This window comes from Ostrea edulis, chromosome 1 (assembly GCF_947568905.1).
Source record: "Ostrea edulis chromosome 1, xbOstEdul1.1, whole genome shotgun sequence".
NCBI lineage: Eukaryota > Metazoa > Mollusca > Bivalvia > Ostreida > Ostreidae > Ostrea > Ostrea edulis.
The window spans coordinates 91,152,075-91,224,163 of record NC_079164.1 but is presented as its reverse complement, the minus strand read 5'-3'; the positions used below and the strand labels follow the sequence as shown (position 1 = coordinate 91,224,163).

The 72,089-nt window shown below is 33.6% G+C and overlaps 3 protein-coding genes across 3 annotated transcripts in view; 2 read left to right on the top strand and 1 right to left on the bottom strand.

The window, feature by feature from the left end:
• LOC125674856 (density-regulated protein homolog) overlaps positions 1–3,790 on the bottom strand; it is a 10,387-nt gene extending 6,597 nt beyond the window's left edge. The window contains exons 1-4 of the mRNA XM_056165679.1: positions 3,726–3,790; positions 1,505–1,592; positions 847–866; positions 586–679 (exon numbers count right to left, since the gene is read on the bottom strand). Coding sequence (XP_056021654.1) covers positions 586–679; positions 847–866; positions 1,505–1,592 — 202 coding nt within the window. The 5' untranslated portion in view covers positions 3,726–3,790. The remainder of the gene's footprint in view (positions 1–585; positions 680–846; positions 867–1,504; positions 1,593–3,725) is intronic.
• A 188-nt stretch (positions 3,791–3,978) lies between these two features.
• Positions 3,979–31,712, top strand: LOC125674860 (putative leucine-rich repeat-containing protein DDB_G0290503). The gene is made up of 14 exons (XM_048912196.2): positions 3,979–4,050; positions 5,483–5,537; positions 6,050–6,102; positions 6,472–7,047; positions 7,256–7,445; positions 7,747–7,913; positions 8,600–8,701; positions 8,949–9,120; positions 14,345–14,437; positions 16,798–16,886; positions 18,445–18,545; positions 19,500–20,322; positions 21,384–21,488; positions 31,023–31,712. Exons 2-14 carry the CDS (start codon positions 5,522–5,524, stop codon positions 31,086–31,088), a joined length of 2,553 nt encoding a protein of 850 aa, XP_048768153.2. The 5' UTR covers positions 3,979–4,050; positions 5,483–5,521; the 3' UTR covers positions 31,089–31,712.
• Positions 31,713–38,661: 6,949 nt separating this feature from the next.
• LOC125674887 (uncharacterized) lies at positions 38,662–63,157 on the top strand. Its single transcript, XM_048912250.2, has 13 exons — positions 38,662–38,809; positions 41,530–41,719; positions 48,133–48,290; positions 50,002–50,517; positions 52,230–52,427; positions 53,783–53,956; positions 55,841–55,982; positions 56,747–56,865; positions 57,307–57,441; positions 59,352–59,448; positions 60,664–60,716; positions 60,808–62,193; positions 62,302–63,157. Exons 1-13 carry the CDS (start codon positions 38,731–38,733, stop codon positions 62,760–62,762), a joined length of 3,708 nt encoding a protein of 1,235 aa, XP_048768207.2. The 5' UTR covers positions 38,662–38,730; the 3' UTR covers positions 62,763–63,157.
• Positions 63,158–72,089: the final 8,932 nt, after the last annotated feature.

Genomic DNA, 72,089 nt, shown 5'->3' with positions numbered 1-72,089 from the left:
CACTTGGCATAAGATGTATGTGTACCAAGTTTGATGGTCCTAGCCCCAATGGTTCGGTCTGTATCGGACTATCCTGTTACTACAACCTTGACCGTTGTCCTTGAGAAACAATAGGCATCCTCCACTTAGCATAAAATGTATGTGTACCAAGTTTAACGGTCCTCACCCCAACAGTTCGGTCTGTATTTTGCCTACAAGGTTTTCCTACTAAATGATACTGTGACCTTGCCCTTTGACCTTGAAAAACAATAGTCATCTTCCTCTCACTATGCTGATCAAATGTACAAAGTTGCAATATCCTGGAGCTTACAATTCGGATTGTATCCTACCTACAAGGTTTTCCTACTGTGATACTGCGACCTTGACCTTTGACTTCTAACCTAAAAAACAATAGCCATCTTCCTCTCATCATGGTGATGAAATGTACCAAGTTGCAATATCCTGGAGCTTACAGTTCGGTCTGTATCCTGCCCACAAGGTCCGGACAGACGGATAGAGCCAAACCATAATACATCCTGTCTTGGACGGGCGTATAAAAATGATATTAGCGTATATTTACGTTTGAGTAGTCTCATGAAATCTCACCTGGTTTATCACTCATTAATTTGCTGAATTCATCTGGTAGATTTTTCTCAAGCCATCTCTTGCATTTTTCATAATTTGGGTAATATTCACAATACTGAAAAAGACGAGAATTAAAATGTTACTGCAGTAAAGAAAAATTTAATAAAGAATAGTTTTCAACATCATTTATGCATAATGTTACACAAACTAATTTTTTTTTTTTTGTATTTCATGTATTATGATTCCAAACACAATTTAACACACAAGGATTTTTTAACATACCTCTAAAGGCATGGAGCATTCTGAAAAATAATTGAAACATACAGCTGGGCATCAATCTAATTTATAAATACACGATAGTGATTAATGGCAATTATGAAAATGTATAAATTGTCTCAAGTGACTTTATCTCATATACACTGTAAGATGTCGGAGTAAAAAATTAATCCACTGATTTTTTAAAGAGATGCATTCAATGTAATTCAAAAAACAATTTTCAACAAACACTTAATTTCATGTGATGTGGAGCAATATTCCTGTAGCAACAAAAGGGAAACTTAAAAACCGAATGTTTATGAAGTCATTCCCTGGGGGTCTTACGACAAGACATAACAGAAACTCAGTTTAAACGATACAAAGAGTGATGAAAAAGCCAAATAGAAAAATCAAATTGCATAAATTAAAATTAACAAAATGAAGACTGGAGAGGTACATCACAAGGGTATACATGAAATCATTAAAGAATAGTTAGTTAGCTACATGTGTTGAATTGATAGTTTGAATTTCCAATAAATTTAGAAAGAAAACTGGAAATTGAATGTAAACATCTATGAATATATTGGGATTGCATTATGAAAAAAGAAATCCCAGTTGTAAAAACATCTGAGGTATAAACTATATTGACATTTGCATATACCCAAATTTTTAGAATAAGCCATACCTCCACAGTATGCAACTTTCATTGGGTATGTTACATCTGGCTTTGGTCCTTCAATTTCAAAAAAGTCCCTCTCTTGAACCTCTGCCATCTGAAAAAGTTAATGTACACAAATCCATATAATTTTTTTTCCTAAGAATAACAGAATATTATATGCTATGTAACAAAAAACATGTGTTTGTGAAACACTATGCTCCTGTGCAGGACCACATTCAAAATTGGAATATTTCACCTTTGCCTTTATCATCCACATAGCTTTGCCCCTTAAATTCACCAGATATAAAGATTTTATCTTGTGTAGTTCAAAAGTTATTATAAAAGCTGGACTTGAATACAGATAATGAGACACACAGAACAAAAATAGTGCCTCCAATGAAACAAAGAGTTAGACACTGACAATATGTCTCCAATGAGACGGAGATAGACAAACCGTGCCTCTGATCTCAGGGCATAAAAATTCAACTCAAATCTTCAGCAAGGTCTATGGGGTCTGAAATGAATACTATGTTTGCCTGTTGGAGTGTTCAGTATTAGACATATAACAAACATCTACAATAATTGTGTGTATCATCAATGTTATATAGACCAAATGTTTTCTGAAGAAAAAAAAACATTTCAACCACAATATATGAACTGTCACTGTGGGTGATCTCTTGTGCTTAACTTATCCACAATTCCTGTTAAACACTTTAATTCACTTTACATGAGTTTTTTATGCGACAGCCTAATCCAGTCTCCTTAATCACTGGTGTGTTGTAAAATCAACCAAACTAGAACCCTGGACCTCTGCCAATCCATGCATATGCTCTACTGAGCTACCAGGCACGCTTACCCAAACCATAAGTACAAAAGTACTATAAAAAAATTTGGGTTGCAGCAAAATGGATAGGTTGGTTGATCATAATTATTTTGGAAAGGCTGGGGGAGGCTTACAAACACAAATGCATTTAAAACAGCTGGATTTGGCTGACTGAGTGGATATGGTCAAGATTAGGAATAAATCTGATTTTGTTATAATACTACATTATTGTTAATAAGTATGATATCTTCAAATTGCATCCAAATTTGAGATCAGTCTGGTTTAAGTGGATTTTTTTTTTTCAAAAAGAGGATTTGTAAATGCTTGAGTTTCTGATAATCTATTTCATATATGTTTATTTTTAAGATTGTGGCATATTTCAATGACCAGAGGCATTCGAAAGGAGTGTTAAGATTTAATAAAGTTGTTGCAAGTTGCTTGGAAAGAAAACCCTGGTGTCAATGGAAAAATCTTTTTCTTTTTTAATACAGAGAATAAACAAGAATTTTCAGAAGTGAACAGAGGTTGCATATTTATGGAGAAGAGATATGTCTCTGACTAGGGAATCGTGTTACTTTCTTGCCATATATGTTGAATCATGTACGGTTGGTCTGATCAGGTTGGGAACATTTCCCCTATAGCGAGATATTCTCGCAAAAACGCGATTATCCCTCTCTACTGAAAATAAATATATCCCGTACAACCAAGAAAAACACCCTTGGAGTACATCTCTTCCTGTTTCAAGTGAAAAGAAGAAAAAGTACGAAAATGTCTGATACTTCTGCAAATATATCAATCAAAACAAAAACATTCATGATGTGCATTGGATTTCAGAATCCTTCCCTCTTACGTAGCAACATTCATATGAAATTTCTTGTGTTGCCAATTTTATAGAGACAATTCGCATAATGCAGAGTTTGTGTCGCACTTATTCAGCATTGCATGGAGTTCGCCATTATTTTCAATTAAAGACACCAAAAACACCAGTTTATGGTAATGTTTACTTTCTCACTAAAGAGTGGTAATCGCGTTTTAGCGAGGAGATATCGCTATAGGGGAAGTGTTCCCAACCAGCTAATATCAGAATATTTAGCTGCAAAAATCTACTGACTAGGCCCACATAAATCAAATGGTATGTGTGCATGTATTGCTGCTTCCGCCGTGAAATAAAAAAACTTCCACTAAGTGCAGTTACGGAATTATAACAAGGGACAGTTATTCAGCAAGTTTCACCTGTCATTTCAAGATTTCATCTATGGACATAGTTTCGTAGAGGAAATTCGAATGTATTAATAAATCGCAATGATAACATTTCTCCCGAAACTAATCATAAAAAAGATATATATGATAAAAATGTAAAAGTCTACAATCAGTTAAAAATATAAATTAGATCCTAAACATGATAATTAACACTCTTTCACATACCGCATACGGTTGAAAATGTATTTTCAAAGAAAAGTTACGAGGTGTTCCGAAAAACACATAGATGTTAATTTGTACTAGATCTATGTATATTTGTACTATTTATCTTTATTCATTAAAAGATGTTTTAACGTATATTTAACCAGGAGAAAATTATCAAAGATTAGAAAATTTTAATGATCTGTTGTAATCTTGTGAATATCATACGATTGCTAAAATTATCAGAACAGAATATTAAGTGTACAGCTTAATATTTATCATCACCGGAAGTTCATTACATTGTAAACAAAACAAAAAAAGGTGAAAACGGTTGTTACAGAAGCTAAGAGTAAGATTATTCATCATGTTTACGTTTTATGAAGGATCAATTGCCATTAGAAAAAAAATTAACTCCTATTTTCAGCTTATATTTTTGCTTTAGTTTTTAATTTAATGAGAGAATGCATCTGGCAGTCCCGACTTGTGTCCACATGTTTATTCTGTTAACTGTTTAGATAAAGTTGCAGGTGCTAGGCTCCACATATAATATATGGAATTTGTTCCATTTTTTGGATATCTGGCAAGTAATCTGTGTGCATAATTCTAATGGACTACCTGTTCAGTCGTGGGCTTAGTGTGAAGCCAATAAAAGTGCAATTTTTAAAGTTTGTAAAATCAAAATGACCCGGCCATGTAAAGCATTCTCTGGGGTTCTCTGTTTAGTAGGACCAGAGTTAAAATTTTCTTTTTTTACTCTCAACTTAGTCAAGATATACTATAATAGATATGACACCAAATAAAGTCCTACCTGTCAGCCCAGAACTAATAGTCCTTCACCGGCAATGGTGACACCTCCATATGTCGTGAAAATTTCTCAAACATGACAGGGCTTGAAGCTAACTTTTTATGTCACCAGTCCAGCTGGACTGATGGGATATAATTTCAACCAGTCCACAGAAAAATCTACCAGTCCAACAGAGTTTTGTAGAAATAATTAAATATATTTTGTTAATGTTATTAAAATGAAATTTAATTCAATATGCCTCAGACAATATTGTAACACTTATATGAGATTTATGTTTAGTAATCGGGTTCATCTGATATCTTCAGAAGCATGCCAAATGTGTGTATAAGATTTCATAAGTACATTTTCCAAAATGATACTTTAGAAAATTAACCAATCCCATCGGACTGACTAAAACATTTCGGTCAGTCTGCCAGACTTTTAACCAGTCACAGACTGATGGGCATATGTTAATTTCGAGCCCTGCGGGACATTAAACAATATACAACCAACCAACTAAACTGAAATACTGTGACGTTGAAATGTTGTCAATATCATTTACTTAGAACTGCATTTCCAAAATGGAGAAAGATCTGATTTTTGTAATTTATTGTGACCATCAAATTACATTGTATCTGAGTTTTGTGATTTAATAATCAAATGATATTGAACATTTTGAGAAAAGTGACAGGTTTCAGCTGTTTATGTCTTAAACATTTAATAAAAAATTATGGCATTTGATAATTTTGCTTAGAAACAGAGAGGTCATCATAAGTTCTCCCTCATTTAAAATAATGGCCCACTTGTGAGATGGAGATCTTGGTAAAGATTTGAAGTTTTTGATGGGAATACATTTTTATAAAGATGATAGATATCTTCTCAGGAGTAAAACTACTGATTGAGTGATTTTCTGATTAATTTTATATTAAAGTATGCAAATTAGATTTCATTTTAAACTTTTTATTAACCCATTACAATCCATGTGTTGTATTTACAGGTTTTGTGTCATGAGGAATATTGAGTTAAAAGTTATGGGATGATGAATGAATCAGGTATGTTTTAATGGGATGATGAATAAATCAGGTATTTGTGTATGGAATGTTGAAATGAATTAGGTATGTGTGTATGTAATTTTGAAATGAATTACGTATGTGTGTATGTAATGTTGAAATGAATTAGGTATGTGTGTATGTAATGTTGAAATGAATTAGGTATTTGTGTATAGAGTGATGAATGAATTAGGTATAATTTTATGGAATGATTAATGAATTAGGTAGATCTGTGTTTGTATGGAATGATGACTGTATCTGGTGTGCTTTTAAAATCATGAACGAAATGGAAAAAGAAGATAAAGGTATAGTGCTAGAAACAGAAAGAGAATATGAATTAAACTGAAAAAAGTATTGGTTTATCATTGGTCACTGACAACAGGAAATTACTGCATTCTATTGAAACTGAATTTGCAGTAAACCAAAAAGTCTATAGTTCTTGAAATGTTGATTAGGCACACTTTAAAAATATGTAAGTTTGTTTAAAGTATAATGTGAAGATATTTTTCCTACAGAATTTCTCCCTGTTCCAAATGAGGAAATACCAGTTCACAGTACTCCAATTAAGGTAACAATTAACTCAAAGATTAATAGCTTTGAAAATTGTAGAAGATAGCAATTCAAAATATGATATACAATGTACATGTATAAAATGATGACAATGTCTGCCCACTTGTAATGAATAAATGTTTTGAATATTCTTTGTTTAAGAAAATATATTTCATAAAATATTCCTACAAAATATTCAGCCTTTAATAAATTTACCTGCTAGTACAAGGAGAACAGAAGTACAAAATAATGATGTATGTTAAATGAATTACATGTATTGGATCATGATGACACTCCTGATAAAATCTGAAGTAGTCACAAAAAGAATTAGATTTTATCTTTTGAGTGTTGCTGCTTGGATTAATATTGCATCATGCACATGTTTTAGCCTTCCATTCCACCATTTACGACACGCAAAAGAGCACAAAACAGATTGCCTAGTTTTGACACATACAAAGAGGGAATCCCTTCAAGTTCTCAAGATATTCACCCTCGTGAATCTCAGCATGTGAGTCACAAAATAGCCTCACTGGGAAAGTCATCAAGTTACCGAGAAGATCAACAAAGAGCTCCAATTATGCCATCTGTGGGCACAAACTTTGATTCCCATCTTAATTCTGAGAGAGTTACTCAACCATTACCACATTATGTGCCAAACAGCAAGGGAAAACCCTTAGATGCATCAGATAAACCTGCCTTTCATCCATCAGTTGTATCAACAGGGTCACCCAAAAGAGAACAACTGGGTAAAGGGGAAGGAGGAAGACAAAAGGGACACAACTCTTCTGTAACAAATAGAAGTAGTCATGAAGAAACAAAGGACAGAAATACACTAGAGACTAATAGGTTCATGTATCCCTCAAAAGAGAAGGAGCCCACAAGTCCCCTTAACTCTGCCACAAAAGAACAGCTTTTATCAACTTCTAATCAGAGAAGGGAAAGTTCTCAAAGCAAACTATTTACTGTAAGTTCAGTTTTATTTTTAGCTTTGATCTCAACACTCAGATTGTCAGGTTAAAAAAAATATTTTGTTTCACACATTAGGAGTATGAAGAACTACCTTTTCAAAAAGGTAATGTTTATAAAGCATAAAAGAATTATTTGAAGAATAAAACACAACAGAGGTATTGCAAATTACATTTAAAGCTTGTAAATTTGAATTATTTTTTTAGAAATCTGGAGATAATCACATCAAAACTATTTACAAACAAAGAAATGAAATTCAGCTGCTAGTTAGTGAGCTACAAGACCGAGATAGAGAACTAAATGAAATGATGTCAGCCCATCAACAACAGCTAATTGCATGGGAACAAGATCGTCACCGAATCCTGACACTAGAGCAGAGTCTGGAAAAAGCACAAGGCACAAATACTAATATTCAGTCATAGAAAGACGGTTAATTTAATCAATTATATTCAAAAATCTAAAAAGCTCAATGCGTATTTATAAATGGATTTAGATAAATTTATGAAATTTCAATCAGATAGATTATCATGCATTTATGGTTCTGTCTATCATTATATAATTTTTTTTGGTTTGTCAAAATTTACAGGTACAGCATGCTTTTACTTTTCATACAATCAGTTACATGTTACTCTACTCATAAGAACACATTGGTTGCATGTTTTATGTAGTAATAGATATAAAACACTTTTGTTTGTAGATGAAGTGCAGCATAGAACAAAACAGTTGCGAATGGCGATCGCAAAGTTAAAAGATTTACGCAATGAAAGTACTTGTCAGAATTCCACTCTGGAATCAACACAGGAACAGATAACAAAGCTTTGTCAGGAGAATGATTACCAAAGTGTACATATGAAGGAGTTAGAGGTGAGAGGTCAAAGGGTCACAAGTCAAATTCATGTACATGTACAGTGGTGCTCCTGGTGAGTATAATTGTACTCCAGCCAGCTAGAGGTTCAGCTGCAAATCTTTATTCTATTTTATCATGCATGTGTATTTTTTTTTTGCATAACTAACATTTTATTTTGATTTTCATCTTATTCTGTTTCATTTTCTGTATTTATTTCTGTCTGCTTATAAGGAGTGTAGGGACGTTAACCGAGGCTCTTACTTGTAGGAGTAGTATGCTCTCTTACTTGTAGGAGTAGTATGCTCATATCCTGGATGAACTATAACCAAAATTAAGTGTTTCAAGAAAGGTAGCTGTGGGGACAATGTTGAGACTGTGTTGTTTACAGTGTAAATGATGAAAAGCTGAACATTTAGTTCTCATCCAGTGAAACATGTATAATCATAGTGAGATTTTCAATGAAACTGTCTCTAGAAAAACTATAGGTTGAATTTCCACTCTCGTCACAGTTCACCTTCTATTACAAGAGTGACAGCCCTTGGTATAAAGTTTTCTGCATACTTGTTTTGATATGTATTATTTGTTTTGTTTGGTGGATAACTGTAGATCAATTTTGCCTTTTTTGTCATGGTTTACAACTTGAGCAAGAACTGTGGCTCATTGTATGAAGTTCATTGTCAGACAAGAAATTTAAACTTTATAGGAAAATACTCGGACTCAAGCAGAGAAGGTAAAAGCTATGTCTTCCACCATTGAAAAATTGGAAGCCAGGGAACAAGAGGTGTGCACTGCACTGAGACTGAAGGTATCTAATATGGATATGATATTTACAATCCTAGATATATAAATCTTAAAAATGTTTGAAAAACTGTGTGTAATGTTAGTTAGTAAATTACCATGTGACACAGAGTCTTCGTGATTAAGAAAACAGTTTGACATTACCAGTATTTATAACCCTGCTTGTGTCTGTTGGATATTTACAATTTGCATAAATCATCCATATAAGATAAACTGTATTAGAATGAGAACTGAGTCACAATTTCAAATTTAAGGAGAAAGATATAGTATCTGCAACAGCTCAGATGAAGGAATTAGGTGAACGTCTGAAGCAACTGGACCAGCACAACAAACAATGTCTGGAGCTTAAGGCTGATGCCTTGACACAGTCCAGCCAGTGGAAGGACAAATATCTCCACGTCAAAAAAGAACTTGAAAATACACAAGGTGGGTGTATAGATCAGATGAGAGGGAAATTGTATGGTGTTTTCATTAAGACATGTATGATACAATAAATTGTGTATATTACGATTGCTTTAAGTTCTGAAAATAATTTAAAACTTAAAAAATGGTACAGTATCTTTTGCTTGCAAGAATTTCTTCTTGCTCGTAAATTGACAATTCTTAAGCTTTAGCCTTTAAGTCAGAAAATATTGCTCAATATGGCAATCAATAGCAAAAAGTCACAAGTTCTGATTGAAGTAAAGGTACACATATAGATAAATAGAATGAACCTGGGAGTTCATGAGTGTTTGCTATTTAGCTCACCTGAGCAGCCTCTAGTGAGCTTTTCTAATCAAATTTTGTTGTCTGTTGTCATCGTCGTTGGTGTCGTAAACTTTTCACAATTTCATGTTCTTCTCTAGAATTCATTTGGCCAATTTCAACTAAACTTGCAGTATACTTGTTTGAAGGGGATTCAAGTTTGTTCAAATGAGGGGCCATTTCGTCTTCCAAGAGGAGATAATCAAGAAAGAGCAAAAAATTGAGTGGGGTCATTTAAAGATCCTTTTCTCAAGAACCATTGGGAAAAAAAGATGAATCTTAAGTGGTAGCTTCCTGATGTAATGAAGATTCAAGTTTGGATAAATCATGGCCCCTGGGGGTAGGGCGAGGCTACAACAGGGGATTAAAGTTTTAAATGGGGATATATAGCAACCATCAGTATTCTTTAGGAATCTTCTTCTCTAGAACAGCAGAGCCATGGTTAGTCATATCAATATGCAATCATCTTCAGGTCGTACAAATTCATAGGAGAACAATGTTGTATATGGGAGTATGTTATGGAAAAACTTTAAAGATTCTTTTTCTCAATTCAAGAGCAACATGGCCATGAATAGTCATACACAGGTATCCGTATGCAAGAATCGTCAGGAAGTGCAGATTCGAATTTGTTCAATTTTTGGTGCCTGGGGATAGAGTAGACCCACAATAAGGGATCAAAGTTTTACATGGGAATATATATAGTGAAAAGTCTATAAAAATCTTCTCATGAACCTCTAGGCTATGCGTAGTCTTGGATAGGGAAGTATCTTTTAGCAATGTAGATTCCAGTTTATTCAAATCATAGCCCTGGAGGGTAAGGTGAAACCACAATATGGAATCATTTTTTTACATGGCAGTATATATGAAGTATCTTTTTTTAAAATCTTCTCAAGAATAGCAGGGTCATGGTTAGTCATATTAATAAACAAGTATCATCAGGTAGTGCACATTCAAGTTTGAATAAATCAGTACCCCAGGGGTACATGTATGTTTGAACCACAATATGAATTCAAAGTTTTTTTTGGGGGGGGGATATAAGGGGGAAATTTAAAAATCTTCCTCTTATTAAAATTAACAGGTGATGACTTACATATGCAATCATCCTCAGTTAGTGCAAATTTAGATTTGTTTCAACCATTTTTCAAGAACCACTGGCCATAAAGTTCTGAAGAAAGATCTTGGATTCAGAGATCTCTCGGCTAGATGGATTCCCCATCTACTGAATGAAATGCAGAAGACTCGAGTTAAATGTACTCGAAAACTACTTAAAACTTTTTCAAAAAAGAAAAACTAAATTATTTTTTGACATAGTAACTGGTAATGAAACTTGGATTATTATTCTTAACCCAAAGAACATTTAGTAACAAAGTGTGGGTGAAAAAACATGGAAAGCATCCTGTCATGAAGTGATGTCAAAGTGCGAGGACAATTTTATATGCCATATTCTTTGATAGAAGTGGAATATTCCTTCAATCTCCAAGTATAACTGGGAAGGTTTATACATCAAAATGTGAAATTCTCAAGAAACTTAAAAACAGTATGAAATATGACATCCAAAATCTGGAATGAAGGGTCTTTATTTGCTGTATGATAATACTCCAGCTCTCAAATCTAAAGTGGTAACTGAATTTCTCCTGAAAGAAAGTGTTGTTGTTTTACCTGATCCTCTGTATTCTCCAGACCTTTCCCCATATGACTTTTTTCTATTTCCAAACCTGAAATGACATTTAGCTTGTTGTAGCTAGTACAGCTCCAGAGCATCAGCCTGGTCAGCCATCTTTCAGAGCGCCAGGAAACATTTCAGGATTAGATTTTTAATTTAAGAAAGTGTATGTCTGTCAAAGGAAAATACTTTGAGGGAATGTAAGAAACAAAATGAATCTGTAAGAGTCGGTCTTATTATCATAACTGGGGGGACAAAACTTTCTGAATGACCCTCCCACAATGAAAATAGGGTATATGCAGTAATTGTACTTCTATAAAAAGACGACACACCTTCATTCTTATTTTGCATTGTTGTCACTGTTTTTTCTTCTTCAGAAGTTGATAGAGATGAAAATGTAGATCCGTACAATAGAACACTGATCTGTCTACAATATTATCTTTATACTGTAAATGAAGCTCATATGGTAACATCTGTAACATCATAATCAGATGGATTAATTATCTTCGGGACTGTTTATTGGTAAAAACTAACAGACGACACACATTTTTAAAGATTCTAGTCTGAAAAATATAGAGCACATGCAACACTTACAATTAAACTTATTATATAAAAAATTTTGATATTAACATGGATGACAGCTGTAGACAACAGTCAACTTTTTTCTAATTCAACAGTTGTTGAAAAAACTGCTGCCTACCAGTAATTTTATTGATATTACATTGATACACTGAGATGTTACAAGTACACCAGCATGTTCTAAGCTTAAGATGATATCACAATGCATCACAAAAGCTGGAGACTTTTTTGTGTTTTCCTTGAAAAAAAGAAAGAAAGAAATTGATAGTCCACATGTGTTAATCAAAACTGCAATCTGCTTGATTAAAATCATTTCCTCAGTCTGCTCCCTTTGTTATATTGTCGTTATCTCAAGTAGTGGCAATATAAAAGAATAAAAGGAGAATCGAGGAGCTGATTTTAATCAGACTGTCAAAACTGGACTTTTGTATCTGCAACATTAAGATGAGAAGATTAACATATGTTATTCTTATTGTGATTGACATGTATGACTCATACTTTTTAAAGTAATATTAGCTCTTCAATCTGAAAATTTTATTTTGTTGTAAAATGTGCTATTATGATAGTTTTATATGTAACTTTAACCATAGTCATTGATAATATTAAAACCTAATTTAAGGTTTTATCAAAATAAAGATTTCTATTCTCTTGAATATACATGTATATGGCATTATATAAGAAGTATTTTTTGTATGAGAATTAAGACAATAATGTAATTTTGCTTCATTCAAAGCCTCTAGATAGGTTTTCTAGCACAAAAATCAAGAACAGTTTATAAACCTTATTTTTTTTAAATGTCATTTTTAAAAATAGTAAATCACAATTTTGCAACAAAAAATTTCAACACCAAAATGACAGCTAGTATTGCTTTAAAAAGCAAACAGTGGTTATCAAAAATGAATTTGGTAGGAAAATGATATGTTTGTGATGTCACGCATTATAAAGTCAGAACTTGCTGCTATAATTACACATGTATAATTAGTTTTTGTATCTACTTATTTTAACAACAAATGTATACATAAAGTTTTGTTATTTTGTGGTTTTAAATTACCGTCAGATTTAGAACCAGATTAGTTTAAACAATTGGTGTACATGTATACATTCAAGATAATAATTACAGATACATGTATTATAAATGTATGGAAAAAAGACGGGTAAACAAGCCAATAGGTTTAATTATATTAAACAAGCCAATAGGTTTAATTATATTCATCCATCTCTTAGGGCCAGATTAGATTATTTGTGACCAAGGTTTTTGGATGATAAATTATGGTAAAAAAAACCACCAATATGTCTTAGGAACATGTGTCTTCAATCTTGGCATTTTTTAAAGATTGCATTATTATATATATTTGTTCACAAGAATATGCTTGAATTCAGAAAATGTCACACCACATCAATGAAACATTACAAATATTCCAATTCAATAAATGTAATTGATATAGTCCATTATTTACTTGTAAATAGATATAAGGTCAATGACTATGATGATCAATTTTATTTAAGCAATTATGAAAGCAATGCCGCATCACCTGCACATAAGGAACTTTGCCTCCATCTAAGAGATAATGACTTCAGATTGACAGATATAAATAACTCTTATCATAAAGTGTTAAAATTTTTGTTTTGCTTGCTGATTGTGTCCAATTTGAGAATTTTTCACTCATTTAGATCATAGAGACATCACCAGTTTTTAGGTAATGTGCCACTGACCAATGCCTGACACTCAGCAGTGAGGGTTCTGTACACTCAGCAGTGAGGGTTCTGTACACTCAGCAGTGAGGGTTCTATACACTCAGCAGTGAGGGTTCTGTACACTCAGCAGTGAGGGTTCTGTACACTCAGCAGTGAGGGTTCTGTACACTCAGCAGTGAGGGTTCTGTATCATGCTGCTGTGAATATTGGACCTCCAAAAAAAACCCATATCTTTCACTTATAATGACAGGCACTTGGTGAAGGAACAGCCACTACCTATGTTTGGCAGTTTAGGTTTGATGTGGCACCGGAGTCTAGATTTGAACCTAGTGCCTCCCGGTTGTGTAGTGAGTGGCTTAATCACTAGGCTACCATCAAAATAAAAAAACACAAAATGTTTTTGAGAAATGTTATGTCCCCGAGTTTGTGGCATATTTGACCTTGACCATGATGAATGGACTCCACCTTTATTGATCTTATAGCTTTGCCCTTGGCCTTTCAGTTTGCCAGTTATAGACTGTTTATTGAGTAGAGTTTAGATGTTGCAGACAGACAAAGAAATAAATAGACAAAGAGACAGACAGATCAAAAACAAATATTTAATTTGCACTGAATTTTTAATCTCAGTTACATTGATGCAACTTCTTGTGGAAAATGTTGTATGTTTAATTCAATGCTGCGACTCTTGATTTCATTCAATATTTCTGGTGAAAGGATAGTTTTCCAGACAGACAATGAGGTAATTTTAATGTGTTGATGCTATCCAAGGACTTTTTGCAAGGCTGAATGATACAAAGAACACATTCAGAAAGCATTCAAACTCAAGATAGACTCAACCTCTCCCTTCCTTTGATCAGGAGATTTAAGATAAATGAGACAAATTGATGTACACAGAAGCAACAAAGGATGTAGGATTGGCAGATCGTGCCATACAAATAGAGCTGTATTCGTTTTTTGTTTCCTTTGAAGCTTTAGTAAAGAAGAAAGAGCATGACCTCCAAGAACATATGACGTCTGCAATAAACATCCGCGAACAGCTGAGCCTGGTGCAAGACGAGTTCAGTGAGTTTTTCATGTTAATCAAATGTCACTTTTTCTACTACATGTATGCTGTATATATTTTTAAATTTTACTTTCAATACTATTCGAAATTCATTTATTGCTAATATAATAAAAATATTTTATGACATATTTTTATGCCTCCGTAATCGGAGAATTTGGGGCATGTAGTTTATGGTCTGTCTGTAAAACCTTAACCTTGGCCATAACTGATAAGTGATAGGGCTTTCATATTTCACATGTGTATTCCTTGTAACAAGATTTTCTATCATGAGTACCATAATTACTTTGATGTCATACGGGGCATCAGTTTTTCACCAACACATCTTGTTTAAAGGGGCTGATTCACGATTTTTCTTCAAAATTTGTTTTTCACTTTAAATGATCAAAATCTACAGTCTAATATGTTTAGAAGGTTTCACAAAAAATTAAGATTATTCCTCATGACATAAGCTCATTATAGAGAGTTTATTATTGGTTTTGAAAACACAGATTGAGGTGTGTTATTGTTTACGGGGTTTTCAAAATAAATGGATATTGATTCAAGTTTAATAAATATACCACATCTCAAGTATACTTTAGGTAAAATGTGTCATTTAAATGTTAAAATTTGTGATTGTACAAAATGAACATGCTTTAAATTACAAAATTAACGTTTCACTGGTTTGTTTGTTTACATAAAACGACTCTAGTCTTTGTTTACATAACACAGAATCAAAGCTAAGATACTGCTCTTATCCTTGCATTCAGACGGTCCAAATTTTGGTTGTCAACATTAAATGAGGTATATTTTTAATTTTTAACATCAAAATTGAAAAACATTTCTTTCGAAAAACGTGAACCAGTCCCTTTAACTCATAGTAATGAAGTGTGTATATTTTTTTATTCATATATTTCATGAGTGATGTGTACATGAACTGTAATCTTAACACTGTGTCTTCAACATTTCTCTGCGTCTGGATGTAATATACATTAAAAACCACTCTAGCATTAGCAGTGAATCTATACTCGAAAAGTTTCTATGACAGACAGATGGTTCCCTATTCTTTATAGGTCAGAAGTCACCAGTCCATGTAAATAAAGCATTAAGATAAAGCCCAAGAGTGGACATAGATTTAAATTTTCAAAAAATACCAGTATGCACAATAAATTTTTCAATGTATATACACAATAAATTAATTTTTCATCTTTATTGATTGAAATGCAATACTGTAATGAAGTTTTGCAAGAAGAATATCTTATCAAAAATGTGAATGCACAAAATGAAATATCACAAAAAAATAATTAAAGTTTGTGTTTAAACAAGAGGCATAAATTCCCTGAATTGTTATATTTCATGGCGGTTTAATTTTTGTGGGTATATCCCTACCTCAGAACTTTGAAATCTAAATGAAATGCCATGTATATGTACATACTTTTAAATGTGCAGAAACCACAACCACAACATTAGATCCCAACAAAACTGTCAAATTTTGACAATCCATAAAAAAACTGGCTCCATCGAATAAAAAGAATTCCACATTAGCTGTCATATACTCTTTTAGATAGTTATATCGCGGTCTGTCTATCTATTAAAGCTAAAGCTTTTTAGAAGGAAATTTTCAGATAGACAAAGGGTGCTTGAAATCCATTTATATGTCAATTCGAGTATTGCCAGCTATCAATTTTGGTTAAATAAGAAGCATTGCCAATTTGCTGATAACTGTGCTTTGCCAGCAAGGCAATATAAATGAAAAGGAAAAGCATCATGATATTTGTTTTTTCCGTAAGTTCTAGATTTAGTCACAATATCCTGCAGCTTTCTTGATTTTCATATATATATATAAACAACCATCACAATTTCTTTCTTTCTTTCTGAAAGACAATCCATTAATAAAGTCGTTAACAAAGTGTAGGATTGCATTGTTTAGTTGTTTCCACTCTATTTAGTTATTGACAATTAAAATTGTCACCAAGTTTATGGCAAATTTTTTGTAATATTTCATTGCTTGTCAATTGCATATACATATAGCTGATTCCAAAAGTGAACCCAATGGTTTGCTTCAAACCTGACCTGGATTTAACTTAAAGTTGGTTGATACATGTACTACACAGAATACAAGTATATCATATTAAGCCCAATTTTACATGTCTTTGTGTTTTCTCTTTTGTATAATCCTCCAGGTTATAAAATTTAATCCTTTGCACAAATATCTTTCCTTTACAAATACTCTTTGTTGGTGCAAACACCCATCATTTAATCAAATATGGACTACCCAGGGCATTAGGCATAAAGTTTCACAAATTAGCATGTCTTTTTCTAACAAACCGTCTTTTCATATACAAATCCTGTGCAGGGATTATGCTTTGAAATTATTACACAGGTCAAAGAGAGAAATGTAAAGACAATTTGATTGAATCCATGAGAGCCAAACAATTTAGAACTGACAAACAACTACGACAGCTGAGGGAGGTACGTACACGTTTCACGCCTGATAAGTGTAAGTTAGTAATTCTTATAAAATTACTATCAGATATCACCAAAGTCATGCATTCACGAACCCTGATGCTAAAAAAAAACCCATTAAATTTATGAGTAATCTGTAATGTCAACTTTGATGATTCCATCTACTCTTGAATTTTATGAATTTTATGCCTTCCGAGGTTGAAGCTTGGACATGTTGTTGGTCTGCTTACCTGTCTCAGATCAGTCAAGGAGTGCATTCGAGACTGGTGTTCTTTGCACGAGTACAAATTCCTGTCGATCCCAAATACCGAGTAAGCATCACGAGAACGTATTCAATGTGCAAGAACTTACACCACCTCTATAGGTAGTGTGGTCGAAGACCAAGAACACATTCGTGCGTACAAGTTCTAGTCATTCACGACCCTATGAATGGAGCATGAGAGTAAGGGGAACGGCAGTCTCGAATGCACACTCTCTGTTTGCAAGTTTAATCTAGATCATAACATTTGAACTACATTGTATATCTCAAAATAGATATTTCATACTAGGTGAACTGAAAGGTCAAAGCTTTGTGACTGTTAAAGGGTCAATTTAATCTCAACTGGACCTGACAAAGGTTGGGAGCATATAGAGTTTCACAGATGCTTCTGTTTTGCTAAAAGACAACTGCAATTGAACACAAAGTCATCTAAGATTCAGTATATCTACTAAGAATTCTGCTAACTCCTTATCGTAAAAATTCTTCCAAGCAGTTGTATTAACTTCCAAAATCATAATTTTATTTATGTGTACATTCACGAAAGACTAAAATAAGATTAAAGCTGAAGGTGTGTTTTGGCAGATAAATACCTTAAATACTGAATGATTCATTTTCATGTTTCCAAGGTCAAAGAGTTTTGTCTCTACACTTTATTCATAACTTTGAAATATACAAGATAGAGACTTAATATTGATACGCTGGAAGTACAAGGTCAAAGCTGTGCGACTGATGAGGTAAAGAGCGTTCACTAAGTAAGGTCAAATTTGTCATAACCAGAGGTAGTCTCAATTTGGGACATAGTGTTATACAAATCCATCTTTATTTTTCTTCAAACCATAATTAACCCACACTATACAGCAATGAGATATAAGTGTAAGGCAGACTATACCTGAACAGTGTACATGTTCAGGCTTTGATTAGATTGTAAAACTATCTATTTACAGTGTACATGTACAATCTTTGATTAGATTGTAAAACTGTCTATTTACAGTGTACATGTACAGGCTTTGATTAGATTGTAAAACTTATCTATTTACAGTGTACATGTACAGGCTTTGATTAGATTGTAAAACTTATCTATTTACAGTGTACATGTACAGTCTTTGATTAGATTGTAAAACTGTCTATTTACAGTGTACATGTACAGGCTTTGATTAGATTGTAAAACTTATCTATTTACAGAGTATGTAATTGCTGTAAAAAAAAAATGGATCTGTATTCCATTTTGAAAACTTATTGCAATGGAATGTAATTATTGTCAAATTATGCAGTTTGGTTTGAAAGTTTACTTTGTGACTGTTTTAGTTGTATGAAAGGCAACAACGTGAAGTAGGACTACTGCAGTTGAACTTAGACAGCACTAGAGAAACCATGCACAGGCAACAGAGCAGTCTGGAAGAGTACAGGTAAATAGTAACAAGTAGTATTCAAATCAATTTTACACATTTATATACTTCTTAATTCAACTAAAGAGTAGTACAGATATATAGAAACAAGTTCTTTTTAATTCAGCTAAAAAAACTGGTATATACACCGTGGAATCTTTATAATTTATTGTTGAACTGCGAGGTCAAGGTTAAAGATCAAGGTCTGTCATCGAATTTGCAACTATTGAATAGGAGTATAGAGTCTGACAAACACAACTGTTATCTTCCATAGATATCTCCTAAACTGTAATTACTGCTTGCCAGCCGTCAAACCTATATTTTGTGAATATATGAATGAAATCCAAAATGTTGTTTTTACGCGATATTGTGCACAATTAAATACACAATTACACACAATAGGACTGAAAAACATAATTGACTTGGTAGAAGGTGATATTAGACTTAATTTGAATCTCAGAGACATATCAGCCAGGTATACTTAATAGAAATACATTGAAGAAATAAATTTCATTTTGAAAATACATAAGGAACACTTCACTCTTCATGAAGCGCATTAGGCGTTCGTGTAAACTATGCTGGCACACAGTGTATGAAGTGTTGCAGTTCCTTCCCTCTTGTATTTTTCAAAAATAAAATTTATTTCTTATATTTACATTCTACCTTTATTTCTGTTGAAATTCCCATCCATTGAAAGATATATTTATCAATATTCATACTCGCATTACATACAGATAAAGTTTTGCCCCATGTGATTTCATCTAGTTACATTGGAAAATTATTTTTGCAAGTTTTGAAATGATTAAAAGTAATCTTTTTTTTGCTGCTTCAAAGTAATGAATGAATTTATTATCACCTAGTTTTAAATATGCCTGTTTCTGATATAGGCAAAAATAAAATAGAGGTGGAATTAACTCTGTGTACAGTACATGAATGTTGTACCAAGCATTGTTATTTTTAAAATCAAAATTACAGTAATTCCGTGAAGAACTGCAGTAACTGTAGTAAGCTGTCACCAGATTCCAAACTTTCTCCAAGAAAAGACTTTTCTGAGCAACCTGATACTTCGAAAAGGTCATCCAATCCAAAGAACATGCACAGTTTTCAAAATAAACCTGATTCAGACAGACAAACATTGGAGTTTTCAGACACAAATTCTAACAGTGTGAGAGAAAGGACAACAGGTGATGGAGTGAGCTTTGTGAACAAAAGTTCTGAGTGGGTGGACAGCATCAAGAAGTCCCAGAAGTGCAGCTATGGAGATTGGCCGGAGGAGGATGAGGAACTCAATCTGATTGACTTTTCCTTGAATATGAAGCAAGGGGGAAATGATAAAAATCCAATTCCTCTTTCTCCAATGAAGTGGAAAAATATATTGTCATATCAGCAAACTGATGGTGCTATTGGAAAAACTTTACAAAAATCTTTAGTGACAAGTCCATTGGATGGTGATCAGCTAAATGGTTCTTTATCCCCTGTGCCCCATGCTCAGCGTTCATGTTCTGTGAGCCCCAAACCAACCATAAGTCTATCTCCAGCTGCACCAGAGACAAATGATAAACAGTCAAATATTGAGACAACACAAAGGACTCGCACACCTTCCCCCGGCATTAGGTGTGCTATACAGCAAGGTTCTCCTAGTGGTGTTTCTTTTCAATTTGAGTCCCAGCAGCCAGCAGGCAATACATTGTACCCTAACAATGAACAGAGAGTGACTTTTGAGGACCAGCTGTCTGTGTTTTTGGATGATGAAGATAACAGAGATCAGCTAACAGTCAGGGAGGGAACATCGAGAGAGGTAAGATGAATTCCCTCTCCTCCCAAAGTGAAATTTTGTTCGGTTGGGTGTGAAAATATTCTTGGAAGTAGGGCTGTGTGTGCACCGAAAATTTCGGTGCACCACAATTCATACCATTGGATTCGATGCACCAATTACAATTTCCGGATTTCGGTTCGGTTTGGATTTTACATACACTAACAACAAAATAAGGTGTCCGAGTTATGTTCAGAACATGTGGAATTTTATGCAACAGAGATTTAAATCACTACTGTGTTGAGATTTCGCATTTTCACCACTCAGATACTAGTAGAATATGGTCTGTAAGATCATTGCAGTTTATCTTTTTAATACATATAGCATTTTTGTCATAGCTGGAGTGAAATCAACATTGTAAATAATGACACAGATTAAATGTTTTGACAGTTAATATGAGAGAGAAGTAAATCAATAAAGGAGAGATCAGCTGATGGAATTGTTGAATTTTTACATATAAATGAAAACAATATCATATATATTTTCGATTGATGATAGATTTGTTTGATAATCCAAAAATTATGCAGCACATTAAGATAACAAATTTAATAGACTGTCAATGTTTTCTTTTTTCTATCAAAGTTATAATATGCAGTTACAAATACATATGATGTTTACAAATGACGAAATATAATTATACAAAACTTGAATAAAATTAAATTATGTATGCTACCCATTAGAATTGTTCATTTTTGTGCTGTCAATAGGTAAATTGGACCTAAAAAGAACCGAATTAAAAAAAAACCCGAATCGTGTTGTTTTGAATCGAAACTGAACCGAATCGAGCTAACCCTGAATCGTCCCAGCCCTACTCGGAAGTACATGCATTTCTACACCTAAATTTATAGATTGTGATATATTGTACTCCTAAAAAACTTTATGACAAGAAAAACCAAATCTTGATAAAGCATTTGTTTTTATTCCTGTATAAAAGACAGTCATAATTGTCTACAGGAGGAAATGAAGTTACTACAGTGTAGAAGCATTCGTTGATAAAAACAAAAATGTGCCTACACTTTAATTTCAAACTCCATGCTATATTTCAGGTTGAGGCTTCACCTGCAACAAAGTTACACAGGTTACTAATAGAATCTAAAAAGATGTTAGATAATTTAGATAAGTCGAACAGTCCTGCCAGAAACTTGATACAGGTAAGAATTCTCTGGCAGTTTGTGCTTGTCTACATAATTATGTAGATAACTCTGTAAATGCATATGAGGTACAAAACATACTACCAGTTGTGGTAGCTCAGTGGTTAGAGCATTCACTTCCTAACATTGAGGTAATGAGTTAGTGGTTATAATTAGAGAATTCACTTCCTAACATTGAGGTAATGAGTTAGTGGTTAGAGCATTCACTTCGTAACATTGAGGTAATGAGTTAGTGGTTATAACATTCACTTCGTAACATTGAGGTAATGAGTTAGTGGTTATAACATTCACTTCGTAACATTGAGGTAATGAGTTAGTGGTTATAATTAGAACATTCACTTCATAACATTGAGGTAATGAGTTAGTGGTTATAATTAGAGCATTCACTTCGTAACATTGAGGTAATGAGTTAGTGGTTATAACATTCACTTCGTAACATTGAGGTAATGAGTTAGTGGTTAGAGCATTCACTTCCTAACATTTAGGTAATGAGTTAGTGGTTAGAGCATTCACTTTCTAACATTGAGGTAATGAGTTAGTGGTTATAATTAGAACATTCACTTCGTAACATTGAGGTAATGAGTTAGTGGTTAGAGCATTCATTTCGTAACATTGAGGTAATGAGTTAGTGGTTAGAGCATTCACTTCGTAACATTAAGGTAATGAGTTAGTGGTTATAACATTCACTTCGTAACATTGAGGTAATGAGTTAGTGGTTATAATTAGAACATTCACTTCCTAACATTGAGGTAATGAGTTAGTGGTTATAATTAGAGCATTCACTTCGTAACATTGAGGTAATGAGTTAGTGGTTATAACATTCACTTCGTAACATTGAGGTAATGAGTTAGTGGTTATAATTAGAGCATTCACTTCATAACATTGAGGTAATGAGTTAGTGGTTATAATTAGAACATTCACTTCGTAACATTGAGGTAATGAGTTAGTGGTTATAACATTCACTTCGTAACATTGAGGTAATGAGTTAGTGGTTAGAACATTCACTTCGTAACATTGAGGTAATGAGTTAGTGGTTATAATTAGAACATTCACTTCGTAACATTGAGGTAATGAGTTAGTGGTTAGAGCATTCACTTCCTAACATTGAGGTAATGAGTTAGTGGTTAGAGCATTCACTTCCTAACATTGAGGTAATGAGTTAGTGGTTAGAGCATTCACTTCCTAACATTGAGGTAATGAGTTAGTGGTTATAATTAGAGAATTCACTTCCTAACATTGAGGTAATGAGTTAGTGGTTATAACATTCACTTCGTAACATTGAGGTAATGAGTTAGTGGTTATAACATTCACTTCCTAACATTGAGGTAATGAGTTAGTGGTTATAATTAGAGCATTCACTTCGTAACATTGAGGTAATGATTTAGTGGTTAGAGCATTCACTTCCTAACATTGAGGTAATGAGTTAGTGGTTAGAGCATTCACTTCCTAACATTGAGGTAATGAGTTAGTGGTTAGAGCATTCACTTCATAACATTGAGGTAATGAGTTAGTGGTTATAACATTCACTTCCTAACATTGAGGTAATGAGTTAGTGGTTATAATTAGAGCATTCACTTCGTAACATTGAGGTAATGAGTTAGTGGTTAGAGCATTCACTTCCTAACATTAAGGTAATGAGTTAGTGGTTATAACATTCACTTCGTAACATTGAGGTAATGAGTTAGTGGTTATAATTAGAACATTCACTTCGTAACATTGAGGTAATGAGTTAGTGGTTAGAGCATTCACTTCCTAACATTGAGGTAATGAGTTAGTGGTTAGAGCATTCACTTCCTAACATTGAGGTAATGAGTTAGTGGTTAGAGCATTCACTTCGTAACATTGAGGTAATGAGTTAGTGGTTATAATTAGAGAATTCACTTCCTAACATTGAGGTAATGAGTTAGTGGTTAGAGCATTCATTTCGTAACATTGAGGTAATGAGTTAGTGGTTAGAACATTCACTTCGTAACATTGAGGTAATGAGTTAGTGGTTATAATTAGAGAATTCACTTCCTAACATTGAGGTTATGAGTTAGTGGTTATAATTAGAACATTCACTTCGTAACATTGAGGTAATGAGTTAGTGGTTATAACATTCACTTCGTAACATTGAGGTAATGAGTCAGTGGTTATAACATTCACTTCGTAACATTGAGGTAATGAGTTAGTGGTTAGAACATTCACTTCGTAACATTGAGGTAATGAGTTAGTGGTTATAATTAGAACATTCACTTCCTAACATTGAGGTAATGAGTCAGTGGTTAGAGCATTCACTTCGTTACATTGAGGTAATGAGTTAGTGGTTATAATTAGAGCATTCACTTCCTAACATTGAGGTAATGAGTTAGTGGTTAGAGCATTCACTTTGTAACATTGAGGTAATGAGTTAGTGGTTAGAACATTCACTTTGTAACATTGAGGTAATGAGTTAGTGGTTAGAGCATTCACTTCCTAACATTGAGGTAATGAGTTAGTGGTTATAATTAGAACATTCACTTCCTAACATTGAGGTAATGAGTTAGTGGTTATAATTAGAGCATTCACTTCATAACATTGAGGTAATGAGTCAGTGGTTAGAGAATTCACTTCCTAACATTGAGGTAATGAGTTAGTGGTTAGAGCATTCACTTCGTAACATTAAGGTAATGAGTTAGTGGTTATAATTAGAGCATTCACTTCCCAACATTGAGGTAATGAGTTAGTGGTTATAATTAGAGCATTCACTTCGTAACATTGAGGTAATGAGTTAGTGGTTATAACATTCACTTCGTAACATTGAGGTAATGAGTCAGTGGTTATAACATTCACTTCGTAACATTGAGGTAATGAGTTAGTGGTTAGAACATTCACTTCCTAACATTTAGGTAATGAGTTAGTGGTTAGAGCATTCACTTCCTAACATTGAGGTAATGAGTTAGTGGTTATAATTAGAACATTCACTTCCTAACATTGAGGTAATGAGTTAGTGGTTATAATTAGAGCATTCACTTCATAACATTGAGGTAATGAGTCAGTGGTTAGAGAATTCACTTCCTAACATTGAGGTAATGAGTTAGTGGTTAGAGCATTCACTTCGTAACATTAAGGTAATGAGTTAGTGGTTATAATTAGAGCATTCACTTCCCAACATTGAGGTAATGAGTTAGTGGTTATAATTAGAGCATTCACTTCGTAACATTGAGGTAATGAGTTAGTGGTTATAACATTCACTTCGTAACATTGAGGTAATGAGTCAGTGGTTATAACATTCACTTCGTAACATTGAGGTAATGAGTTAGTGGTTAGAGCATTCATTTCGTAACATTGAGGTAATGAGTTAGTGGTTAGAGCATTCACTTCCTAACATTGAGGTAATGAGTTAGTGGTTAGAGCATTCACTTCGTAACATTGAGGTAATGAGTTAGTGGTTATAACATTCACTTCCTAACATTGAGGTAATGAGTTAGTGGTTATAATTAGAACATTCACTTCGTAACATTGAGGTAATGAGTTAGTGGTTAGAACATTCACTTCGTAACATTGAGGTAATGAGTTAGTGGTTATAATTAGAGCATTCACTTCGTAACATTGAGGTAATGAGTTAGTGGTTAGAGCATTCACTTCCTAACATTGAGGTAATTACTTAGTGGTTATAATTAGAGCATTCACTTCCTAACATTGAGGTAATGAGTTAGTGGTTATAATTAGAGCATTCACTTCGTAACATTGAGGTAATGAGTTAGTGGTTATAATTAGAGCATTCACTTCTTAACATTGAGGTAATGAGTTAGTGGTTAGAACATTCACTTCGTAACATTGAGGTAATGAGTTAGTGGTTATAATTAGAGAATTCACTTCCTAACATTGAGGTAATGAGTTAGTGGTTAGAGCATTCATTTCGTAACATTGAGGTAATGAGTTAGTGGTTATAATTAGAGAATTCACTTCCTAACATTGAGGTAATGAGTTAGTGGTTAGAGCATTCATTTCGTAACATTGAGGTAATGAGTTAGTGGTTATAACATTCACTTCCTAACATTGAGGTAATGAGTTAGTGGTTATAATTAGAGAATTCACTTCCTAACATTGAGGTTATGAGTTAGTGGTTATAATTAGAACATTCACTTCGTAACATTGAGGTAATGAGTTAGTGGTTATAACATTCACTTCCTAACATTGAGGTAATGACTTAGTGGTTATAACATTCACTTCCTAACATTGAGGTAATGAGTTAGTGGTTAGAGCATTCACTTCCTAACATTGAGGTAATGACTTAGTGGTTATAACATTCACTTCATAACATTGAGGTAATGAGTCAGTGGTTAGAGCATTCATTTCGTAACATTGAGGTAATGAGTTAGTGGTTAGAGCATTCACTTCCTAACATTGAGGTAATGAGTTAGTGGTTATAATTAGAACATTCACTTCGTAACATTAAGGTAATGAGTTAGTGGTTATAATTAGAGCATTCACTTCCTAACATTGAGGTAATGACTTAGTGGTTATAACATTCACTTCCTAACATTGAGGTAATTACTTAGTGGTTATAACATTCACTTCGTAACATTGAGGTAATGAGTTAGTGGTTAGAACATTCACTTCGTAACATTGAGGTAATGAGTTAGTGGTTATAACATTCACTTCCTAACATTGAGGTAATGACTTAGTGGTTATAACATTCACTTCGTAACATTGAGGTAATGAGTTAGTGGTTAGAACATTCACTTCGTAACATTGAGGTAATGAGTTAGTGGTTATAATTAGAGAATTCACTTCCTAACATTGAGGTAATGAGTTAGTGGTTAGAGCATTCATTTCGTAACATTGAGGTAATGAGTTAGTGGTTATAATTAGAGAATTCACTTCCTAACATTGAGGTAATGAGTTAGTGGTTAGAGCATTCATTTCGTAACATTGAGGTAATGAGTTAGTGGTTATAACATTCACTTCCTAACATTGAGGTAATGACTTAGTGGTTATAATTAGAGCATTCACTTCCTAACATTGAGGTAATGAGTCAGTGGTTAGAGAATTCACTTCCTAACATTGAGGTAATGAGTTAGTGGTTAGAGAATTCACTTCCTAACATTGAGGTAATGAGTTAGTGGTTATAATTAGAACATTCACTTCCTAACATTGAGGTAATGACTTAGTGGTTAGAATTAGAGCATTCACTTCCTAACATTGAGGTAATGAGTTAGTGGTTATAACATTCACTTCGTAACATTGAGGTAATGAGTTAGTGGTTATAATTAGAGCATTCACTTCGTAGCATTGAGGTAATGAGTTAGTGGTTATAATTAGAACATTCACTTCATAACATTGAGGTAATGAGTTAGTGGTTATAATTAGAACATTCACTTCCTAACATTGAGGTAATGAGTTAGTGGTTATAATTAGAATATTCACTTCCTAACATTGAGGTAGTGAGTTAGTGGTTATAATTAGAGCATTCACTTCGTAACATTGAGGTAATGAGTTAGTGGTTAGAGCATTCACTTCCTAACATTGAGGTAATGAGTTAATGGTTATAATTAGAACATTCACTTCGTAACATTGAGGTAATGAGTTAGTGGTTAGAGAATTCACTTCCTAACATTGAGGTAATGAGTTAGTGGTTAGAGCATTCACTTCCTAACATTGAGGTAATGAGTTAGTGGTTATAATTAGAGAATTCACTTCCTAACATTGAGGTAATGAGTTAGTGGTTAGAGAATTCACTTCCTAACATTGAGGTAATGAGTTAGTGGTTAGAGCATTCACTTCGTAACATTGAGGTAATGAGTTAGTGGTTATAATTAGAGCATTCACTTCCTAACATTGAGGTAATGAGTTAGTGGTTAGAGCATTCACTTCGTAACATTGAGGTAATGAGTTAGTGGTTATAACATTCACTTCCTAACATTAAGGTAATGAGTTAGTGGTTAGAACATTCACTTCGTAACATTGAGGTAATGAGTTAGTGGTTATAATTAGAGCATTCACTTCCTAACATTGAGGTAATGAGTTAGTGGTTAGAGCATTCACTTCGTAACATTGAGGTAATGAGTTAGTGGTTAGAACATTCACTTCGTAACATTGAGGTAATGAGTTTGAACCTCATTAGTGCCATGGTAAGTGAGTGCTCCTTTGTCAAATGCTCAGTGTTTAAAAGTGAGAATCATGGGTCTTTCGGATATGACCTTGAAACAGTGACCCTGCATTGTGGAAGGTGTTTGCATGTTAAAGAACCCTCACTCCTATATTGCCCTGAGTGGTAAGCATAGGTCTAATTTTATGGTACTTCACCCGCAGCTTTAACATCTCAATATGAGTGAAAAATTCTCAAAGGGACTTAAAATTAAAAAACAAACAAACAAAGCATACTGGATTCTAAAATGAAATGGTATTTACAGCAGGGTGGTGACTGCTAATTGTGGTGACATAAATCCTGAAGTAATATGATGACACTACATGAGATGTTGTGTAATGCTGAGGTGTAATGGTTCACCATGTAGGGCCAAAGTCATTAACCAGCTGTTACATCAGAATTTACTTTGCTGGACCTCAGAAATCACATGACATATGTAGGTCTATGATGTCTATGTCATCTCTAGGTTCATGTTAACAATTTCATCTTTTGATTATAAAACTTTTTCAAATATATAAGGTATATGTTCTGAGTGACCTTGAACTTAAAGTTTTCTAAATGACATTGTCATAAAGAATAGTTATAATCAATTATGATCAATTTCTGGTGAAAGGTTTAGGAAATTGGAACTTTTATTTCAAAAACTGTTGAAATAATATGTTCTGACCTTACCTTTCCAAAATGACCTTGATAGACCTTGGTCCAAAAGTCCTTATCTCGAGGAACATTTGTGATCAATTATGATCAATTTCTAATGAAAGGATTAGGAGATATGAGCTTGGACAGATGGACGAATGGACAAAACAGTGACCATATGCTCCCCTGAAATTTTTCTGAGAGCACAAAAAACATTGTATGAATGTAAGATCTTGCCATAAGGAATTTATATACAAAATATGAAACCCCTACCTTAAATAGTTGAGGAGATATTAGCTAAGTTAACTTTTCTTAAAAGTATATATATAGTTCAAACTCCAGGTCAAAATTTGAAGGTCAACATAGGTACAAAGAGAAAGGTCTTGCCACAAGGAATGCATGCATAAAATATGAAAGATATATCACTGACCATTCAAAAGTTATGAGCAAGTTTAAAATTTCAGACAGACTGACAGACAGGACAAAGACTTTTAGGGACATAAAAAATATATTGAATCCACACAACTTAGGAATGCTATTAACATTTGCATTTTGATATGATTTAGCATGTCCCTGCCGCAGACTTTGTTTTAATCATTTCTTGTAAGTTCCCATATAAAGGTTTGAGCTCCTGTTGTGGCCCCACTCTACCTACAGGCCCCTGAATTCAACAAACCTAAATTTGAACTTTTTGAAGATGTTTGCACATCAATATGACCAATCACGGCCCAGCAGTTGCTGGAATGAAGATTTTTAAAGAAATTACAGCTGAAAACAAAAGGCTGCCCAGGCAGATAGATTACATGTAGTACAATAAGTTCAATGGAGGTAGATATAAAAAGTACAGTCATCTTTCCTGTACCTAAAACAACTGAATTTTGTTTATCCTCAGGAGAGGATTCAGTTGTATATAATTATACCCCACACAACAAAGTCGCGAACGGTGTAGTGTTTCTGACCCGTCCATCAGTCCCTTATTTTTGTCGGCGCAACTCCTCTGAAACCACTCAACAGAATTTTGTGAAACTTTGTAGTTAATAAGGACACACTGTGTAGATGTGCATATTCCCAGAAAATTCTGATTCAATCATTTTTCTGCAAGTTATCCCCTTTTGAACTTAGAATTTCGAGCCCGTCTGTCCTGTTCTTGCAGTAATGCATAACATTAACATTCATTATGTGAGGCATTGTCAAGCAATGTTGGGGCATGGGATATGTGAGCTTGCTCACTTCTGCTTTAATCTTTCATTACAATATATATATATACACATTAAAATTCACAATCGTACAGAATTTGCAGGCACATACAATGAGGGGGGAGGGTAGGTTTTTTTATTTACAAAGATATTTGTCTTTCAATTTTACTTGTAAATTTTCATTTACTGGCTGATTTCTCCCACCCTCTGTTTTGTTACAGTACTAAAATGAGAGTGAAAATGTAAGACTGTCCCAAAAATCTGAACCCTGCCTTCTTCAGTTAAATAATGGACTGAAACATTAAAGAAAATTTGCTAAATCGGTTTGGGAAGGAGGGTATTGAATCCCCCATATTTGAAATGAAAGTGAGCCAAAGAATTTAACATTGGTTCCTTTGCCCCTCTCCTGATTTAGACATTGAAGAATTCAATGTTTTTGCAAGGTTTCAGTCAAACCCCCCCCCCCCCCCTACTTTAACATAAAAAAACCTATGTGCCTGAGAACAGCATTCAATTTTAAATGAAGTGGGAAATAATTCTGGAGACATGTGCTCTCTATGGCAGAATAATCATCCAGTTGTTTGTTGTCATTACTAGGCAGACGCAGATATTTAGAAATCTAGAGAAAGACTATAACATTGTCCCAATGACTACACAAGATCTCCACCTTGTTTTCTGAATACCTTTCCATGTACCTACTTGTAATATACCATATTTTTCACATATCATGGTACATGTAGATCTAGATGCATTATTTATTTATTTTTATTCTACACAAATAAACTCTATCAGTCACCCATGGGTGCAGTGATGTTGGTGAAGTGAAAAACAGATGGAAAGATGTAAAATTGTAAGTGAAAAAGACAAGCTGCATGAAAACAAGTACAGTGTAAAGACAAACAACTTACATCTACCCATAAGTAGGCATAATTTAAGTCAACATTTAGTGTAGACTAAATCTCTGCCTTCAAATTTAATCTCTGATGAAGTCCAGACTAAGCTTAAGCCTGGTAGTACACCTTTTTATGAAACGGGCCCCAGCACATTCTTCTGATAAAAAAATGTTTTCAGTTAAAAAGTTACAATGTCAATACTGCAACACTTCTAGTTTGAGTTTTTTGATGTGTGTTATACTTGTGAGCCTTTAATTTGTATCAAGCCATGATTTTGATCATAATTTAACTGTGAACCCAATGATATCGTATTGAATGTTTGATCTTTACTGTGTGATTACTGTACATGTATTACATTTAGCGGGGCATTCTTACTATTCTATTAGCACCTTTTTCGGAAAAGCAGCTACAAGCACTACTAAATCTAGTACATCACTAAATGTCTTGCGTATTTTTAGCATACATGTATTTAGCAAGCTCAATATCAAATATCTATGCTACATTTTAACTTCTTAAAAAAATTTATTATCACCAAATATCGTACACGCTAAACATAATATATTTACAGTAACTTGGTAGTTCTTTAAAAACATTGTAACAGTTGTAATGGAATGATTTAAAAGTAATCCATATTAAAGAGATTTTTTTATATCTTAAAGTATAAGTACATCATATATTTGAAGCTTTTTCTTTAAAGGCTTTGGAGAAGGAGGATGCAAGAGTTGAACTGAAAATTCAGGATGCGAACACCCAGAAAGATTAGATATGGCTCTAGGGTACTGTATATTATACGCCATTAGGCTTTGATCAATTCTGACATACAAGGAAATTGACATGATGTATTAATGTAACTTTAATGAGCCATTCTTCATGTTGACAAAACACCATACATTTTCAGTGATCCTTTATCTTCTAAAGTACAAAATTATCTGTAAAGTTTGTCATCTACATTTTTCTGTTTTACTTATTGTAGTTTTAGTCTCCACTTGTAGATGACACTCAACTCATTAAGATTTAAAATGTTAATTTTATTTTTTTTTAATAAATAGGTCTTTCCCTTGTAATGACGTCACTCATAGCTATATATTATTTCCAGCAGTCAGTCTTTAATAGTATATCTTTGATGACTGTGATAATGAAACATCGGTTTATTTTGAAAATGACATTTAAACTTTGTTCACATTCTGCACATTGCTTATCCTATGTATGTTATACTGTAATTCATTTTGTAAATTTTAGACATATGTTGAATTTTAGACGTACATTGAAGTTTAGACGTACATTGAATTTTATATGTACATTACATATATATATATCTATCATGTTCTTACATAGGTTTTATAGTGTATTGTATATCTTGTATCACAAATATATATTATTGATTTTTGGTTTTTGTTTGTTTCTCTCTTCTCAAAATATGAAAGAGTAAACCAAAAAGGAAAATTTATGTGTATATTTGAATTTTTTAAAATAAGATATCTCATAAACTTTATGAGATATCTTATAAAACATGTACATACAAAATATCTAATGTTTTATAAGATATCTTATAAAAATAAATTCATATTATACTTTATAAATTTCATAAGATATTTTATAAAAACCCCTTTATGATATGTCTTATAAAATATATAAGATATCTTATAGAATATATGTGATATCCAATAAACTTTCTTTCATAAGATACCTTATAAAAGGGGTAACTTATAAAAGTTATAAGATATCTTATAAAGTTTATGAGATATCTTATAAAGTTTGTGTGAGATATCTTATATATCTAATGAGATTGTATGAAAAAATATAAGATCTCTCTTATCGTTTATAAGATGTCTTTTAAAGGATATATTAAGATATCTCATAAAGTTAAGAGGATATCTTATAACTTTTGTAAGATATCTTGTCAAATTTATCAGATATCTTTAAATGGACTGGTTCACGATTTTTGTAAAAAAATATTTTTCAATATGAACATTGAAAGAATGTGGAGAAGAAGAAGGAGGAGGATTAGAAGGGAGAAAGAGAAGGAAGGGGGGATAGGTTCTGAAGGAGGAAAGCAAAGTTAGGGTTTGGGACTGGGGGCTTGGGTGGTGACCATTCGTGCTCGGGTATGGCCTAAAATTGACGACCATTTGTGTCCACCTTCGCGGCATGTTCGGTTGCACGGCAACGATACGTGCGGCACGAATGGTCGCCGGTGACCAAACGTGTGACACCAATGGTCGTCGGCGACCAAAAATGTGTTGAGGCAACCAAACGTGCCGTAACAAGGCATTACAAGTCTGGCTTTAAGCTCTGTAATTTCTGCGTGAAGGCCTTGCTACCCTATGTACTCGCCTAAGTCGGATTTTTTTTTTTTGAGTTAAAAATTGGTGCTCTATAACTCTATATCCGACTTAAAGGCGAGTCCTAAGAAGATTATCATTTTTCTGGACAGCGTAATGTAGAGTATCTTTTAAATAACTTCGTACTCCGACGATTATCATGATTAACGTTGACTCGACATATACTATTTATGTACATGTATACTAAGATTATATGCATAAAGTACAAGTATTCACATATTTAATGATTTTATTCATTTAAGTATATATTATTGAAATTGATTTGTTGAGAAAATGAATAAATATCAGCGCATTTCACAAAAAATTTGAAACAGAGATGAAAACGTTAGAAATTGTCAACCGATTCTTGAAAAAAGTAATACCATTTATAAGCGGATTAATGGCAAATCCCTCCAAAATAGCCTACAAAATATACAACCGACTTACGGGCGAACCGACTTGAAGGCAAGCACGAGGGCTGTTCGATATGTAATAATCATTGTACAATATCTCAAAAGCATTCGACTCAAGTAGTGAAATGAACATTGCATCCCCTCAAAGTATTCTCCGCGGTTTGAAATACATAATTTCAATCTCTGAATCCATTTCTGAAATGCATCACGGTACGCTGATTTAGGTAGACCTCTGAGGCACTGACTGATGGCTGAGCCAAGGGCTTGTCGGGACTTGTAACGACGACCAGATAAGAACTTTAAAGTTTTGGAAAAAGGAAAAAGTCGCATGGGGCTAGATCTGGAGAGTATGGTGGGTGTGGCAAGACGGTAACCTTCTCCGACTTCACAAAATGGCTTCACAAGCTCAGATGTATGTGATGGAACATTATCATGAAGTAGACTAACATGCCTAAATCCTGACACAGGGCATCGTTTATGATAATATTTCTTCAGCTTTTTTCGTATAACATCTTGATAATACCGACCTGTAATTAACACTTTTGCCCTTCGGCAACATTTTGAGCAATTGTTGGTCATCTGTCAATATATGAAGTATCCATCTGGCAGAAATATTTCGTACTTTCAAAATGAAATGCATGCACCCGCGATAGCGATATGCCAACAGCTTTGGCAATATCATGAATTGTGTATCTGCCATCACTTTCAATTATTTCCCTGACTTTTGAGACATTTGCCTGGCCTGCTACAGTCACAGGGCGGCCACATTTTGCGGCATCTTTGACGGACTCTGTGCCAGTCAGATTTCTCCACCTACGAACTATCTCATAAAATACCTTATCAGACCCATACACTTCTCCCAATTCAGTAAAAATCTGCATTACCGAATGACCGAGTTTTGTGCGAACGTATATGTAAGCTCTAATTTCTTCAACATTCTCAACCCGTTTCCCAACCATTTTTACAACAGTGGTCAACGACTGGCTCTATTGAAATGACTACAAGTTTAAAATTATATGGAGCTGAAGGCTCGTGTTTATACTGTAGGAAAGGTATTGAATAGAGCTATTCAAGCGTATCATCATCCAAGAAATCGTGCAAAGCGTTATCGCGCTGTGGTACAATACATATTACATATCGAACAGTCCTCGTATATACGGTAAGTATTTTTGACAGGGAATATCAAATGTTTGAAACTTGCATGTATTGTGGCCATGGTGGATTTAGAGGGAGGCAGGGGACTTGTCCCTATTTGAAATGCACACATATTCTTTCATCTGAAATACTACAATTTTGTCTTGAAGGGACTGATTCACGATTTTCCCCATTTTGTTTTTCACTTTTAATGATCAAAATCTACTGTCTAATGTGTTTAAAAGATTTCATATAAAAATTAAGGTTATACAATATCACAGAAGCTCATTTTAGAGAGTTTATTATTTGTTTTGTGAACAAAGATTGCGGTATGTTATACATGTAGTTTACGAAATTTCAAAAGAAATGGATATCGATCTAAGTTTATTATATCTTTCACATTTCAAGCATTCTTTTGGTAAAATGTATCATCTAAAAGTTAAAATTTGTGAGTATGCAAAATTAAGATGCTTTATATTACAAATTAACAAAACACGGTTTGTTTGTATACATGAAAAGACTCGAGTCTTTGTTTACATAACACAGATTTAAGACTAAAATATTGCTTTTATTCTTGCGTTCAGAAGGTCAGAAGTTTGGCTGTCATTATTAAATCAGTTATATTTTTAATGTTTAACATAAGAAATGAAAAATTTTTTTTTCTTCAAAAATCGTGAACCAGTCCCTTTAATTAAAATACCGATCAGAATGCACTCTTTGGAAGCAACGCCCAGAATCCACCTATATGGCTCAACTATTTTTGCGTTCTCAGCTTATTCCAACAATGGTGGAATCTGCCCCTTGGAAAATCGTGAATTAGCTACTGCATAGGATATTTCACACTAATGTATTTGTAGTCCCCCCCCCCCCTTAGTACTGATAGACCCCGAATTTACAAAGACATGGGTTACATGTACTTGTAACATGTATAATTAGTACATGTACTAATGGTATCTAACTTTGAAGAAAAACAATACATGATGATAACTATGTAGCTGCAAAAGGTAGTGATTATGAAGATCTGGATCATGCCCATCGCCGTAAACCACGGGTTATTGTTTCATTCCATTCCACAGAATGGAATGAAACAATAGCCCATTCCACAGAATGGAATGAAACAATAGCCCATTCCACAGAATGGAATGAAACAATAGCCCATTCCACAGAATGGAATGAAATAATAGCCCATTCCACAGAATGGAATGAAACAATAGCCCATTCCACAGCATGGAATGAAACAATAGCCCATTCCACAGAATTAATGGAATGAAACAATGGCCCATTCTGCAGAATGGAATGAAACAATAGCCCATTCCACAGAATGGAATGAAACAATAGCCCATTCCACAGAATTAATGGAATGAAACAATAGCCCATTCCACAGAATGGAATGAAATGATAGCCCATTCCATAAAATGGAATGAAACAATAGCCCATTCCACAGAATGGAATGAAACAATAGCCCATTTCACAGAATGAAATGAAACAATAGCCCATTCCACATCATGGAATGAAACAATAGCCCATTCCACAGAATTAATGGAATGAAACAATAGCCCATTCCACAGAATGGAATGAAACAGTAGCCCATTCCACAGAATTAATGGAATGAAACAATAGCCCATTCCACATAATTGATAGAATGAAACAATGGCCCATTCCACAGAATGGAATGAAACAATAGTCCATTCCGCAGAATGGAATGAAACAATAGCCCATTCCGAAGAACGGAATGAAACAATAGCCCATTCCACATAATTGATAGAATGAAACAATAGCCCATTCCACAGAATGGAATGAAACAATAGTCCATTCCGCAGAATGGAATGAAACAATAGCCCATTCCGAAGAACGGAATGAAACAATAGCCCATTCCACAGAATGAAATGAAACAATAGCCCATTCCACAGAATGTAATGAAACAATAGCCCATTCCACATAATTGATAGAATGAAACAATGGCCTATTCCGCAGAATGGAATGAAACAATAGCTCATTCCACAGAATTAATGTAATGAAAGAATAGCCCATTCCACAGAATGGAATGAAACCAGAACCCGTCGTCCATGACACATGCTCTGCTTTAAGTTTATTATATAATGATACATGGCTACTGGTACTGCTACTTATACCAATACCGTTACAGACAATAAGAACCAATATGTGGAACATGTTTTTAATTATTCATAATACAAGGCTAAATTGCTGAATAATAACAACACCAAAACCAATGTAATTAAAATCCTTTGTTCTGCTCCCCTAAACGATCGATCTAGTGTGCGGATCAAAGGTGTAATTTTAATTAGATTGAACCAAAAACCATTCATTAATTAAGAAAATAAAGAAAAAAATATTAATGTATCGTATGCTTTTACATGGTATGAATTAAAGATAATGGTCGTTTTTATTGGTCGGACATTACGGTCGGAAGATGATTTTATAAAGAAATAAATGTTACCTCTAGAATATATATGTGTCCTGGTATACGTAGGCCTATATGATATTTTTGAAACGTAAATCTTATTAAGGTGTATGAACATCACATTTCAAAAATCAAAATTCGGATTTGTTGTCAAGATAAAGTTTTTACTAGTCTTACCCCCTAGTGATCATAAATAGCAAAATTTCAATAATAAGTAACAACAATTAAATTGATTTGATGTGCCATCTTTTTACTGCATCTTTGTAAGGTTGTTTTTATTGTAGTAGATGTAGACTTTTATAGATAAATTTGGGGGATCAGACATATATTGAATTATTTTGTCATTGTTTATTTTCTTTCTCCATTTCAGTGATATTTTCAGTGGATTGTTTGTGAGTCTGATCCCCTTGTCAGTAGTTTGTTATCTAGTTCGTCATTTGAATAAATGACATTTTCATACTCAATTGCCTCATGTTTATAAATGATACAGCAAAAACTATCTGCGGTGACCTTTCTCAGCATTTAAGACATAAAGTATAATATACTTCACCATCTTTCCGAGCCATTTTAAGATATTTTAATTACCTTCAGTCTTACCGATTGTATGAATATTCACGTAATAAGTATTCCGAAATGATTATAAAAGAATAAAAACAAAATGAAAACGCTGTTCATTTTGCCTGTCTCTATCTATGTCCAACCTTCATAAGTCTGTGCCATTTAACTAGGTAACTGACTGCAAATTCGTAACATCCCAGCAGGCACATTGACGATGATTGCAACGCAAATTTTTAACTTTAAAAAATTAAGGATGGTTTGAAAGGGACATATTCTCGATTTAAATCCCCCCCTTTTTGATGGTAAACATTAAGAATATAACTTTGAAGTTGGCAACCAAAATTTGGACCTTCGTAAAGTAATGACAAGAACGGTATTTTAGTCTAAACTCTGTGATATGTAAAAAAGACTCCAGCCTTGTTTATGAAATTACAAACAAATTTTTAAAGTGATTTTTTTTTTTTTTTTTTTTTAGATTTAAGAGCCATTCTCTGTAAAAAGCACTCTAATTTTGCACAGACACGAATTTAACTTTGAATTGGCACATTTTCCTTAAGGAATACTTGAAATATGATAGGCCTAAATATCATAAACATAGATCGATAAACATCCATTTTCAGAACTTTATCAACAATAAAATACCCCAATTTTATTTGTTTACACAACTAATAAACTCACCCTGTCGTGATGTATAATCTTGGTTTTTTTGTGAAATCTTTAAAACGCATTCGACACTAGATTTCGATTGTATCAGTTCCTTTACAAATCGAAATGACATTGAAATTTATAATGATGCTGAATAGGTCGACTTTACAAATACTTTATTTCTACTGATGTCTTAATGTGGTTTATGTAAGAAATAAAAACCTTACAGTTAACGTGTTTCCTTCAGTTCTTGTGCGTCTAATTTATGTTTATCTTGGTAAATATTGAAGAAATTTTACCGCATGGAATTTTAATTTTGACCACAGTTTATCAATTGTGTACAATTCAGTGGAAAAACTTTGTACAGAGTCATGTAGGGAGGAGCAATATATTAGAATTTTTTAACATCGTAGAATATATAATAAATACAACTTTCTACTATTTAGGAATTTAACAGGAATAAGCCAAACTTTTATAGTAATCCATGCATTCAATTCTTTTTGTAGCAAGTGTCCTCTTTAAAAGCACCCAATGGTGTCGAGCAACAGATTTACTTGTTAAAGAAACTTTAAAATATATATTTCAGTAAACCCCCCCCCCCCCCACACACACACACATTCACCAAAAAATAAAAAGCAAAACTTCATTTCATGCATATTATCAAATCACTTTCCTTTTCTTTACATATTGAATGTTACATGTATCAAATGTGTAATTTTTCATATCCCGGAGAAAAATTATCCGACAACCGAGCATCTGTGACTCAGTGCGCGCAGTTTCGCGTTTGTCATTATGACGTCATATCAATGATTGATGACGTTTTTCTTTTGTTTTGTAAATATGGATGTCATATTTTCGTTTGCATTGGTTGATTAGATCTAATCTCGATCTCGATAGATCAAGAATTAAAACATGAGATACGGTAAAATCTGCCCAGTTTTGCTGCTATTTCTCGCCATCGGAAATTTTCAATGTTCCACGACTCCAAATTGTAAGTAGTTTAGTTACATCTAGCATATTCCTTCTTGCCTTGCAAGCTAGAGCTATGTAGCTCAGTACAATTTAATTTAGTCTTGTGTTGAAAGTCTAATTCCAAATGACATAGGCCTGCATATTTCTAGTTGCATTGTTTTATCCAATTAATAATATTATGTATACATGTATATTATAGTACTGGACGAAGTATTGTAATTGATATTAAAGGTGGTCAGTCCACGTGATAGTGGCATGGCAGACAGTGCCTGTAGACTGTCCACCAGTATGCATCGGAAACAAGTAGAATAATGTAATAATCAATAGAGAATCTACAAGAAATGTTTGTAAAACAAATATCCCCCCCCCCCGGTGTAAAATTGAAAAGGGTTATGATAGCAGTGCCAAACCTGTACCAATTCAAATTATTGAGCAGACAATAATATCTTCTAATGTCCACAGTGGGTTTACCATGTCTGGCACCTAAATATCAAATGGGGTTATCTACTCCTTAGTGTCTTCCAATGTACCAAGTTTGGTGTCAATCATTCAAGCAAATGATTCTTTACATATAGGAGATAATATTACTATTTCCAGTCTGACCCTTAACCTTTGACCATGGAAACCCATATTTTAAAGGGGTCATCTACTCCTTAGGATGTACCAGTGTACCAAGATTGATGTCTGTTAAGCAAGGGATTCTCAAGATATTGAGTTGAAAGTATCTTCCTATGTCGTTTTTAACCCTTGACCTTTGACCATGTGACATCAAAATAATTAAGGATCATCTACTCCGTAGGATGTACCAGTGCATTAAGTTTTATGTCTGTAAAAAGCAAAAGGTTCTCAGGATATTGAGTATACAGTATTTTCCTATGACCCTTGACTTTTGACCATGTGGTCTCAAACTCAAAAGGGGTCATCTACTCCTTATGATGTACCAAGTTTGATGTCTGGTAAGCAAAGGTTTCTAAAGATATTGAATGGACAGTATATTCCTATGTCCAGTTTTACTCTTCACCTTTGATCACGTGACCTCAAAATTATTAGCGGTCATTTACTCCTTAGGATGTACCAAGTTTGATGTCTGTTAAGCAAAGGATTCTCAAGATATTGAGAAGACAGTACTGTAGATTCCTTATTTTACGCAAGTACTTATTATTGCGAGATGACCCATGGACGTCAAATTGCTAGAAAATAAATTCGCGAGTGCTTAGTTGATCAAGTGTTTTTGCATGTATTTTAGCAATATAAAGATAAAAGCGAGAAATATTTTTTTCGCGAGTTATGTTTCGCGAAATTACACGATGATAAATTCCTCGCTTATATTTAGGTATCTCCCAATGTCCTGTTTAACCCTCGAACCTTTGATCACGTGACATCAAAATCAATAGGGGTCATCTACTCCTTACGATATACCAGTGTATTAAGTTTGATGTCTGTAAAAAGCAAACAGGATATTGAACAGACAGGAAATTCTTATGTCCAGTATGATCCTTTACCATGTGACCTCAAAATCAATAGGGATCATCTACATATTACAATGTACAAATGTACCAAGTTTGATGTTTGTTAAGCAACTTTAGGATTCTCAAGATTTTGAGCAGACAGTATTGTCCTATGTCCAGAGTAGATTGACTTTTGACGTTTTGACCTAAAATCAATAGGAAATGTAATGTTCAGTGGAAAAAAATCAAATATGTATTGTAATACTTTTGACCACTCGCTGTAGTATATAAATCTGCTATTGTAATAAGATATGTAATCAAATTTCTTTTCCCTTCTCCTTTTCATTCAATCTATCATGTGTGAATCATGATTAAGTTGATGTCATCTTTATATTTTGAAATTTTTTATTGTGATAGCCACTGATATGATGGTATCAATAATTTAGATACATTCAATTTAGAAAGAGATGCGTAATGTGTGTTATTTTTCTATCAACAATTCTGTGTTTGAATTTTGATATTAATTTTGGTTTTTGGAATTCAGGATAATCATGATAATTCGAATTACTGTCACTAATATTGAATAACTTTGTATCAATAAATCAAACAAGGACACGATGGGACTTTATTGAAATCAATCAATAAAATTGTTGATCAATATTATAAATTTACGTCAATGAAACATACCAATCTTTCCGAAATCTTGATTTGAAATTCCATTGTATATTATATTATTTATGTATAGAAATAGATTTAATAAAAATAGATAGATAGATAAATATAGATAGACATACAGTTAGATAAATAGATAGATGGATAGATTATAAGATAGATAGGTATGCAAAAAAATATATAAATTTATAATCTAAGTTGTGATATAATTGTACTGCAATTTTTTAAATATCATCGATTTAGTTTATTGACATAAAAACTACGACATAATTCTTATCGATATAATTCAGAAATTTTATAGATTATTTTTTCATATGATCAATAAATATGAAGATTTTTTTGACATTATTATCGAAAATCTGGGTATTGTTGTCTCTAAATAGTGCGTGTATCGGTACCCCATAGACGTACGACATTTGATAATTTGTAATGTTAAAGCGGAATATCTTCTGAGAATATTTGCACATTTAGATCTAAATGATTACTTATGTTGACCAAATTACTAGAGAGAGAGAGAGAGAGAGAGAGAGAGAGAGAGAGAGAGAGAACAAAACAAAAACAAAAACCATACAAAAATTAAAGATTGCATACATGTACATAACGCTTTTTCGTGTTTTAGGTCCATACAGGAGAGTAAATGGATGCACCACCGTGACAGCGGTCCAGCCTCACTGTAGACAGAACTATGTGTTCCCACAGACAGAATACAAGGCTACTGTTGCTATCAGTACCTGTATCCCGAGACAGTTACTCCACATTTATTGGATTGTTCGTTCCAATGGCAGAATTTTTTCCCCCTTGAAGTGCAGGTTAGGTACTAGTGCATAGAAGATTTATGAATGCCACAAAATCTTAGTTTATTCAAGAAAATATGTGCGGATGACAAACGAGCTTTTCCAATTGAAGTTCGTTTCCTGCTGTCTGTCTGTCTGTCCGTCTGTATGTCTATACTTGTCTGTACTGATGTTATCTTCGACTTCTTCCGAGCCATGCGATATGATATTTTAGCCAAATTTGACCCAAAAGTAGCCTTGGGTAATCACGACTAAGAGATGTCACAATACTAATATTCAATAAGTGATATCAACTATGTATAAAGTGATGTGAATTAATCAAATAAGCGATATCATCTTATGATTCAGCGTTTGAAATAATCGGTTCACGGTCCGTTAAATGATTTTAGTATCACTTAAAAACAATGTCTTTGACCCAGGCGTCTGAGTCGGGGAACATTCGTCCCGGTGTTGTACGGTAGCCTTTTCCTCCAGGGTAGTTTTCTCCCTGGAAAACTGACTATATATAGTAGTTTTCCGCAGGGGAAAATGCTACTGTGTAGTAGAATTGTCCTCAGAGTAGTTAACCCCTCTCACGTTTTGGGTTCAAGGACACGTGAGAAAAAGTAAATGGATACATGGGTTGATATGTATTTTTTTGGCTTAGTTTGGTTGTAATAAGTACAAATATAAAATTCCAAAAAATAAGGGACTTGTAAAGAAGATGGGTGAACAAGGCGAAGAAAATGCCTATTCATCGAAATTATGCATATGTCGATTTGATATATCCCTGTGAGCTCGAAATAAAGGACACCACAGAGTCGTCCACTTCTGCTTCATACTTAGATATTTTATTGAAAGTAGACATTAACGGCAAACTGACAACTCAACTGTTCAGCTTCTCCATCGTCAACTTCCCACATTTATGTAGCAATATTCCATTATCACCTGCATATGGTGTTTATATATCTCAACTGATTCGATATGCAAGAGCTTGTTCTGGGTATAGTAAGTTTTTAAATCGAGGTAAGCTACTGACAAACAAGTTGATGGTACAGGGATTTCAACAGTCTCGATTGAAGTCAGCATTTCGCAAATTCTATGGTCGTTATAACGATCTAGTTCGTCAATACAACCTCGCATTGGGTCAAATGCTGTCTGACGTGTTTCATACCGATTGTTAAGCCGTTCTTGGCACACTGATTTGACTGCGGATAACTCCGTTTACCTGATCAGGATATGGGGCTCACGGCGGGTGTGACCGGTCAACAGGGGATGCTTACTCCTCCTAGGCACCTGATCCCAACTCTGGTGTGTCCAGGGGTCCGTGTTTGCCCAACTATCTATTTTGTATTGCTTGTAGGAGTTATGAGATTGATCACTGTTCGTTATCTTCACCTTGCATACTATAAACACATTTTGTAGTATCATATATTTTTCTTGCGATAAATTGATATTTGACAATTTTATTGTTTGATGATGATGATGATGGTATATATATTATATATATTAACCACCAAAAAGATTATGAAATTAAAAGCGGTATTAGAGGTATTGAACTCATAACCAAAAATGCTCTACATACAACTCACGTTTGCGTCCAGTAGTTTAGATTACTCGACCAGTTGCTTGCAATTAAATCATGCATGGCATACCATCTTCAATGCAAGGACCATCTTCACAAGTCAAGGGTTATTGGTTCGTTACCTCGCACTAACCCTTGACATTAATTGAACCAATAAGAATGCGGTTCTATCTACAAAACGAGAGATTCAAATAAAAAATGTGTTTTGATCGTGTATTGATGCCTACAGTTTTATTTGAGTTATGGCTATTTCAATCGTTTAAACAATATTGTCTTGGCAAAAAGGTTTGCAAACTTGATCTACCGTCAATAAACGTAATTAGTGAGGTAAATATTACAAATGCACGTGTTTATCAATACAACGGTATGAGATCGCGTCATTTGTATCCATGTACACCATAACAAGATGCAGTGATTTCATTGGATGTTTTATTATTGGTCTCATGAGTCCAACTTTTATATAACGACTGGTGTCAAGGGTTAGTGTGAGTCAATAACCTTTGACTTGTGAAGATGTGCAAGGACTAGGAATATTTTTTTTACAAAACGCTCTTATTTTTTAAAAAGATTTTTACATCTTTCATCTCAATTGGGTCGTTGCTCCATTTATTTGAAGACTGAAAAATATACGTTTTTAGTTTTTCTGTAAAGGATATGAGCCAAAAACTGTCCATTCTGTGAGAGAAAGAACTGATCGAGGTAGGGCCGAGATTAGTTCTTTCTCTCACAGAATGGACAGTTTGGGGCTTATATCGTACTTAAAACATTACATCTTTTGTTCTAAGAATGGACAGTCTCAGGTAAACCCATTGACAATTATAATTATGAATAAAGCTATTTTGAATAGTCTGACAATATAACCATTCTTGCGTAGAAGTCTGTTTCTTTTGTTCACTTATTGGACAGTGTCAGGTAAGTAGTTTTGTAAGTACTGTAGGTTTTATATTCACTCACTCTATAGTACTGAGACATATCAACATGTCTTCCTCTGATGGGGAGAGCATTTTCATTGCACAATCAAAATTTAAGGATTTTAACGAAAGTACTGCGAATATTATCTTAATGAGTGTTATATTCTGGATATGGAAGGTGAGAAAGTTGTGCAGCCAAATTTTGATTTGAAAAGCATTGTGTTTTTGAATATTTGGATGAGGAAATAATTAACGCCAGCCAAAAGAACTCAATACGCCCATCTCGTGAAATGAAATGAAATTATTCATGAAAGCGAAAATAATAATTCAGAATTGGGATATGCTAATAAAGAAAACATGATATATATATATATATATATATATATATAATGTCTGGAATTTTTTATTACGAATTTTTGAATTGTTTCATCGGGTTATACAAATTAGAAGATAAAAAATATTTGTATGAACCAGATTGACTAATATGTTATAAATGAAAACGATTTCATATTTTCAACAAAATAATCTTAATCTGAACTTCAGTATTTGATACAAAATATCTTGATATGGTCTGTATGATGATTTTGTATGAATTGTAAATGCACTCATGCGCCTGTCCTGCTTAAGAATCAACGAATTGTTTCACATGCTGGGTACATTCGACTGTATCATCATGTACGTATATTTTCATGAATTCTAATTATACCATACAAATTCTATGGTCGTTATAACGATCTAGTTTGCCAATACAACCTATCATTGGGTCAAATGCTGTCTGACGTGTTTCATGCCGATTGTTAGACCGTTCTTGGCACACTGATTTTGACTACGGATAACTCCGTTTACCTGATCAAGATATAGGGCTCACGGCGGGTGTGACCGGTCGACAGGGGATGTTTACTCCTCCTAGGCACCTGATCCCACCTCTGGTGTATCCAGGGGTCCGTGTTTGCCCAACTCTCCGTTTTGTATTGCTTATAGGAGTTATGAGATCGATCACTGTTCGTTATCTTCGCCTTTCAGACAGTATAGTAAAATTATAATTCATGAAAATACGTAATCATGGCCGCATCAGTAACGATCCTTGAAAGCAATTTGCGTAGACATAAAACGTTAAACCTTTACTGTAATGCAACCAAACTTGAAAATTCTTGCGTAACCGGATGCTTCGTCAAAGCGCTACCCCTGAACTGTATGGTATACCAAAGCAACATCTCGGGCATTTCCGATCTCTGATGGAAGTGCTTGAAGTGCGGTCAATCGACTCGATCGTTCGCTTTAATTTCTTGGGTTACTTGCAGCCCCGGCAAAATTAGTTTCAACATTGTGATAAAGATAAAAATGATTCTCGAATATTTCATTTGAAAAAAAAAACCATATATGAGAAAGTTGCAATTGTTTTATATATAGCAAGATAAAAAATATAAAATTTTATTAATCGGATTGTTGACCATATATCTGCGCTTGACAATGATACGATCGCGTAGTAATACATCATTTACAAACAATATATTAGAATACTGCTGGTTCTTTAAATATATTTGATAATACCACGGTTCAATGAATGATCAGAATAGATTGGTCGGCTGAAAAGCGACGGCTTCGTTGTAAATTAGACCTTACTAGTATATAGATCAGCCGGAAATATAGATGATGCAAGTATTTGCAACATATGCCTTATAGTACAAATGTAAACCATAGCAGACTGTTTCTTAAATAATATGATGTATTTGATTGACTGATTTATTGTTTTTACATCTCGTCGAGAATTTTTCACTTAAATTGAGACGTCACCAGGTGTAGGTAAAGTACCACAAATTTAAACATATGCTTAGCACTTAGGGCCGTAGCAGTGAGGGTTCTTTATCGTGCCAACGCCTGTCGCGACACGGGACCTCCGTTTTAAAGGTCTTATCCGAAAGACGAAAGAACCGTGATTCTCACTTCCAAATGCTGAGCAGTACTTTAGCATCAGTATCAGACAACGGATTTCGTTGCAACCCCCCCCCCCCCTCTTTTGCAGTACTCTCAGTACTTTGATTGTATCGTAATGCGATGAAAGCAAGCTCAAGGATAAGATGTATATATGCATTAAAGATGTTCGCACCTGAGATTTGGAGTAATGTCAATTTTTTGGGAAGTGTATTTTTGATTTCTACATTGAAGGAGAATTAGGAAATTAAAAAGAATAATTGGGGTCGCAACGCTTGTTATTGAGCTATAGTGTTCTAAACATGACCTTTTTGCACTTAAAATTTATTCAATTAAACTTGATATTTCTGTCGGTGTCAACACAACATAAGCAACACAAATCAATTATTACTTAAAATAGATACATAATCATGTCTTCTAACACTTCAGATGAAAAAAATAATTAATACTAGTAATGGCTAGTATTAAGGCAAGGGGTATGTCAATTTCTAAAGTTTTACACAATTTTCAAGGTCTGGTCTTACAATTTAAAATGCAACTAAAAAAAGTGGGGGTCGGAGATAAAAATTTTGAATTATTGGCGAAAATAATGAATTTTTATACAAAATTCCGAGTAAATTAATTAAAATTTTTAAAGAATCAGTGTTCTCTTTGGAAAAATATATCAACCAAGTTAATAAATTACAACAGTTGAACTAGTTCCAAGTCTCAACTACCTGTATCATAAATCACAAAACTGAAATGCATGTATAGGAGTATAAAAATAGACGATACATTGGATAAAACAGAAACTGTATTATCATGCAGAATTTAGAACGTTTTGATTATTGAATCCTTCCGCCACAAAATATAGTCCCTGCCAAACCCTTTCAAAATTTGAATTGACACAAATTTTTTCAACTGGATTGGGTTCAGCAATAAATGTGTGATATGTTTGCACCATTGGGATCAATATTGAACCAGGAAATACTTAGTTGTAGCATTCTGCGCAGTTGTACTGAAAAGCTCAGGAACTAACTTCGTTAACACGTGATGTTTTCGCGTGTAGCTCAGCGAATATAAAGAAACTTACAAGGAAGATGAAGGTGTACGTAAAATGTTTATATAGATTATTTGACTTTCACATGTGCTTTAAAATCCATGTTTGAGCATATAAAAATGGCACATGCCCGTAATTCAAAAAATCATTAGCATCAACAAATGCATATTCTTTCTGTACATGTTGAACAATGTGTTTTAAGTACTTCGCAAGTGATTGAAAAATTTAAAGCATACCGTCCACACTTCGGTGTGACCGGAAATAATACCCCCCAAAATCGTACATTTTTACTTTTCCCCAGAATTCTAATAAAGTAAGGTTTTTTTGTGTATTATTTTGTCATTTGCTGACCAGTGTTGTGTTGTACCCTTCCCCCTAGCCATCTCCACCCATCCATTTAGTACAAGTAAAACTAGGGGTGGGTTGATTTCGTAATGGAACAATATGCATAATCTATTAAAAGAAAATCAATGTCCTCTAATATATTGTAAAGAATAGTCCGTCATCGAATTGAAATTAAATACGTCACTTAATCGTACAAGAAATAACTGGACTCACTTGGTTGTGAATGCAAACAATTTATTGAAGGGACAGAACTAGAAGAACATCCAAAATTCATATAGAGTGTAAAGAAAAAGGTTGTGTTTTTAAATAATCTAACTGAATTCTTGCATTCAAGAATAACAGGGTTAGTATGCAGTTACCCCTCAGTATGATACGTAGATTCAAGATTGTTCAAATTTATGAAGCTTTGAGTTGTTGACATTTTACATGTAGTTATTGCAAGGTGACTAACTGTAAATGAACATTTAAGCTAACGGACGTACGGAAATAATCGATCTGCACCAACGTTTAGATTTTAAGAGACAGAAATAAAATCCGATTTCGAAAAAAGAATTTTTCAAGATGAATTCAATATTCTTTTTTAAGTACAACTTTCATTGATTTGAACAATATATTTTTTAATCATATTGACTTCCAGGCAGAAGATGACATGTTCTATTCAAAACCACGAGCTCCAAGATAGTTCCTTTACGATGGAGGCCCTGATATTCATTTTGAACACAGATGGAACAAGGAAGTTGCAGTCAATATTACTACCTATCTTCTATATCAAAATGTCACTCTCCACTCTGCTAGGTAAAATATTGATCAAACATTCAAACGCTGTCAAATACGACATCCTATGCCCCCAAGGATAGGATGAGGTCCATCTTTGCTAGCCAAGGGTTTACGATTCCATCCGCTTGTAGAGAAGCGGAGCGGATCGTAAACCCTTGGCTAGCGAAGATGGATGAGGTCACAGAAGTAGTTACAGATGCAAGTTTTTCAATACATAAACTATTATTTTTCCCCTCAAGAAAAGCAGCACCATGATTAATATGCCGAACATCTTTTCCGATTCAAATTTATTCAAATTCTGGCCGGGGGTTAGGGTTGGGGGGGTCGAGGCGTCAATGAAAGTCTTATATAACAATAAATTTTAAAAATCTTATTCTCAAGAGCAATAAGGCCTGGAATAGTCATATCAATGTGTAAGTATCCCTGGGAAGGTTTTGGTCGCAGATTAAAAGATTTACACGAGATTACATGGGGAAAATTTGAAATCTATTTAAAAAAAAATATATATGGACAATTGGATTAGGGTGGGACAAGAATCGAAGATAAAATTTTACATGGATATAGGAGAAATGTTGTGTGAATTCCATGACCCCGTTTAGCTTAGGTGTGGTCGTAGATGTGATATAGGTTAAAAGAACTTAACACAAAATCGTGGAAATAAAGAGGTTAACACATTTTTTGTTTTGAAAATCTTCTGAAGAGCAGAAGGACCAGGCTGGCTCAGGTGAACATTGTGGCCCATGGTCTCTTGTTAGGTAAAGTAATGTTAAAACCTCACCATTAAACCAAGGGAACATTGTAGCTCTATTTGTTTCCATATAAATCATAACAAAAAACATGTCAAAGTCTGAAAGCTTGTTATTTATTTTAAAAGTAAATCATTTAAAAAATGGAAGGAAAAAAATGTTGGAAGACATACCAGCATCAAAGAAAGTTTGTTAATTTATGAATTGTTTATTGACTAGAAAATAGAAATTCAAAATATTAAAGTATTACACGACAGCAATCTCGTAGCCACAATATTGTTACAAGACACAATGATAATGTGATAAAATACATTATCAATCTTTATTGGAGACAGAAGTGGTACATAAGTTAATCTTTTTGGCGGTTGAATAAGACGTGTTAGTTTTGTAAGTCATTGTTATGTCGTATTCGTAATTTTGATTCTTTAATTATTCAAAGAGTATAAGATGTCTCAGTACCTCTCCTTTTTTATTTATTTAGATATTACTTTGGGGACTATTCTCAGACTGAATTTCCTGTATTTGAGTTTGCATATAATTTTTCTATTTGCCTGTTAGAAAGAGAAATCCTTCTATGCAGAACTGTAGCTAATTCAAAATATCATAGAAATTATTTGTTACGTTTGCAAATTAAGAGACTTATTCTTTCTGGGTGTGATTTTGTTCTATTAGCCCCCCCCCCCCCAACACACACACACACACACAAAATCATGTCGTAACCTTTATATCTTTCATTCAAGGGAATATAGTGATACCTTATTATACCGTTGATTCCATCGAAAATATAGTCCCTAATTCAAGTTCCCCTTACCCAAATTAAGCTTTGAATATCGCAACAGTAGGCAAGAAAGAGAAATTTAACTCCATGACACATTAGTTATAAAATTTAAGAAAATGCATTAATATATCTTTAAACTTTTTTGAATCGTGACAAGAATCCATCCTTAAGAAATCATAAAATAAACTCTTTTTTATTACCACAGATCTTGTCAATCGTAAGCAGATGAAAGTTGCTGATGCATTAAAGATGATTCAATACTTGTCCTCTCCCAGGAATGCCGAGTCAAGCAACGATACATTTATTAATAACAAACTTGCATATGAAATTCAGACCTATCTCCAAAATCTTTCAAACACGAATAAAACTCGGAATGCAATGAAGTCCAACGAATGGATAAACGTTGACACAACGAAAAACTCAAAAGGAAAATCTAATATCTCGGTATTTATGAATCCAGCAAACTCACCGGGGAAGGAAATCCAAAGCAATATCAAAACTCTACTGAGAAGGGAAAATTTGACAGAAACCCACTTGGTCAAACTTACACGGATCATCAGCCTCATGACAAAAAGCATTCTGTTTCAAGTTGGTTCAAATCCCCAGTATGACAGGAATCTGATTGACTCTCAAATCCAAAATATGACCAAGAAAATTTGGGAGTTTCTGAAGAAGATGAACTCGACTAAGCATAAATCTCAACCGAAAATGCATATTAAAGGTATGGCTGTCCTTTTTAATGTATTCCATCAAATAAAATCTGCTAAGTAGATATTCGATATAGAATGCATCAAAAGGAGTGCAGATAATCATTTATCGATGAACTATAGATACAAAAGGTATAGTAAAAGCTTACTGAAGCTCAGGGAATGTTTACTGAAAAGGTAGGAAAGATTTACTGAGCTTACTTAAGTCATAGTAAATGTTTACTAAAGTATAGAGAAAGTTTAATCAAGACATGTATAGTAAATGTTTACTGAAGCATAAAGAAGGTCCAGTCATTTACTGAAAATCTAGAAAAAGTTTAGTCAAGATATAGGTGTGTGCTGAAATATAGAGAATGCTTATTCAAGACATATTGAATGTTTACTGAAATATAGAGAATGTTTAGTCAAGACATATTGAATGTTTACTGAAATATAGAGAATGTTTAGTCAAGACATATTGAATGTTTACTGAAATATAAAGAAGGTTTAGTCAAGACATATTGAATGTTTACTGAAATATAAAGAAGGTTTAGTCAAGACATATTGAATGTTTACTGAAATATAAAGAAGGTTTAGTCAAGACATATTGAATGTTTACTGAAATATAAAGAAGGTTTAGTCAAGACATATTGAATGTTTACTGAAATATAAAGAAGGTTTAGTCAAGACATATTGAATGTTTACTGAAATATAAAGAATGCTTATTCAAGGCATAGTAAAGCTTTTTGAAGTGTAGAAAGGGTTCACACAAGTCATTGGTTTTTTGTTGGGTTTTTTTTGTTTTTTGTTTTTGTTGTTGCTAAATTTACTCAAAACATAGTAAATGTTTACTGAAGTATAGAGATGGCAAAGTTAGTCCTAGTACTTGTAATTGTTTACTCAATTATAGAGAAGCTTTCTTAAAAGGTATTGTGAAGGTTTTTGAAGGAATGAATAATAGAGGAAGCGCTACTAAAGGTTTACTGAAGTATAGAGAAACTTTACTGCAGAGAAACTTTTACTAATGGTATACTATATGTTTAGTTAAGTGAAGAGGAGGTTTTTGGTAAGGAAAGTAAAGAAATGTACATGTAAGCAGTACTAATTATCTATGTAAAGGTAGACATAGTAAATCGCTAGTAAAATTGATTGCATATCAGTTTGAAATTTCATATTATACAGCGTTTCAATGAATCGATTTCATAAGTATCATGTACACGTAGTCTGCCTACCTAACAATGTTATAATGAGCTTCATTAGACTTACCTTAATCAGAACGACGCCTCTGTGGTACTCATCCTAACTAGGACATATCAAAGTTATAGCATAGAGTTTGTATTTTTTAAATGTCATATTCATACATTTTTCAACAATCTCTGCATTATATACTTACGGATTTGACTATGATTCTAATTTCTTTGCCTTTGACTTGTTGTAAAGGATCTTTTATGAATTAAAAAAAAATCTTTGGTGCATGGTCAAGACTCACCATTTGTTTTTAAGCAACCTTTGTGTGAGGCATGAACGTAATGATGGTTTTTTTTTTATTACAAAGTTATGGCTGGGACAAAAACTTCAAATCATTTTAACCAGTGACCTTGACTTTAGCCGTAGTGACAAGTAGTGGGGCAGAATAACACGGTTAGACAAACGGACGAACATAAGTATTTCCGATGAAAATAAATGATACAACACATATTTGACTTCATGTATATTATCTCTGGAAAATCTATTCAAATGAACACAGCTCACTGGTCGGAGTGGGGCTACTGGAGCCCCTGTTCCAAGGAGTGCAAAGGGAGGAAATTTAGCACCCGTAGCAGAACATGTTTTGTGAATGAAGATACTTATAAAGCATGTATAGGCCATAGTTCAGAGGTCAAGAGGTGTCCTTGCATCCCTAAACCGTCTCCTCCCAAACCAACAGGACCAACTATTATTTACGGTTAGTATAATGGTAATTAAAGAAAAACTTTTTCTTGAAAATAGTATATATATATATATATATATATATATATATATCTCCAATGATAAAAGTCAAGAAAGAAACACAACTTGACTTTTATTATTGGATGTATTTTTACTGTATCAAATAAAATACTGAATTCTTTTTACAAACTCTCTCTCTCTCTCTCTCTCTCTCTCTCTCTCTCTCTCTCTATATATATATATATATACATATATATAAACATGTTAACGAAGTGTATATACATTTTGTAGAATTATAAAATTACTTTGCAATTGAAAGATTAGCTTAAAGAGTTTTGTTATTTTGGCAAATTCTCTTTATGCAAAGGCAGTTTTACCGGGGAAAAAAAAATCAAAACGAAAAAACACAACAACAACAAAAAAAACAAAACAACAAAAAACAAAACAAAAGAACCCCAACCCCCCGAAAAAAAAACCCGATTTGTAATTTTTCAACGTACACAGCTGTGCATCAGTTTCAGCATTTCAGATGTATTAAAGGGGCGTTAGATGTCATTTTGTTACCGTAAATTGAATTAAATGAAAATTGCTCTATATATATATTTCATTTCAGTAGGAACACTAGTATTTTATTATTTAATTAAATCACCTTTTAACCTCAAAACAGGCACATGGATATGTGAATTTGGCGATTGAATAATTATTGTCTTGCAAGACAATAATTCTTCCTTGTATATTTCTTTACACTAAAAGCTGTTATATAAAGTAGTTTTATTAGGTTTCTCTTGTTTTGTATTAAATAAATGTTTTTTATTTGTCATTAATATATTCCTATGCCATTGAGAGGTTTTGAGAAAAAAATATTTTTGCCATAACGTTCGTAGTTAATGCCCCTTTAACCACGTGCATTACTTTTTAGTGATATATGTTGTGTTCTGTAGCTGTATATATAATGTACTTGTAAAAAGCATTGCGTCTGTATTGTATAACAGTATTCTTTATTATGTACATGTAATTGTATACTGTTGATTTGGTCATATTTCATTGCATAGATATACAAAGGGATTGGTTACAAGTTCTAGCAACTTAGAAAACCTCTTCCGTTTATACTGTATTCTGTTAATGTAATCTGACAAGTCACTTGGCTTAATTATTACAGTATAAATAAATAAAAGAGTTAAAGTGAAATTTCGATTAGATTCTCGAAAATTCTTCAAAAATGTATCTTTAGAAAACACTATTTCAAAGAAGTTTTCCCCTTTGAATGTCATTTTCACCATTCAAAGGAAGGAGATATTGTGTACTTCACCTTCACTCCAAGCTGATAGCCTACTTTCACAGTGCATGATAGAAAAGATTATTTTAACACAGGGGAGTGGACGTCATGGGGCAAGTGGTCTCAGTGCTCAGTGACCTGTGACCTTGGGAATGAGCAGAGCTACAGGAAATGTAAATCAACGAAGCGAGAGTTTAAGCACGGAAACACAATAATCAAATGTAAGGGAAGTCACAGAAAGTCCCGCGCCTGCATCATGGCTGCATGCGGTTTGTATATTTTATCAAAATGATTAGTCAATAGGCCTACTGTAAAAACACTATTGTATGGATGTTAGTCATGATTATGAAATATTTTCCCTTTTCAATGGGTTTGTTCTTCTCATTAGATATATCATTGTTTTCCATTGATTTTATTCAATTTTTATACCCCCCCCCCGCAACAAGTTGTGGGGGGGGGGGGGGGGGGTTGGGGGGGGGGGGGGTTATACTGGAATCGGGTTGTCCGTCTGTCTGTCCGTCCGTCCGTCTGTAGACGCAATGGTTTCCGGGCTCTAAAGCATTATCCTTTCCACCTACCGTCACCATATCATATATATGGACTACCCATGGGATGAAGATGTTCCCTATCGATTTTGAGGTCAAAGGTCAAGCGCACTGGACATCGAAGTAGCAATATGGTTTCCGGGCTCTAAAGCGTTATCCTTTCCACCTACCATCACCATATCATACATATGGACTACCCATGGGATGAAGATGTTCCCTATCGATTTTGGGGTCAAAAAGTCAAAGGTCACGCGCACTGGATATCAAAGTAGCAATATGGTTTCCATTTCAATTCTTTAACGGCTTTTTTCATCGCATGGAGATGCTGTGTTCCTAGATACCTTTTGGATCATAATACTGAAGTTTTACCTATTACCAACATCCTTTGGGAGATTGGGGTAAACGGGGGGTATTCTTAGTGAGCATTGCTCACAGTACCTCTTGTTTCAATTCTTCATTGTCCTTGAGTTATACAACTCATCGGAATACATCTACTACATGTTCATGTATATACACAATATATCTAATTGTATAGTGTAACAACGGGTGAGTGGACAGGAGAAGATAGGAGAAGAAATTACAAATATAAGATAATATACATGTAATCACATTAAGAGATGAACATGTTATTAGAAAAATACTATAATTACATTATTGACTTACAATGCTAAACTTCGTATTTTCACGGCTTGTACTAAGAATTTTCCCAAGTTATTGAGTTTTTTTGTATTGTCTACACTAAGGAGCTTAACTAATTTAAAGACACTTGTTTTTATGTAATAGAAACCCTTAATATATTTCTTTCTCAAATCGGTGTAAAATAGACATTTCAGGATAAAATGAAACTCATCTTCTATATCATTATAATCACACAATTTACAAAGCCTCGCATTCTTTAAAATATTATTATGCCTGCCTTTTTCAATATTCAAAGAATGTGAAGACGTTCTGAATCTAATGATAGTTGGGTTTTTTATGATGCAGCACTTGATCAACCGATTCCTCTGTCTAGAGGTCGTAAATAACAACACATCATGGTGCGCTATTGAACAAACGTTAATGTATTTATCATAATCAGAAATTTTGAATGCTTATTGTATTTCAGAATTGTTACTTTCAGTATTTGCTGTTTCTAATTTTGCGCAAGGTCCATACAAGTAAAGATATTTGTAGTAGAGTTTATGAAAATTCATTCCAGAAATTCAAAGATTTATTTCCAGAGAACTTCTTGTATAATCAAAAAGTTCTAATATTTAAAAGTGTTTGACTTAATTATCGAATGCTTATTTCTTATTTGCCGATGGAATATCCTTTAGTCATTAGAAAAATCCCAAACCTGACAATTTTACGTTCCCAATAAAAGCAAAACAGTTGGCTATTTTGATTGTTACTCAGGAAAATTGTATTTCTCCGTCTTGTCATCAAAGACAAATTTTAGCGTTGACTTTGATTTTCTCTTACTCCTCCTAGGCACCTGATTCTACCTCTGGTATATCCAGGAGTCCGTGTTTGCCCAACTATCTATTTGGTATTGCTTGTAGGAGTTATTAGATTGGTCACTGTTCGTTATCATCACCTTTCATGATTAAAACTATTATTTTTTGATAGGAACAACGAAAGCAGAGTACAAGTTACTGCAGGGAAGCAGCACCAGCCTGGCATGTAAATCTAAGGATAACTCTGTACATAAGTCTGCATTCTGGGTGAGTCCCCACGGCAAGAGATACAGGCCCGGTAGGAATCCTGGAAGGTATGACTGTGTACTAAGTACATGTATATAAAATAGATGTTACATGACCATTTACGAATTTTTATATCATTTTCAATGAGGATTTTCCAAGTACATAGCAATCTACACAGGTTTAAGGTTGACTACCATTGTTCGACAAAGTGTTCTATTTGGTATATAATACTTGCTATTTTTTCATTATAGTATCATTTGATTTGTGTAAAATTAGAGCAATGATCTATCGTGATAGGAGTTGTATCAATACCGCTACATATCCTTCTTTTATCAATTTTATATTACATTATCTGACTTAATTTGTGTACCAATTTTATGATAATGGAATTCAGTTCACCAATTATGTGAGTGAAACGTACTCAGTATTGAAAAATAATTACTGCAGCAATTTGAAATTAACGTTTTCATTAATCTTAATGATAAGATTAATACATGTGTGCTATCAAAGTACAACTACACAATCTTGCACTTTACCGTTATGGGGTTTATCACCATAGATCTGTCTTGTGATCTGATGGGGATTTAATGTACCAAGGTTTGTACGGAGACTCATTCTAATCGAAATCTCCTGTGTGCATGCTTCAATTAATGAACGAGAAGGGACTTTCATTTGCTAATCTTGGCTCTGGCCGACGGAGTTCTATTTTAGTCCACAATCACAGCGAAATTTGTATGGACTGAATTACTCAATCAAAACTGTGGACGTCATTAAAATGTAGACACTGCTTTGTGTGCCTGTTGTTTTGATTCCACAAATTCATTTCTTTCAGAGTATCCGTTACCAAAGATGGTCAGCTTCACATAAAGTACACACATCTGGGTGATATGGGAACTTACTACTGTATCATTCCAATAACCAATGGAAACATCATAGGAAACGCTCGAATTTGTAACTATTATGTATTTAGTCATTAATCATTTGTAACTATTATGTATTTAGTCATTAATCATTTTTATGTGAGCCGCAGAGTACCTCATCCTCTCTGCTTGAAATACTTAGCATGTATTGCAAATAAAATGAACATTCATCTGAAGTTCTGTACCATTTTTTAAAAAACCAATGAAAGTAAAAAAAAAAATGTACAGAATATATCATCAATTAAACTATTGAAAATTATACATAGTAGAGAAATATTTTGCAAGTGCATCAAAAAGTGTTTATACTTCATATATTTAGAAAAATGCTGTATAAAACATAACCCGGTATTGGGGAAAAAACCCATAATTTTTTTCCCTTCTACATATAACAGTGCTCATAATGAATGTCCAGGCCTAAACAATATTCACGACGTCTGTCCATTTGAAATCTGTCTTGTCTTGATCCTTATAGTAGTACTGACTTGCCAGGATGACCCATGCATGAATGGTGGCACCTGTGTAGAACAGAAATATGAAATAATCACCAAGCCAAGTTCTTTTGTGTGCGAATGTCCTGCAGGTTTCCATGGGGACTTCTGTGAGAAAGGTTTGCAATTTTTCCTTATATACGTTAACGATTATTATTATTAAGCTTATTCTGTGTATAGTCAGTTTTTAAATCAAGGCAGGCTACTGACAAATAAGTTGATGTTACATGTACAGGGATTTCAACAGTCTCGTTTAAAGTCAGCATTTTGCAAATTTTATGGTCGTTATAATGATAAAATTTACCAATACAACAGTAAAATACTGTCTGAGATGATTACTCCGTTTACCCAATCGAGATATTGGGATCACGGTACATGTGATTGGTTGACAGGGGATGTTTACTCCTCCTAAACACCAGACTCCACCTCTTGTATGTTCAAGGGTCCATGTTTGCCCTACTTCTAATTTTGTATTCTTTATAGGAATTATGAGATTGATCACTGTTTTTATTATTTTTATGCCCCCTTCAAAGAAGAGGGGCATATTGCTATGCACCTGTCAGTCCGTATGTCGGTCGGCGGAAGACCACATGTTGTCCGCTCAATATCTTGAGAACCATTCACTTGATCGTAATGATATTTCATATGTTGGTTGGTTATGAGTAGAAGAGGGCCCTATTGTTTTTCACGTCAAAGGTCAAGGGTCAATCTACTCTGGACATAGGAAGACATTGTCCGATCAATATCTTGAGAACCCTCTGCTTGACAGATATCAAACTTGATACACTGATACATCCCAACAAGTAGATGACCCCTACTGATTTTGAGGTCACATGGTCAAAGGTTAAGGGTCAAACTGTACAAAGGAATATACTGTCCGCTCAATATCTTGAAAACCCTTTGCTTGACAAACATCAAACTTGGTACACTGGTACATGTTCAGGAGAAGATGACCCCTATTGATTTTGAGGTATGCTCAAAGGTCACAGGTTAAACTGGACATAGTAATATATTGTTTCCTATATCTTAAGAATTAATTGCTTTTTTGACACCAAACTTGGTATACTGGTACAGCATAAAGAGTAGATGACCCCTGTTGATTTTTAGTTCACATGGTCAAACCACTCTTGGCATAGGAAGATATTGTCTGCTCAATATTTTGAATTGGTGATACTACTATGAATTAAATGATGAAATGATGAATGTGTATAACCCTTTTCAATTTTACACTATGGGGCATATATGTTTTACAAAAATCTTATGTTTTATTAATGACTAATCAAAACAGGAATTTTAAAAGGGTAATATTTATATAACAAAAACAATACCGTAGTTTCATTATTTACCAACAGGATAAATCGGAATGAATATTTGATTAATAAATTCATAATCGATGAATTTGATAATTGCTGGTGACTGATATACGCGACGTCATCGGAAATGCCACCCAATACATATTTATACAAAACTGTGGTTACACTGTAACGTTTTTCACGTAAATTGAAAAATTCATTGTGAAAACAAAAATTCATTTATTTGAGATAGAAAACATTCAATGGATCCAACCTTTCACGTTTACAAAACACAATGTTTTAAATAAAATTTACTCACTAGTGTACATTTTGAAATAGTTCAGTCAACTGTAATGAATTTTAACTAATATGACCAAATTGATTTTTTTCTTTCCTGAAAATGATAAGAATAAAGAAAAGCATTTCCTAAAAAATAATTTGGTGTACATTTTTTGTTTATTCTTTTAAATATCCTTACGCCAAGAAATTTTGTCTTTTGGTTTAGAAATTGAAAAAGGTATGATCAGTTAATATATCTATACTATTAAATGAGTCAGTGTTTTATGCCTTAACGTTTAGAAAGGGTATTGTCTGAAATGTGTCAAAAGTGTTAGGGGGTGAGATATCTTAATTAAGCCTAAGTGCTGAAATGCAATGTTTAGGACAATTACTACTGTTGTTAACTTTTGAATATTACAATGGTCCTTATTCTGAAGTTCAACTGTATGTATTTGTAGAAATAAAGCAGCTACGAGCCATACTGATTATAATACCTGTGAGTGGCGGGCTACTGATGTTGACATGTATTATCACAATGGTTGCTGTACGTTTGAAGTAAGAGTTACTCTCTCGTTACTTACCGGTTCTAAACTAGAATGATGTAAATGTGTATCCATTTAGATACAACGTGAAGTTATAGGCACCTGACGACCCACCCGCTTCTAATAAGGGAAACGTTTGAATTGTATGCTTGTATACCTTTAAGGAAGCATACCACATTGATCAAAATTGTTATGAATATGTGTAGTTGTTGTTTTGGAAATAAATAAATAAATTTAATTTTAGTGTATAATCATTAAGAAAGTACGGTAATTAAAACCCTGTGAGATTCAAGCATGCGATCTACAGATTGCCAGCTTAACGCCTTGATCCATTCAGCTAACCAGATAGGTCATTTATTTCTAAAGGACAAAAAAAAAAAAAAAAAAAAAAAAAATAAACAAAAAAAATTCTGATTTAAAGTTTTGTATCAATGGCGTGCATGCTCTTCTGTTTGGATTTTTGTGACGATGTAATATTCATCCTTAAAGTTTGCCAATGGTTTCGCTTTATCAGGAGTTGGCATGTGCGTGAAGTGCCTGTAAAGATTACTTATTATGTGGTGTAATAAAAAAGCACTGCGAATTCGTTGGGTATAGATATGACTCTCCCAATAATATCGGTCATTTCACAAGAATTCCACCGTAATTGATTGACAGGCCCATATAAATAGCCACACCCTCTCTGATATTATTATCTGATTCGAGTAAAAAGTTGCCCACTAGTCTGTAATCCCAACTTTTCATTACCGTCTCACCTACTTTATTTGATACTGATTTGCCTCATTAGTGTCACATATCAATTTAATAGAAAATTTATGTACTTGTATCTTGAATTTTGAGAGCTGTCAAAGTTCGTTAATGGTGATAAAATCGTTCGAATATGCGTAATACATAACACCAATCTTAATAATTATGCACATCTGGACACCACAAATATTCAAATATATTAATGTAGTAGTCATCAATCCAATGACAGGTCTGCTAGCTAACACCTGGTCTGGTGTATAAAGTTTGCGGTTACATTATTTATTTGTCAAATAGAAGCAGGAAATATTTACACAAAACAATTGTTTACAGTAATAAATTAGGAAACCACTTGGATGCACTTTACGAAGTTCATGAATGTCGTTTGATTAAATGATTTATACAGCTTTGTAGTTATCGTACTTTACATGCTTAGTCACATTCTTTACAAAACATTTTAAAACTATGAATATATATTTGATAGGAAAACGAGACAAACCAACTTTGATGGAAAATTTGAAGAATGGAATAAAAAAGGTACATGGGAATTCAGTCTTCCAACAAAATAGTAAAAAAAATTGTCACAATAGATGTAACTACTAATGATAATATTACATATCATAAATAGATAGAATAAAACCATCATCGAGCAGAGAACAGACACGATGGAAAGAGAAATCCAGTAAAGAGTCCAGGAAGAAGCAAAACAGAAGTGTTGTCAGTGGAGACGACTCATTACAAGAGATTGAAGAACAAGACCTGGAAGATGTTCTGTCACCAACGAAATCCAGAAAGACTAATGTTTCTTATAAAAGACAGTCAGCAAGAGGTCCAGTACAAACAAACGAATTTGTAGCACCTAGCCCTGGAAAGTACAAAGCATACCCATCAAACCCAGAAGAACTTAGGAACTGGTACACCACTCCCCAAAGTAATGCTGAATTTTACAATTCGCCGATGGATATCAACGTTTACAGTAATCCGCCCTCAGTTGGAGCTACAAGTACCGAACCTTTGTATGGTAATATACCGCAGAATTACGATGAGACTGACATTCAAAAGGATCATAGATATACACCTGCAATGTCAGTGAGGAAGAAAAATTATGGTTATGAACGTGTGGATCCGCCAAATACTGGAGCCAACCAGTTACATTATTCAGATGTGGGAGATTTTAAATTGATTCATAAATCATTGACTCCTTCTAGAAATACGGCTCACAGATATCCAAAGCATGCTGATATGTCAGTTTCTGATGACCAAAATGCTCATTGCATACCCGATGAGCTTGTATTTCAAGAGAGAAATATGAATAATATGAATACAGAATTGGAAAAGGAGTGTCATCATACTAACATCTTTGATAAACAGTCTATGAGGCTCAATTCTAGGAATGTGCTTCAGAGTCCAGATGATATTCTAGAATCAAACACCCCTCAAACTGGGCTTACCTACCAACGCTTTAAACCACAAATCATGTACACTACACCAGAAGAAAGATTTCATTGCTTTCTAGATTTCAGTCAACCAGGAAACGAAACTAGTGAACCCAGAGATGAAAAAAATAACCAAATACTACAGAGCAGAACGGATAGAACTGAACAAAGCCAAGCTTTGTCAACACAGTCCCTAAGAACAGGGTCAACGGATGATTTTTTCAAAGAGAAGAAAGGACATACACCAGCTCCGTTACAAATAACAAATAATGCGGATGAAATTTCGCGACAAGATAAAGATTTCCATTACCTGCAGTCACCAGAATGGAGGGATACACAGATGAGAGATGGTGCACTTCAAAATGATGACTTTGATGACGAAGTAGTGTTCAAAACTCACAGATGTACTAAAAGTGTCATTGAAGATGACGACGACGATGATATAGTTTACCATAGGAAATATATGAAAAGAAAGAATAGACAAGATCTAATTGGTAATGACATCGATAAAGCCAACCGTACACCAGATTTCAAGCAAGCTCTAGAAAACAACTCGCATTGTAAGAGAAAGAGTAGAGGTAACATATCTTTTTTTGAATAAAAAAAATAACAGTTTAGAATATGCTCTTCGAGACTTAATTCGAAGAATCAGTTGTAACATCAGATTTACATTTTCTTTCTTTCAGAAGATCATTTAACAAGTAGGGATTTGAGGTTTCAGATGGGGTTTAACGAAGCATGGAATCTTAGCCAGAACGAGGAGAAAGACAACGGTAAAAACCGGCTACAGCTAACACCTAATAAAATTTCTGGTGAAAAGAACACTGTTTTAGCATGCGATGATACGTGTAAGTCGAACATTAGCAAGACGTCATTGACAAGTCTGGATAAATCAGTCGAAGATGGCAGTAATTCTAAGGAAATATATAACACGCCAGAAAATTCGGGATATTCTATAGAGAGGGATACCACACTAACAGACAATCTATTTCCAACAGAAGAATCATATTCGCAGTTTAGCCAAACTTCTGAATCGATTGAACAGGTATCATATACATACCGTGAGCGTTTACACCAATATGAAATGGGATGTAAAAGTCCGGGATATGATACTGATGACGAAGAATCGTCTCAAAAAGGAGAGTAAAGTCCGAAATCAAACTTTGATATGAAGCAATACAATGTCCATGTATCGGTAAAAAAAATCTGCATCATGAAAATTTAGTTCAGTTAAGCTATTAAATATAACATAATCGAATTATAAAATCATTTGGATCTACGAACGTTCACCGAATCTAGTCTTCAAGGATGCATTCTTGTTACATAGCTTGTATTACAAATCGTCACATTGCTTGTACTACAAATCGTCACATAGCTTGTATTACAAATCGTCACATAGCTTGTATTACAAATCGTCACATTGCTTGTATTACAAATCGTCACATAACATGTACTACAAATCGTCACATTGCTTGTACTACAAATCGTCACATTGCTTGTATTAAAATCGTCACATTGCTTGTATTAAAATCGTCACATTGCTTGTATTACAAATCGTCACATAACATGTACTACAAATCGTCACATTGCTTGTACTACAAATCGTCACATTGCTTGTATTAAAATCGTCATATTGCTTGTATTAAAATCGTCATATTGCTTGTATTACAAATCGTCACATAGCTTGTATTAAAATCGTCATATTGCTTGTATTAAAATCGTCACATTGCTTGTACTACAAATCGTCACATTGCTTGTATTAAAATCGTCATATTGCTTGTATTAAAATCGTCACATTGCTTGTATTACAAATCGTCACATTGCTTGTATTACAAATCGTCACATAGCTTGTATTACAAATCGTCACATTGCTTGTACTACAAATCGTCACATTGCTTGTATTACAAATCGTCACATTGCTTGTACTACAAATCGTCACATTGCTTGTATTACAAATCGTCACATTGCTTGTATTACAAATCGTCACATAGCTTGTATTACAAATCGTCACATTGCTTGTACTACAAATCGTCACATTGCTTGTATTACAAATCGTCACATTGCTTGTACTACAAATCGTCACATTGCTTGTACTACAAATCGTCACATTGCTTGTATTACAAATCGACACACAGCTTGTATTACAAATCGTCACACAGCTTGTATTACAAATCGTCACATTGCTTGTTCTACAAATCGTCACATTGCTTGTATTACAAATCGTCACATAGCTTGTATTACAAATCGTCACATTGCTTGTACTACAAATCGTCACATAGCTTGTATTACAAATCGTCACATTGCTTGTATTGCAAATCGTTACAAATCGTCACATAGCTTGTATTACAAATCGTCACATTGTTTGAACTACAAACCGTCACATAGCTTGTATTACAAATCGTCACATTGTTTGAACTACAAATCGTCACATAGCTTGTATTACAAATCGTCACATTGCTTGTATTACAAATCGTCACATTGCTTGTATTACAAATCGACACACAGCTTGTATTACAAATCGTCACACAGCTTGTATTACAAATCGTCACATTGCTTGTATTACAAATCGTCACATTGCTTGTATTACAAATCGTCACACAGCTTGTATTACAAATCGTCACATTGCTTGTATTACAAATCGACACACAGCTTGTATTACAAATCGTCACACAGCTTGTATTACAAATCGTCACATAGCTTGTATTACAAATCGTCACATAGCTTGTATTACAAATCGTCACATTGCTTGTACTACAAGTCGTCACATTGCTTGTTCTAAAATCGTCACATTGCTTGTATTACAAATCGTCACATTGCTTGTTCTACAAATCGTCACATTGCTTGTACTACAAATCGTCACATTGCTTGTATTAAAATCGTCACATTGCTTGTACTACAAATCGTCACATTGCTTGTATTACAAATCGTCACATAGCTTGTATTACAAATCGTCACATTGCTTGTTCTACAAATCGTCATATTGCTTGTATTAAAATCGTCACATTGCTTGTTCTACAAATCGTCACATTGCTTGTATTACAAATCGTCACATTGCTTGTATTACAAATCGTCACATTGCTTGTATTACAAATCGTCACATAGCTTGTATTACAAATCGTCACATAGCTTGTATTACAAATCGTCACATAGCTTGTATTACAAATCGTCACATAGCTTGTATTACAGAGTTTACACAGTATCAAGGACACAATATCTCTTTAACGATGATATCAAACAGTACACCTGCAATGAATGAATATTCTAACTCTGTCACGGATATTAATAATTTACTATCTTTTCATAACGGAATTTCTGGTATAGTGTATACTTCTTAATTATTACAAATTATCTGTACGATATTCCCGAACATTTTTCTATCCTTTATCGGGGCTTCACATCCCTTTGAAAAAAAGGCATACTATAAAACCAGGTCTGGCCTCAAAATTGGCCTGGCCCCAATTCTGACCTCTAATTTTATTCCAACTCAAATTTTGACCTGGTCTCAAAATATAGCACAACCTCAAATTTGGCCTCTAGATCAATTTTGGTCTCAAACAAAACTATTTTTTCAAAATTCAAACTTTTGATTGATTCCGTCGATTTATCATTGGTTTCAGTTTTTCTTGATTATTTTAAAGTGTACAGTTATAAAACAACACTTATCAAATTATCTGCAATGACTTTGAATCAAACTTTGGTTGAGTCCAAAAAAGTTTTAGAGGCCAAATTTGAGACCAGGCCAAAATATGGGTTGGAGCAAAATTTGGGCCAGGCCAATTCAGGTTTTATGACATGCCTTGAAATAAAGAAGGTTCTTGCTAATTTGCTCCTGTCGGTCGGTAGACCTGCTAGTGTTGTCTGTTCTATGTATTGAGAACCCTTTGCTTGACAAACATCAAACTTGGTATACTAGTAGCTCATCAGAAGTATATTACCCCTTTTCATTTTGAGGTCAAAGACAAAGAGACAAATTACTCCGAACATAAGATTTTGTCCGCTCTATATTTGAAAACCCTTTGTTTGAAAGACACCAAAGTTAGTAATGTTACTAAAGTACAGACCCATTATTAATTATAAGTATAGTGTAGGTCTGTACTTTATTCGGATTGTGAAAGCTGGTATACTAGTACGCTCTAAGGAGTAGATAATCTCTATTGATGTTGAGGTCGCAAGGTTCAAAATCAGAAGTCAAACTATAAAAGACACGAGAAAACATTGTCTGCTTAATATTTTGAAAACCCTTGGTTAATAGACTTATGGTACACTGGTACCCCAAAGGATTAAATTACCCTATTCATTTTGTGGACACAAGGTCAAATGTCATGGATCAAACTTCTCCGGACATAAGACAACATAATTGTTCAATATTTTGACAACCCTTTATGTGATAGGTATCCAGATTAGTACACTGGTATACCTAAATTTGAGACCTCATTATAAACATTCTAAATTTAAAATCGACCCTTTTTAATATTGCCACGTGGATTGGTGGTGGTGCAATATAATTGTTCAATATTTTGATAACCCTTTATTTGATAGGCATCAAAATTAGTGCACTGGTATACCGAGATTTGCATCCCACACGGAGTGGTTGGTGGTGGTTATGGTTTTAAAACGTTTTTTTTTTTTATTTTAATATATTTTGCAAATTAATCGATATTTTTTTTAAAATGTTCCTACTAATTTATATATATATATGTGTGTGTGTGTGTGTGTGTGTGAAGAGGCAATAAAGCCGAAAGCGCTAACAGTGAAATGTTATTCGAGTTTTGTGTTTCTTGACTTTTATTATTGGATATATATAAAATGCATTGCAAATCGGTAGGGGATTATGTACTTCTTCATGAGCCAACTGGCATTGGGTTTTACTAGTTTGCTGTTAATTTTTTTTTCAAATATACATTTGTTGTAATTATATGATGAATCTCCGTGATGTATGAAGTATAAATCTTAGGAGAGTTGTCGAATTCCACATACATACATGTAATAGCAATAATTTTCATAGTACCTCTTTTCGTATCAGTAACCTTATAGCGCTTAAAATGTCTGACAGTATATTGAACAATTAAACGTTTTTTAAAAAGTTAAATGTACGAGTATGTATGCACAGGTACTGGGAAATTGATGCAAATGTGAGTGCAAAGTACTTTTTTTTTTTTTTTTTTTTTTTTTTTTTTTTTTTTTTTACACATGTACGAAATTTTCATTGATTTCTTGTGTACATGTGTGTAAATGCAATTTTCAGGTAGCGAGTATTGGGAACTGTCACCTAAAAATATGAGTCATATAATGTTCACAAGGACATGATTTGATGGAAATTTAGTATGAAAGAGAATTGGACGTTAAATTTTATACTCGATCCAGAGAGATGGCACATTCTTTTTTCATTATCTTAAAAAGAAAATGACTGATGGACATCGTAAAATGCTTTGAAAGAGCAGCTGATCTTAAGAATAGTAATTCAAACCATACGTATTAAATTACTTTTGCCATTGACAACTAATTCTAACGCATCTGAAAGTCTTTGTTATCTTAAATATTGTTTTACTGGAAACACGTCATTACTGTCAAATTTTTTCTCTCATTAAAGAATAAATTAAATACGCTGTGATATCCCCCGGAAATATATTTCCCATTAATTCAAGTTCCCAAGTCTCGTGACCCCTTTGTTTTAAAATTGAGTAAATATATGCATATCATAATGCACAGTCTAATCTGACTGAAGTCTATCCTCAATGAAAGTAGTTGGTGACAAATATTGCATGTTCGAATAAGACACATGGATAAAAGTAAATTAGAATAACTGACGTATATTCTAAAATATTTCGTTGAAGATTTGTAGCTGGTTCGTTTTATTCTTTTCATGCTTATTCATTAACTTACACCGAAAGACATGCAAAATAGGTATGAATACTACATCAGTCCAGATAATATTTTACGTCAAAATAATAGTGCAATAGGCATATTGAAATTATCCTGAATTTCATTAAGGGGGCAATATATACATTTTTCTTTACAAAGTCATATGAGGGTGGAGCTGTATGTACCTGAAGGATTTAATGATATGTGGTCATTGCTTTCAGAATCTGCATCGCTTTGATTAGGAAAATGTCTCTATTTCGTCCTCAGATATTGAAAAATAAACACAAATATAACAGACATGTGTCTTGGAAATTTATCAAAGAAACCATACATTTAGCGGACTCAGTGGCGTAGTTTCCATTGAGGCAACCGAGGCAGCTGCCTCGGTTAAAAAAACACACCTTTTACGTTGTTAAAATGTCGATAGCTTCTGGGGGGATGCGCCCCCATACCCCTGCCTCGGTAATATTCGAACCCAAGCTACGCCTATGGAACTTGATTGTAGAAAAATACGTACATAATTTGTAATGTGTATGGAAAACAAGTTTATGATCACGCACCAAAATACATTCTTTTTCAATTTACAAAATTTTCTTATTATTGTAGAACTTACAAATTTAAGAAAATAAATCACAGGAGTTAATATTAAAAGGAATATTCTGGATCAGACAATTATTCACAAAATAAATAAATAGATAAATAAATAAATCAGCATATAGTCCAGCAGGCATCACATTGCAACAGTTAAACATGTAGAACGATGCGTCCGCACAGCATTTTATCGCGTTTAGGCCAAATTCAAAATGACATTTTGATTTTTGGCATACATCAAAACTAAGAGATGTGCGCAATTTATCAAAATAAGTCGATCCTCAACGAGAGAATAAACCTATTTTTATTTTAAATACCTCAAAGTGACATGACTTTCTGATCATGGCATTTATTTCGATCCAACATCATTTCGTGCTTTAAAACAGAGATCGGTTTAAATTTTTCTTCCATTTTTCAAGTTAAGGAACGGGTAATTTGGATCATATAAAATAAATAGAAATCAAGGATGGAGTCTTTTCAGATTCATTGGTCGCGTTGAGATGGGACATTTTGTATACAACAACTTTAGAAAGTATACGTTCTTATGACAAACTGAAATACGGGTGTTGCGGTTGTTGGCATTTATGTAAAGTTTAGATCAGATGTGGTTACACTTTTCATACCAATTTGAAAGGACTTTGAATTCCATTGAAGCAGACATAAAACTTGTGATTCTTTACAAATTTTACCTTCGTATGCAGCATAATCACCTAGTATGAACAAATTTTTACCTTTTCGCAAAGCAGAACTAGCAAATCCAATTAAATATAAGGTAAATTGAACTTCCTCAGATTACTTTAAATTTTGCACATTGATCGCTCTTTCTGTCATACATCTACGGCTTAGCTTTTTGGAAGTTTCCATATGAGAAGACTAGCGTATAATAAGATGAGATTAGATATTCTTTATTCCCTCCAAATTAATGGAGAGTAAACGTGATAAACAGTTGTAACAAATTCAAATTAATAGAAGACCATTGTCAAACATATTTACATGTGATATCACATGATTTGTAGTAACACCTTAGTGACAAGCACTTTAGTTATTTAAAATGTAGTCAAAAATAAACGATTCAAATCTCGTACTTTATAAACATACAGATATACACGTTTCCATTTTTCAAATGTTATATTTGCAAAATTTGTTGTGTTTGTATGTGTACATATTCTTCAACGTACAGGATATTAAAATTACTTTCAAGGAAATGTTCTCTCTTGTCAAGAAAAACATCAAAGCATAACACGCACATTATAATTTGCAGAAATTTTGCCACATATTACAAACTGTTACAATTGTCAAGTCTTTGACTAGGATTCTCTTCAACAATAAACCAGAATGGGTTTGGTCTCAAAATGAAATCATTCACGGCGTGCAATACATCTTGTATATTTGAAATGCTATGAAGTTTTCCAAATGAGAATTTTTTTTTCAGAAACAGGAGCATTTGAAATAAAGTTAAATTCTCTACTATAAACAAATATTTTATCTGCTAAAAATGATTTTATTTTTTTTTATTTTTAGGAGGTAAACAATTAAATTTAAGTCTCATATCTGCTGAACATACCAAATATTGAATAAAATATATGAACATAGAAATGTAAAATTAATGTTGATCATAAGAGTTATCTTCCCTTGCCAAATTTAGTTGGCTCAATATATTGGTTAATGTCCCGCTTAAGAATTTTTCACTTATGAATATGGAGACGTCAGCATTGCCGGTGTTTAGGTCTTTGCTTGGTACTTACGTACGACCTTTGAGCAGGGAGTCTGCTGTGACACAGGGTCTCAGGTTTTGTGGTCTCATCCGAAGGACAGCCCCATTTAGTCGTCTCATACGACAAGCAAGGGGTACTGAGTGAGGATCTATTCAAAGCCGGATCAGTTTTGAAAAGTGAAAGCTAAAGTACACTGATTTGTTAATGATATTCTGTGGGATTTTTTGTACTTAGGACCCCACCCCCCTCTCTTCATTTCTTTATTTTCCATGAAAAATATATTTTTCTCATAGACTCCCATGTTGAATTGATTAAGCCATGTCTTTCCATTGTGAGTTGTTTTTTTTTTATATATATATAAAAATGTCTTGGTTATTCCCCATTTTTTAGTATCTTTTGTAGGAAATGTACAATTACTGCTTGATTTTATTCTTTGCTAAAGAAATCTTTTACAAAGGGTTTATTAGGGGTAGAAAACCTTAAGAAAAGATATGGGATAGGGCATTTAAAAAGACTCCAAGAAGAGTAAAAAGTTTATTCAGTCTGCTATTTTTCTCGATTATACTTCTTCCCATACCGGGATAGTTCTTTTTCTTATTGTGATTTTGTTTTGCAGGTAATAAAAGTCAGTACTGGGAATATATGCCGTTGATTCCATTAAAATATATATTCTATCATTGAAAGCCTAAGCAATATGTAAGAAAAATATGGCTTTGTGATCCACGTAATCAAAAATATCTTTTTTTGCATATATATATGCATAGGACAAATATCATACCTAATTTGTCTGAATGGTGAAAGAAATACCAACCTTAAGGTAACTCCATACTCGCAGTTTTATCTGATACAAGTTTAAAATGTGTATCTATTTCCATTCATTGGAGTTAAAACTAACAAATTATCAAATAAAATACATAGGTCATCACAATTTTTAAGATGTGAGACGTACGTAATCAGAATTATATATCGCCGTCAAAAAATTGCAATTTTCCTTAAAGAGCGTAATCAAAATCTCATAAAAACTGGTTATGACGATAAAGTAGCATATTCATAACAATTTCATGAAACTGTATCTTCACAAAAATATACAAAATGTATGTAGGAAGAAAAAAAAAAAGGAAATCATCGCATAATAGACTTGATAAAGAAATCAATAGAAACAGAGTTATTGTCCTTGGACTCAATATTTTGAAACGTATCATTGATTATTCATCTATAACTTAGACTTTTATTTTTAACAAGACTTTTTACAATAACTGTACGAAAAGACTCCAACAAAATGTTCCTATCATGCATAAATCTAAATAAATCATTGATTTTGCAAAATCTGATGACATCAAAGGAGGGTGGAATTACTTTAAATAAAAAAAAACTTTGAAACAAAATTGACCCTCGGACTTTTAGTGCACAATCCTTGGATTTTCATGTTTTTGTGATGTAATTCATGTATGTGCGTGTATGTGTGTCTCTACCAAGAAAGGACTACTAGATACAATTGTAGTATATATGGTATGGGTTGACTTGGCGCGCTAAATGCTCTCTATGAATGTTGATTTTTTTTAAAAGAAAGATTTTATAATATCTTGATGAAGAACGCGATGTTCAACTTTCTTATTTAAGTTATTTATAGAAAAAATGATGACGCATGCAAACAACACAATGATTTTTGTCCCTTTTAGATCATTGGATGAACCACATCTTAATCAATAAATGCAACTTCAAATTTCGAAGTTATATAAACTTCACAGAGTTGATTAAGTAAATAAAAAAAACCAACAACATATCGCCACTGGCAAATATAAGTAGGGGCGTAATCCACCAACCCCTACTGCAATTTCCAAAGTTAAATACAATCACATGTATGTGTCCTTTATCAGAATACAGTAAGAAGTAAAGTAAGTAACATGGATATAAATAACATAAATTATGCAAATTAATTCATTAGAATATTATTTTTTTTCCCCATTTTTATTTGATTTTTAAATAGAATATAAAAAAAACCCAACATGTTATTTCTTGAAATCTGAATTTTTAATCTCATCGTTAACGTAAGCAACATAAAATATTTTCAAAGTAGCGGGTGAGCCTCAAAAGATATTAAAGTACAAGAACGTGTATATACAGAAAATTAAGAGAAAACATTGATACTGAAGAAGTTGAACGTAAAGAATTCATATACAAGTACAATGTAACTTACTAGCCCGACTTTCCTGCTGGCTCGTACAGAATGCCTCAGCAATAGCTAGTCTGACTGGCTAAAGAGAAATCTAGAGTAAATACATGTGTACATTGCTTGGATTTTTAAA

Bases quoted from the DNA above. Each gene is read 5' to 3' on its own strand.
- LOC125674860 (XM_048912196.2), top strand. The intron at 7,048-7,255 runs GTAAGTTCAGTT...TTATTTTTTTAG, and splicing joins CTCAAAGCAAACTATTTACT to AAATCTGGAGATAATCACAT. The intron at 7,446-7,746 runs GCACAAATACTA...TTTTGTTTGTAG, and splicing joins GAGTCTGGAAAAAGCACAAG to ATGAAGTGCAGCATAGAACA.
- LOC125674887 (XM_048912250.2), top strand. From the start codon at position 38,731: ATGAGATACGGTAAAATCTGCCCAGTTTTGCTGCTATTTCTCGCCATC. The intron at 38,810-41,529 runs GTAAGTAGTTTA...TTCGTGTTTTAG, and splicing joins ATGTTCCACGACTCCAAATT to GTCCATACAGGAGAGTAAAT. The intron at 41,720-48,132 runs GTTAGGTACTAG...ATTGACTTCCAG, and splicing joins TTTTCCCCCTTGAAGTGCAG to GCAGAAGATGACATGTTCTA.